The sequence below is a fragment of the Spinacia oleracea genome, chromosome 3 (genome assembly GCF_020520425.1).
Source record: "Spinacia oleracea cultivar Varoflay chromosome 3, BTI_SOV_V1, whole genome shotgun sequence".
Lineage (NCBI taxonomy): Eukaryota > Viridiplantae > Streptophyta > Magnoliopsida > Caryophyllales > Amaranthaceae > Spinacia > Spinacia oleracea.
Genome location: NC_079489.1, coordinates 43583230 through 43640002, shown reverse-complemented (window position 1 = coordinate 43640002; position 56773 = coordinate 43583230). Strand labels below are relative to the sequence as shown.

The 56773-nt window shown below is 37.7% G+C and overlaps 2 protein-coding genes across 2 annotated transcripts; both read right to left on the bottom strand.

Annotated features, from left to right (window-relative positions):
- Window positions 1–10128: 10128 nt before the first annotated feature.
- On the bottom strand, window positions 10129–10755 carry LOC130469659 (uncharacterized). Its single transcript, XM_056839069.1, has one exon. It carries the CDS (start codon window positions 10753–10755, stop codon window positions 10129–10131), a length of 627 nt encoding a protein of 208 aa, XP_056695047.1.
- Window positions 10756–13164: 2409 nt separating this feature from the next.
- Window positions 13165–30463, bottom strand: LOC110786718 (THO complex subunit 5A). The gene is made up of 8 exons (XM_021991291.2): window positions 30092–30463; window positions 26546–26836; window positions 19617–19953; window positions 18979–19316; window positions 18506–18762; window positions 17637–18222; window positions 17412–17546; window positions 13165–13670 (listed from the first exon to the last, which is right to left on the bottom strand). The coding sequence occupies exons 1-8, from the start codon at window positions 30362–30364 to the stop codon at window positions 13416–13418; spliced, it is 2472 nt and encodes an 823-aa protein (XP_021846983.2). The 5' UTR covers window positions 30365–30463; the 3' UTR covers window positions 13165–13415.
- Window positions 30464–56773: the final 26310 nt, after the last annotated feature.

Here is a 56773-nt window from a genome sequence, read left to right as displayed (position 1 = left end):
CGGGTTGAGTTTGGGTTCGGTCGGGTCGGTTTCAGGTCGGATCATGTCGGGTTTTTTCCTATCTAGGGTTCAGGTCGGGTTCGGGTCGGGTCACATTTCGGTCAGGTTTAATTTCGGGTTCGGATCTTATCGGGTCGGGTTTAAGTCGGTTTGTAGCAGGTAATTTCGGGTTCGGGTCTTATCGAGTCGGGTCTAATTCGGTTTGCAATACAATAATTTTCGGGTTCGGGTCTTGGTTTGGATCGGATAATAATCGGATCAGATAGAATTCAGGTCGGGTCAAACTCGGGTCTGATAATTAACTTATACATTTTAATTATTTTATATTGTAAAAAATATTGTTTAACTTATTTTAGAGTTAAATTTTATATAGACCAAATAATCGCGTGTTTTTGTCAAGTCAATACATATATAAAGTGAATATGGATTGCGAACCAATAACCGATTTGGTCATCTCAAAATGTGAAAGTGAAAAACATTTACTCCTGTAACTCGAATTTCATTTTTGGAATGAGGGGTAAGTGAGTGGGTCTCGAGCCAATGCAAGTCTCCTGTGTGATAGTGTAACCGTTTTTCTCGTTGTTGAGCACATTGACATAGGTCGTGCAGACAAAGAGAAAGACTGTCAGTTAAGATGTTAGATTCAATTCCTACCTTTCATCTCATCCAAATTGCAAAAAATAACTCGAAATTATTGTAAAAACAAAACTAGTTTTACTTTACTTTTGTTTATTTATATAAAAACGTTAATTTGTTAAACACGTTTTAATTTTTTTCGCATTTTTATTTTTCAGTATCTAGTAATAAATAATTAAAATAGATTTATCGTTGAATTTAATATTTGGTCGTGTCAATGACAAGTCGGGTTATCAACAGGTCGGGTAAAGCGGGTTATCATAGGTCGGGTAAATAGCAGGTTTCATCGAGTTACAATTGGTTTCGGGTTGTCATCGGGTCGGGTATCGAATCGGGTTCGGGTCATTGTTCGGTCGGGTCAGTTCGGTTATCGGTCATCTTCGGGTCGGGTATCGGGTTCGGGTGTTACAACATCGGGTTAAAATCGGTTATCGATTTTTTCGGGTCGGGTACAGGTCGGGTTTCGGGTTACCTGTTTTACCATAATTTTGGGTCATGGTCGGTCACGGGTTCGGTCGATTCAGGTCGGGTTTTCGGGTCGGGTCAGTTTTTGACAGCTCTAGGCTTTAGCCCGTACATTGCATGGGTTATATATTTTATTAAACTAGTTTGTGGCCCGGGCGTTGCTCCGGGTTTTACTTTTATTGGGATTTGCTTATTTTAAATATGTGCGTATATGATGCTATTATCTGATTTCCATGCAAGATCAGTGGCCGGTCAACAAACTTCCTTCCCATATCTGAAAATCAAAACAAAGTCGAGTTCTCTTCTTCATGATTAGTTGATTATTATACTCTTGTCAATGTTTCCCTCTTCCACACTCATAATTACACTCCATTACCCTAAGTTTTTTTTTATTTTTCAAGCTTAAGTTGAGAAGAGAAAATTGTACATTTATAAGTTAAGTAATTAATTCCCTTTTGTTTTTTTTTCCCTTTAATTCATTATTATTCATTTTAAAAATGTTGTATTTATTATTTAAATAGAAAAATATAACATCATTGTGGCTAGCTAAGATGGTAAGAATGGTAACTTTTAATTCAAGAGGTCTAGTATTCAATCCTTGCTACATGCTTTTTGGTTGTCAACTACATGTCATGATACTTAGTAGTGGTGATGTGGCGTAATAAGGAGGAATCTACGTGGCACATATACGTTCTTATAAACAGGGTGGAGATTCATCTGCCTCCATCCGTCAACTTTTCATCTATGATCCAACCCATCCGTCACTCCATTTACCCTCCATCCACATCCGACTCATCCATCAGCATCCACGGATGAATTGGGTTGGTCGGATGATTAACGACAGTAATTAAAAGTATCGTCAATTTTATTTATAATATCAATCAATATAAAGTAATATGTGTTAGTATAGTGGACAATGAATTATAATTTTGACATCTACATTATAAAATAACCGAAAACTAATAATAAAAAATTATTAGGTAATACATACATGATTCTATTAATAATTAAGTAATTGTAGTAAACAAAATTATTAATTTTAACGGATGGATGGATGGATCAAATGATGGATCGGGTGACGGGTTGGATGAAGCTCCACCCGAATCCGACCCGACCCATCACCCGATCCACGCGCCACCCGTTTAACATCAGTGTTTTATCGGGTTTCAACCATATATTCGGTTCAGGTTGTTCGAATATCCGTCGGACTTTGATGAAATTGTCACCCCTAATTTGAAGGTAGAAAAAATATAAAAAATATATGTTGAGTTAATATTGAATGTTAAAGGTGGTGAAGTGGAAGAGATTAATGTGTATATTGGACTATTGATAATTTATGTTGAATAAGGAAGATGAAGTGGAAGAGGAGTTAAAGTTGTAAAACATAGAAACAATAAATAAATAAATAAATAAAACTAATAATGAATTAATGAATGAAATGAGGGATGACACATGGCTTCCAATAATCTATGGTGACACATGGCTTCCAATAATTTATGGTTATCCTTTTTAAATACTAGGTATAGATTTACATAATTGTTTATGTTATATGAAGTATAAAAGTTAAAAAGGCAGTAAACTAATCAATTATTTTACTATTAATGAATTAGAACTTTAAGGGTAACGAGAACAATTAAAAAAAATACATAAAAGTAAGAAGATGACGTGTGGCAAGAAAATCATTGTGTTTTAAAATATTAGTGTAGATTAGTTTATTACCGGTACAACGTACAACTATAAATAAACTACTTTTTTATGCATAAGAGGGAGAACCCAAGAAGAAAAAGAAATGAACCTTAAGAACAAAAAAAAAAATTAAAAAAATAAAAACAAAAGAAAATCATAAATGAAAGCTACCCTCTACCGAAGATACAAAACTAAAATTAAGGGAAAATGAAAGATGGAAACGCCACGCCCTTGATGTCCTCATCTAACAATTTATTAAGAGCTAAAAGGATATCCTCAAAGATCACGCTCTCGTGAGGTTGAGCCACTCTATAGTTGGCAAGCTAGTCCGCAACGCGATTACGTTCTCGATAGACATGGATGACCTTAGCTTCCCAATCATCCTTATTAAGCATAGCACGATAACAATCGATGAGATGAGCATAGTCCCCTGAGCCTGCTGCCGATCATTTTAGAGGTTGGATACAAGCTAAGGTGTTCAGTTGGTACCAATATGTAAGTCGATCCTTGGCAGTTCAAGATATGGACCAGCGCCTTACATTCAGCCTTGTAGGCATTACAATGCCCAAAGTTCGCAACCAATACTTGTAACACCCCGACAACTCTCTCTTTTCTAAAATAACCTTTTAATATAAAACGTAGAGAATTATCAAGGCATTATCGCCCGTGCGAAAACGTAATGGCTTATTCAGAATTTTGCAGCGAAAAACATAAAACTAACTTTAGGTTTATAAATAATCAATTACAGAATTAATCCCAAAAACCAATCAACGAAAATAAGGAAATGTAAATAGTACGACAAGTTTAAAGTCCAATTTAACAAACCCAAGTCACTTAGCAAAACAAAATAAATATAAGCTCTCTAATCCCTATCCCAATGATGCATCATCTTCAAACCTGTAGATGGACAACACTTATTGATCCTTAGAGACTGCTCACCAAAATGGGTCATCACAGGATCAATAAGGCATAGCCATGATCAACACACACAAACAAAGCACGTAATCAGCAAAGCTGAGTACTACATACTAAAAAAAAAAAATCCTAACATGATTCCATTAAACGAACAACCATAACATGATACTAATAAACATAAGTAAGGATAACCAAAACATATTGACTTGAAGACTATATTTGACTGAACTAAACCTTTGTATCATTAACATTATTTTAATTGAAATAGTCAATGGACCGAGTTGCTACTAGAAGCCTTCACTAAGGAAGACGAGGTACGGGAGCGACTCCGTAACCCCAATGACCTGCGATATCGAGGAACTTTTGACTAAAATAGAACCGGTGATCAATCCGGCCCCAGAAAAAGCCATAGGCGACCTATGACCCCAACTCCTGATTGTCCGTCACTTCAGACGTGCACAGTCTAAAGCTATTGCTACTCAGTTTCACTTTACATGATTTACAGATTAATACTTTGTTATGACTCAACAATCACATAAGTCATACAATCAACAATTAATCACAACTGTTTTTATCTTGGAATTAAGTAAGTTATCACAAAGGTATAAATCAAGAACTCATTCCAATTAATTCAACCTTTCCTTTAACAATGATCAACCCCTCTATATGGGTATAAGGTTTCAACTTACTAAACAAGGTCCTCGGCCCTCATAAAGTAGTGAAAAGCTAAAAGGGAACAACGATCAATCGATCTAAACCAATATATAAAATAATCTAGTGTTCCCAACCAACATGTTGGCATCAATCATCCATACTAACATGTTATAATTCTCATAACGAAATATATGTTCAACATGTTCATCCAACAACATTAAACATGTAAATTTCAACATAATCAAGTTCATCGACAAATTCAACATGGTTTCAATAATAACACACATCTCCAAGCACACAGGTATGTACGTACCTTGTGTATACAAATTGATAGGCTACTATAACAATCTCAAGGGTCGCCTACAAAGAATCCTCCACCTAAAAACAACCAATATAGATTCATATCAACTCACACTGAATTTTCAGCAACATTAGGGTGCTTCAAACCCTTCCTAAACATAATTAGAACATTCCCCAATGACGACACTTAGCTACTAAACCTCCTAGCATAGTGATTACAAGATCACCAATTATCATAAACTTCAATAAAGCATCCCTTTTTAAAATTCCAGCAATATAAAATAGTTTAAAGCTTCACCAAACCATAATTAATATGCTTAAAATCATTAAAAAAAAAAACTTTAATAATTCATAAACATCATACTATGATTTTCTAACTATTAAAGCATTAAAATTCATTCTTTAAATAATTCAAATCCTCATTTAACAAAATTATATAATCTGAAAATTAATAAATCTATTATGTAGTACATATAATTTGAAATCTATAATTAAACCATAAAAACTATAAATTTACTTCAAGAAAACATAATTTAAATTGACAAAACATAATTAAAATCCTAACTTAACATGATTAATAAATCTGAAATAAACTAATTTATAATATCAACATATAATCTGAATTCTAAATACATCATCAAAACTAATAATTTAAATCATGAAAATTAACATTAATTTATTAAAAGATAAATAATAATTTAAATAAATTGAAGGGGGAGAAATAACCAAAAAAAAGAAGGAGGAGGTGCTGGCCGGCGTTAGTGCAGGCGCGGCAGCGAGTGGGCGGCGCGGCTGGTGGCGCGGCGGCTGGGCGCGCGACGCGGTGGTTGCTGGTTAGAGGGTAGGCAAAACGCAAGTAGCTAGTTAGGAGGAGAAACGAAATAAGAAATAAGAAAAACAAGGGGGAGATAATACCGACCAGAGTAGGAGCAGGGGAAGCAGCGCCGGTGCAGGCGGACGGCGCAGCGCGGTGGCGCACGGCAGTGCTGACGGTGGTGTTGGCTGCAAACGAGCAGCGAGTGAGGAGGAGCAAAGAAACCATAGGGAAAAGAAAATAAGGGGAAGATTAAACCGAAAGTGAAGGAAAGAAGGGAGGACGAAGAACGAAGAGAGGAGTTACCGACGGGAGGGACGACGAAGAAGAGGAGCACCGACGGTGGTGGAGGCTGGGCGGCAGCAGCAATGGCGGCAGTGAGGAGAGAAGGGTTTTGGGGTTTCTTGATTCTTCACGTGAAGTAGAAAGAGAGAAGGGGTTTGGTGTTTTTTTGTTTTACGTGAAGTACAATTATGGGGTTATGGGTTATTATGTAACACCCTAATAATTCCTTGCTTTTTATAAAATATTTTCCAACTTAAAACAAAGGAATTACCGCCACCGTGATAACGGCTAAGGCTATTTACCAGAATTACGCAGCGGAATTTAACTAACTTTCAAAATGGATTAAATAGTTAATGGTCATTAAAACAAACTGGAACCATCAAGGCCCAAACCAACATTAAATAGTTTTGTAAAATACATTAACTAAGTTTCTACCATAATAGCAATAGTAGTAGTCATGACTATAAATAGAGTTTATGAAATACAGAAGAAAATAACTCTCAACACGAATCCCATGATAACTTCTCCACGCTTACCAATCTTCCTGGTTTTATGGCTTGCATGTTGAATGTCCCTTGATTTATGGTGAAGTATGTTTGTTGGTTAACTGATCATGTTGGTTAGCTAATAATTGTTTCCTTGATAATTATGAGAGGGGTGAAAGCATATGGGGATGAGTTTGAGAATTAAAGAATAAAACATGATTTGGATCAACAAAGCATGATTTTGAATTGAAATGTGTGAAATAAATTGAATCGTTAAAGTCCCCTCTTAATGTTTTCTTCTGTTGAATGCTTGATGTTCCTGTGTGTCCCTTTAATATAATTGGCTTAGGGTTTGTATGAGGTATGTGATGAGTCTTTCAGTTTGTTGAGAAACTGTCCATGTTTCATAAACCACAATGCGCCATTAGCATCTAGCCGTAGGCTGTTTGAGGTTTTTGTGTGCTAATGGTTTGTGAACATGGTGTGCTTCAATGAAGCTTGTGGACATCTGAGACCAATATTAACATGATTCTTTTTGGATTTGCAATCTTTTTCCAGTTTAAATGTGTTAGGAGTCATTGTTATTCATTCCTTCACATATAAATTGGTATTAGATTGCTTAGGCAATTTAAGTCTTGTTTAATAGTACTCCCCTTAACTTGATTTTTTTTGTCTTTTCCGTCTTTGCCACTTTTAATGTGTTAGGAAACAATTAAATTGAATCCTTCACGTATAAACTGGCATTAGACCGGAGAGGCAATTCATGTCTTGTTTACTTAGTTGTTACTTGTCCCCTTAAGTTCCTTTGTTGTGTAAGATCGATGATGAGTCTTTTATATGCTGAGAAACAAGTCCAGTTAACTACACTCGCTCATGCTGCCATTAGTATCAGTGGTCGTGCTTCTCAGGCGCTAAGTGTTTGTAGTTTGGATTTGTTTCAATGATGCATGGGGACATTCTGAGATGAATATTGATGTTTTTCATGAATGACTTTTAGTCTTTAGGTGGTTCTTTGAAGGGGATTGAGTGATTGTTTACTATCCAATATGATAGTTAACAATTTCTCAATTCCTTTTGGAAGAACCACCAAACACTAAAACAACATGTATGAATGTGGTAGTGATACTCAATGATGTAATTGTTGATATTCTGAGATTTCTGTTTTAATAAAAGTCCTTTAACTCCTTCTGTCCAACGGAGTGATTGTCATTTCACATGGTCAATAGTGAATATCAATCATTCCGTTAGGCAAAAGGATGTTAAAGTTGTGAAAATATTGAAACAAAACAATCAGTGATGTAAATCAACAAATCTGAGATTGAAACCCTACATTACATTAACTAATCAACTAATGTTTGCTAATGTCCCATGTGTCAGTCCTATATGTCCCACCTTGTTCATGCGTTTCTGAATTTTGTTTTGTTTGATCTATGATAAGTCATCATTGGCTGAGACTCAAACCCATTTTTCCATTAATCATTTACTATGGTGTTAGTGATATTCAATGATGTAATTGTTGATAATCTGAGATTTTTGTTTCTAAAAATGTCCTTCGTATCCTTTTGCAAAAGGGAATAAAGGTCATTTCACATGAGACGAAGTGATCATGTATTCCCTTTTGTAAAAGGATGATGAGGTTGTGAAAAGTTTAGAAACAAATTGGTCAATGATGTAAATCAACTAAACTAAGATTGAAACCCTATATTCCAATTTTCATGCCTTTCCTTGTACATGCCTTGCCTTGTACATGCCTTGCTCATGAAGGAAATAATGCCCTTGGTCAAAGTATGCATTCAATGCTAAGTCTAATAAATGCGGTTCAGTATTAATTAATTATACAAGTTAATAATTCAGTGAGATCAAGTGAACTGTATGCCTAGCTAGAGGCCGCTTCAGTTCAAGTGGAATTAATAATATTAATCCACAGCTTACTCTTTGACTGAACCCGTAGGGTCACACAAATAGTACGTGAACGGATCAAGTATTTAATAATATCACTCTCCTTGTTAGTGATATTCAATGATGTAATTGTTGATAATCTGAGATTTTTGTTTCTAAAAATGTCCTTCGTCTCCTTTTGCCAAAGGGAATAAAGGTCATTTCACATGAGCCGAAGTGATCATGTATTCCCTTTGGTAAAAGGATGATGAGGTTGTGAAAAATTAAGAAACAAAATGGTCAATGATGTAAATCAACTAAACTGAGATTGAAACCCTATATTCCTATTTTCACTTGTTGATTATGTTGCCTTGCCTTGTTCATTGCTGCCTTGTTATGCCTTGCCTTGTTCTTGTTGCCTTGTTCATTGTTGCCTTGTTCTTGCATGTCCCCTTCATTGATGTCTTGTGCATGCCTTGCCATGTTCATGAATGTACCTTAGGTTCATTGCTACCTTGTTGATTGCTACCTTGTTTATGCCTTGCCTTGTTCATGCATGTCCCCTTGTTCATGCCTTGCCTTGTTCATTGCTGCCTTATAAAATAATTATGTTGTAATTAACTACCTTATAAAATAATTATATTGTAATTAACTACCTTATAAAATAATTATGTTGTAATTAACTACCTTGCCTTGTTCATTGTTGCCTTGTTGATTGTTGCCTTGTTCATGCCTTGCCTTGTTCATGCATGTCCCCTTGTTCATTGCTGCCTTGTTCTAGCCTTGCCTTGTTCATGCCTTGCCAATTTCATGCCTTGCCTTGTTCATGCATTGCCTTTTTCATGCCTTGCCTTGTTCATTGTTGCCTTGTTCATGCCTTGCCTTGTAAATGCCTTGCCTTGTTCATTGTTGCCTTGTTCATGCATTATCTTGTTCATCATTGCCCTTTGTTGGTTGTTGCCTTGTTGATTGCTGCCTTGTTCATGCCTTGCTTTGTTCCATGCCTTGCCTTGTTCATGTTCATTCTTGTTCATGCCTTGACTTGTTCCATGCCTTACTTGTTTATGGCTTACTTGCTCATGCCTTACTTGTTCATGCCTTTTCTTGCTCATGCTTTGACTTGTTCCATGCCTTACTTGATCCATGCCTCTTGTTCATGCCTTGCCTTGTTCCATGTCTTACATGTTCCATGCCTTACTTGTCCATGCCTTACTTGTTCCATGCCTTATTTGTTCCATGCCTTACTTGTTCATGCCTTACTTGTTCATGCCCTAATCGTTCATGCCTTGGTTGTTCATGCCTTTCTTGTTCTTGCCTTGCTTATTCATGCCTTGTTCATGCCTTCCTTATTCCTGCCTTACTTGTTCATGCCTTACTTGTTCATGCCTTACTTGTTCCTGCCTTACTTGTTCATGCGTTGCTTGTTCATGCGTTGCGTGTTCATGCCTTACTTGTTCATGCCTTGCCTTGTTCCCGCCTTGCCTTGTTCATGCTTTGCCTTGTTCCATGCCTTACTTGTTCCATGCCTTACTTGTTCATGCTTTCCATTGTTCCATGCCTTACTTGTTCCATGCCATACTTGTTCCATGCCTTACTTGTTCATGCCATACTTGTTCCATGCCTTACTTGTTCATGCTTTGCCTTGTTCCATGCCTTACTTGTTCATGCTTTGCCTTGTTCCATGCCTTACTTGTTCCATGCCTTAAAACATGAAAGTGCATGGTTGTGATAATGAATTATGAACACAAACTAAACTCTGATTAACAACATTAAACATTCATTCATTCATTCAATCTTCCAAAAGATATGTTGCTTTCAAAATGTTTTGCTTACATGTGATGCTTTCATTCAAGCTTACAAAAGTTACATGATCATGATACTTGTTACTTTCAAAACATGTCCCCAGAACACAAAAATAAATCTCCTTGTTTGCTCACTGCTTCACTTATTTTCTTTCCATTCTTCATAAAGTTGCATGCACTTATTCACTGCCCACCTTGGTGCCTTGACTTATTCTGGCAGATTGCCATCATCTTCTAAAATTTTCTTCTTGTTGTGTGGAAGTTGGTAGTCATTGTTGCCCTTGTGCTTTAGTATTTCATTCCCAACAAATTGCAGTGTCATCCACACATTAGAAAGAGTCTTTGGATGCAATTCATTAAATGAATCAGTCACTGCACCACTTAAATCTTCCACTGTTTTGGGCATCTTTTTGTGCATGAGTGATTGTATTGACCTGAAAAACCCCAAGTCCAAGATGTTGCAATCTGAACTATTTGCTGGTTGTTGTGTCAATATCAATGTAAATCCATCTTGCTTGTAGTGTTGCTGCCATTCTGAATCAGATTGTAAAATGTGTGCCTTTGCATTATCTTGAATGATGTAGATCACCTTTTCCCCCTCATGTGGTGGCCATTTCTCTTTAATCGTTGGGATTAAATAGTTGATTAGCATGGCCCTTGTTGCAATTTGATTAACTGACTTAATTGGTTTTGTCTCAATTGTCCCCTTCACTCTGTTTTTGGAAGTTCTCTTTGATGCTACTGCATCTGTGAATGGAAATATACCTAGCTTGCCATCAAACTCACACTGCCCATCTTGTCCCCACCTTGGTCTTGCTACTGCTGCTATGAACATGAATTTTGGTATTTTTTATCTTGACTTTGCCCTTCTGTGTGGAAATGGTTCATTGTTTGCAAGATAAACTCTTTGATTTTTCTGTGTTAGATAGAGCCATTTCTCATCTATGTGAATGAAATCATACATGATGTAATATGTGGATCATTTGGTATAGTGTAATCCATTATGAGTCTAAGTACCCACCTCATCCTTGCCATCTTGCATTCTTCTGAAATGCCTGAATGCAAGAGACTTGAGTGTGGTTTAATCTGTTTTCTTTTCACCATTCTTCATACTGTTGTTGCCCCCAAATTCAGCATCTTTGCAAGATCTCTAATGCTTGTTCTGTCCCCTATGCCTATTGATGCTATTGATTTATATGTCACTTGAATTCTTTTCCTACCACAGTTGTGATATTTTCTTTCATAAAGATATGAATCCATGGTTGTCTTCTGTCTCTTTGCTTTGTTCCATATCCCTCCAATTGTCTTCCTTGTGTAACCGTACTTTTTAACAGCCACCTCAATTGTCCCATAAATGAGTTTGTCTGACTCTCTAAGTTTTCTTCATAGCAGGAACAAGAAGATTTTCAGCCTCAATTCATTGTTAATTCTAGGAGTCCTAGGCTTATGATGAACCTTTTCACTATCTGTTTGATGTTGTGGAGATGGTGTGAAATCTTCGTGTGGTGGCATGTTCAAATCAAAAATAAATGGAACTGTCTGATATGATATACCTGATGTTTGAGTCTTCTGTTGTCCCACTTCAATTTCATGTGGTACTTCTTGTGGCACTTCATTAAGATCTGGCAGTGGTTGGTACTGCTCAAAATCCCCAAATTCATGAGCATTTAGTTCAACGCCAGCATGTTGTACCACAGCAGCAGCAGCAGGTTCATCATCCTCCGAGTCATATTCCGTATTTGTGTCGTCTCCCTCATCATCAGAAAAACCGAGGAAGTCATCCTCTTCTTGATCTGAAGCCATTAATATCCCCTGTTTTTTATTAACTCTAGTGAATTGAGGCTGTAAATCTTGTCTTAAAGTAGAGCAGAATTTTTTTTATTCTTGGCGTAAAGCATTTATGAGGGAAAAATGTGGGAAAGTGACCCTATTTGTAAAGGGTTTCAACTTCCCTTTTTAGGGAAAAAGTTTGAGGGAAAATTTGGAGGAAAATATTCCACCCCAAACTTTCTATTTTGGGAAAGTTCGGAGGGAATTCAGTTTTTTGGGAAAATTTCGTGTAAAAATGCAAAGTAAGTCCCCACTTGCATGTGCTTTGGTCCCCACTTGTACCAGATTTTCTGATTATGATTAAATAAATAAAATATCTACCTTTTCTCTTATTTCTTTACTATTTTATCTCTCTTATTCCAATCACTTCTCTTACGCCCAATCATTACACTTATACGCATTCAAACCAAGATTCCAGTTTTCTTTAAATCCACCCAAGATTCACAATGGGAAGAACTTAAAGGAACGGAAGGAGTATTAATTATTAATTACTAATTGTTTATTGCTTATCATTTATCATTTATTTCAGGAATATTATGTTAAGTGAAGTTCAGTTAAGTTAAGTTAAGTTCAGGAGCATTCAGTTCAGTTTAGTTCAATTCCGTTCAGTTCAGCTCTAAAGAACAGGGACTTACAGCTCAAGAAAAGTCCAAATTAGAAAAACTCATGCAACAAATAAAATCATGCATTAACCCCAATTATTATCTAATACTATTAGAGATCATTGGAAAAAAAAAAGGAGTGAAAAATAAACCTCACTCTGAGAGGATAATGGAAACCCTCAATTCAGACGAATCAGACACCAACAAAAATTTCAAGAGGAGAACAACAATGTCAACATCTTCTAATCATTGACTTTCAGAGGATTCGATCGATATTGTCACTCATACCCCTGCCTTCAGTACAATTTAAATCAAAAAAATAACCCAAATTTGAGACCAATTTCAAATAAATATTTTAAACACATGCATGTAAAAATCTGAAATAAATTAAGTACGAAATGCTGGTCTCCCTTTACTCAACTTACCGAAAACAATGAACATTAAACCAAAACAAGAATCCAAAATTCTAAATATGAAAGTATAAGCTTAATACATTACAGATTTAGAGTTCGTAAAAAGTACAATTACCTTTGTGAGTTTTTCCTTCGATTGATGATGGTTGGTTTTGTCGTTTTGATAAGAAAGTGAGGGAGAAAATGAGGATGTTTATGTGAGAGGTGCTCCTGGACTCCTGGTTCTAGACTCTGGAGTTTTCTATGCCCTGTCTAATAGGTTTATTTATGTGATATTGTATTTAATACAGGAGGGGCAAAAAATAGAATAAAAAATTACGCAAAAAAGAGGGGGCTCATTCGGCTTTTTTAAGCAGTAGAGATGCACAAAAACTAATTAAGAAGTTAAGCAATAGAAAATTACTATCAACAATCTCACGCGACTCGCATTTAAAAGAAAAATCCCCATGTAGGTTGTTGTCCGTAAGAACCTTGAACCTTATATGCCTAAATAATCGAGAGGAGGCAGAAAGTATCACATATCAAACATTGATAGGCTAATGAGGCTTATGAGATCAACGTACAATAATTAAACGCTATTACAATAACCAAAAACATCAGCATTGCTACTGAAATCTAGCCATTGGAAAAAACATAACGCCGTGTATCTATCAAAAAGGATAGCCTGGAGTTAATTCCATATCCTTCCAAGGTATCATGTTTCGACGATCCCTTCCCCTAAAAGATCTGGCCTTGAGACCACCGCTGACCGAGCCGATATCAGAATCTTTACACTTTCTCCCTTGTGAAGGTTGAGAAGCCTCATTTAAGTAGAGGTCGAAGATCATGGCAAGACAATGAACTTGATGTGATAAAATATTGTTTTCTTCATTAGGAGGTAACATCTTTAGTATGTGAACATTCACCTACAACAAGAAAATCAATCATTAATGACAATATCAAAAAGAAACCCATTCATGTGACCAAAAATATCAGCCTGAAATAGATGTTAATGCTCCTCAGGCAGCTCCTTTTAAGCCCTACAAGAAATTATTCAATTATCCAACAGTTAAGTTTGGGCAAGGTAGCATGACCGTTTATGCACAAAAGTCTAGTTCATATAAAAAATAAGCTAGAGTAATCATCAAACAGCAAAAGTGTAAGAGATGGGTCATTCATGTATCCTTTTTGAACAAAATCCTTTTCCGTAGGTAGGAAACCAATTCACAACCAAAGAATAACTGTTATCAGCAAGTCAAGTAGAAACTTAAAGTACCTTTCCATGTCCATTGGCGTGTTTAGGCAAGTTTCACGTTCTTTATACTCCAGCAAGTTTTTTTGGGGGGGTTTTCTCAAGGGCAATAGAAAGCACTTCTAATCCATCGAGGACCATTTATTAGCCACTGAGGGGCAAGGCTGATGACTGGATATTGCAGAAAGACGCTTCATCCTTTTGACACAAACTTGTTCTTTAAGGTATAAAATCAAGAATTTCTATATTACAATTAAGCTAAGGTATCAAATTTCAAGGTTTGTAGAATAACCCCAAATGACAGTGATTTCTCGGCTCCTAGAGGCTCAACAGACTTTTCTAACACTGTAACGCCTGTTGTGGCCGTTAAAACAACATAAAGCCCTTCAATTCTCCTCCGTCCCAAATTAATCTTCACACTTATCATTACACAGTTTAGAAGATAAGTTGTTTGGTTATTAAATATTAATTTATTGGAAAAGTAGATTTGAAATGAGATAGTGTGGTATTATTTTATTGAAAAATAGATGTGATAGAATATACGGGAGTATTTTATTTTAATTGAAAGTGAGAGTGTGTCGGCTTGGGTCCTTAATTTTTGGTAGTGGAAAGAGATGTATTAAAATAATTATGGGATCTTTTCTAAAATAGAAGTGTCAAAATTAATTTGGAATACATGAAAATGGAAAGCGTAAAAACTAGTCGGGGACGAAAGGAGATTTTTTCCTTTTTTTTAATTTTTTAATTTTTTTGAAGGTCAAGATTCTTTTTTTTTTCCATGAGAAAAGAAAAACTAGGCTAACTCCTAATATAAGATTAACCTAACTCATCTATTTTGGATGATTAACACAAAGTCGATATCGAAAGCTTCGAAACAACAGGTGACCGACAAACACGAGTGACCTCTATTAGCACAGAAGTCCACACCCTTATTCATCTCTCAAAAACAGGAACGCTGTAGATCCACTTCTACATCTGAATTGAGATTTCAAACCACTGCTTTTGCTTTTCAAAGGTCTACTTAACAAAGGGGAAGAAACGATAAGCTCTTGGTGCGACTTGGCAATTGGCATAGCCACTTCTTCGAAAATCTATAACGATTGAAGGCGAAAGCCTATAGATGGTTGATGATGTGACAAGGCTTTCACAGGCGATAGTTTTTATGTACATTCTCATCCCTTAGAAAGAGCAGCTTAAAAAACGGAACACCCAATTCTGGTAGCTAGATCGGCCAGGTGCCACTCTCTTCCTTCGTGATTTTGTGCCGTATTGAACAAACAAAACAAAAGAGGGCCTTTCGACCGAAGGACTTGTAACAGCATAACTAACATTCCAAGATCTGACTCGCTGCCCGAAAAGATTCTTGAAAAAGAAAGCAAGCAACCGACCACACAAGTACGGTAGCTAGACCGGCTAAGTGCCACTCCTTTTCTGAATAATTCTAACTTCATCGTGATTTCTTGTCGTGGTGAACAAACAAAACAAAAGAGAGCCATTTCAGCGGAAGGAGGACTTGTAACGGCATACTAACATTCCAAGATCCGATTCAGTTCCTGAAAATATTCTCGAAAAAGAAGGAACTTGCCTTCCGAGCAAGAAACTGCGTAACCTTACTAGTCCTAAATTCCCACTACCAATGAGAAACATTGAAGATCAATCCACTACCACACTTTGGGTATAACATTTTCAAATAAGTTATGAAAGGGGAGGCTAATCAACTACGCAAATATCGATCAAACTTGAAGAGATTTTAGTATATAAGCAATATCGTAGGCATTAGCTAGCTTCCCGCAAGTTTCCTAAGGTGACAGTAGTTGAGTTCTTAGAAAAAAAAAGGTGAGTACCAATTCCAATTCCAATTCCAATCCTTAAACTCAATCATTTCCTTTGAAAATTAATCTTTAGAATTCCATTGCTCAAAAAATTTCACCCAACACACTTTCCATCCACCCTGTTTGCCAGAGTAGGAGAAATGGTCTGCTTTCCCGTTTTGTTTGATTTACTGTTATAATGACAATTAATCAAAAAATTAGCCTCTTTGCACCGTGCTCACGGCAGCCTACTTGGAGCCGTCTCAAATTTAGCAACGGTAACATTGCATACTTACATAACTGATAGAATATCTGTTTTATCAAATTTCTATTCTATTTTGGAACTAGGACCCAGATGAAATGTTAATTTCAGTACGTTTTATGAATAACTAGATGAGTTTGTGGGACAACGCCCCATTTGCTACCACCTTTTCTCTATCAACCTCAATGTAACAAGAGCATCCTCTTAAAATTAGATAAACTTTATATTTCTAAATAGTAAAGCATCTCTAATTATTAAGCGAGAAATAAGGGATGTTATTATTAATATGTGAGAGTGAAAGGGTATTAAAGAGAAAATAATTGATGCCCATTTGTTGTTTGTAGCATTATATAAATGCATAGGTTGTTATTCATTTTCGAGTAGTCACATTCAAATATATTTAGAAGTTTATAGAATTAAGTGCATATATTTCCCTTCTATTTTATTGTGTATTATTGTGAGTCGCTATATTCAGAAAGGATTCTTAAGACAAGGTAATGCAAGGTCCAGCTTGTAGAATTTCATATATGCCTAAAATTGTGAAATTAAGAGAACTTATTTCAAGCAAAGGATTTCGTACCTATGCGTTCAAGTTTAGAAAATTCAAGTTGAGCTAAATTCACTTTGAATCAGAAAAAACAGTTTAAAATACTCCCTGTAGCCAAATAAAGTTTTCATATCCCTTGGGCACAAGTATTTAGGAGATAAGTTAGTGCGGTTTTGTATAAATATTAAAACTAAAGTTAAATTAAAGGTGAAAAATGGGTATATAGTATAATGGTTCATGTTAGCCGACGGTTCCTTATGATGGTTCATGTTAGCCGACCCAGATCATTTTGGTACTACGGCTTGGTTGTTGTTGTTATTGTAGTATAATGGTTGGTTTTTATTACATATTGAGAGAAAGTGAAGTGGAAACTTTATTTTGGGACAAACATTTTAAGAGAATGGAACTTTTATTGGGGACGGAGGGAGTAGCGCAAATCAATTTAAAACTGCATGTTTGGCAATTTAAATCAATTTCAATCTAATTTTGATCATAAAATTAGCTATAAGAAATTGGTGCAATTTGTAATTTAGTATTCAGATGAGAGAACTGCTTGTCCTAGTTGTTTTTTTCTCTTTTTTCCCTACTTTTAATATGATTTTCTATCCAAATAAGAAATAGTCGGTTTTGAACAGCAAAAGTTAATAATCGAATGTGACAAAATAAGAGTGAATCATCAGAAATCAGTTTTGATTAGCACATATTCTTAAGCAAGAAGTTTTAAACAGCAAAAATCAGATTGGTAAAACTCAGTTAAAGAGAACAATGCCTTAGAAAGTAAATTTTACTGCCTACCTCAGCTTCCATGGCTCGAAGTTCATTGTACCACACAGAGTGGTCAATGGGTGAACTATTTCCACCAGAATATTGTGAGAGTAAACTCAATTTGAAAAGAGGAGGCCTGAGAGGATACTCCTTGCTTATCCTAATCTGTCATCATAGACAATTAGTCAGCAAAATGAGCCAAAAAAAAACATAAGAGAAAACACGAACATCACAAGTTCTGAATATTTTCACTACCTTGACTTCAAGATCAACGTTCCCCTCTCCCGCATCTCTTTTCCGGGTTAAAACAAGATTAAACTCTTTAATTCCGTAATCCACCCAAGAATTCCCCTCGTCAACAGCACATTCAATTTCCTTGTCATTGTTGGTGGTGTCATCTACTTCACTTTCACTATCCATCATAAGGTCTGTGTCCTCCTCATATCGCCCAAAACTCTGGTTTCTGGCAGTTTTGACTGGAACTGCAATACTTTTTGAGATTAGTGCCATCCGTTTAGAATGTTTAACACCTGATCCTTGATTTAGATAAGCACTAGATTTCTCATCAGTCACAACTGTGGCTGGAGTCAAAGATGGAAGCTCCCCATCTTCCGTCATAATCCCCTCTTCCTTAGAGGAACTAGCTCTTCCAGCCATGTTAGCATCAAAAGCATCATGGTCTTGTTCCACATCAACTCTGGATAGAGAACCATCCTGGTTAAGAGAGGATCCTACATGTGACCATCTATGCAGAAAACACAGGTGTTCATGTGCGGCCCATGGAACACTTTGACAGATCAGAGTGGGCCATTTAAGGGCTGTAAGTGAATCAAGCTGTTCCCTGTAATCCAAAGATAACACTCAACAAAACAGACTCGACATAGACAAACACAACAACAGATAGCCTAGATTATTATTCAATCCCAGCTAACAAGTAAAACAGAATGAAGATGTACTTGATTGTGTATGCATCAATACATAAAAAATGTTAGCAGCTATAACTAAGCCAAAAAAGATGGGTTTTATATCCAAAATCAGCTACATTCTGGTTTTCATATGCAAACCCGCTGTCTTATATTCTATCTTATCACTTCAAAACCCAAACAAATAGAGCAGTGACTCACGAAAGTGCAAGCTGAGCCTTCGTCCTTAACCTGACTCTTTGCACCACCGTCTGCACTCGGTTTTGATGCCGATACAGTGAAAGTCCTGAGACAACAGCATCCTTACCAGTTTCAAACTTGCCAGCTTCATTACTAGTGGATGAGGGGGACACCTCTGGCAAAAAGTCGATTCCTGCCAAATGCTGGGCCCATTTATATGGACGCATAGTTCGTCTTTCATCAAATTCTGCTCCATCATCCAAGAGGAGCTTAGCCGACTACACCAATAACACATCAAAATATAAGTAAATTGCAGCATTTTAGAAGAAAAAAATCAATCAGAATTGAATTACTTGATTCTCCTTATGCCACAATCAATAACTAACCCTCATTCCCCAATCACATTGAAGTACACAACACAGTGACACAATTTCTTAGGGCCGTACCATACCGATCATCAAGCAGTTAACACGGAATAAGCAAAATGTTCATACCTGCTGAGGCAGTTCAAGGCCCTTATCATCAGGGAATAAATTGCACAGAATGTTATTTTCAGACCCTTGATCAGACCCCTCAACACCCACACAAACAACATTCAGCTTAAACAGATATTCAAACTTCAAAGTAACAAGTCTGGCAGACTTTGGTTCGCAAACTTCATTGTCGTACACATGGAGAATGATTCTTAGAGGATGAGCTTGATATATCCCAGCTGTGTCAACATTTTCCTTGCTAGCCACTTTTTTGGGCCGTTTTCTCCTCCTTTGTCCATCATCTTCCTCATCCACTACATCATCATCTATCCGTGAACTCTCCTGCATGGATGATGTGCCTGCATGGATGAAGTTTATCAGGTCATTCACTCAATCATCTGATGAAAATTGCTATACCAACAGATTCTAGACTAAATTTAAAATCATCAGACATTGAACTTATAACTTGTCTTACTTTTACTATAGAAACATGTTCTAAGGAAGATAGCTTATGACATGTTGCCACTACTGCTTGTACATTGTCTATTTTTTTACTTGACTTTGTAGCAACAAGATTAATACATCAAGATATACACTACAAAGAATAAACAACACAAAATGATCATCCGTTTTAAAAATTGAAGGACGAGTACAGATACCAGTGTCTTTATATGTTTGCCGCCGGACAAAGACCTGAGCATCTTTCAAGCTTCCAGTTATTTCCAAGTCAATATTTTCCCCAAAAGCTTCTTTTTGGGCCATGAACTGAGAGTAAATAATATACAATGGCGGAGGCAGCAACTCCGCCGCATGCAGCTGTTTTTGTTTCTTTGTATGTAAAAGTCCCAGTTGGTTTTGTGCAGGTAATGACGCTTTCTTTAAAGCCTTCAGATGTGAGGGGAGACTTGACAAAAATTTCTTTCTGTTGGCAATGGTCTCCAAAAGACTTTTCTTCTTCTGGTCCAGCTTCTCGCGAAACTTGCAAAGCTCTTTTCTCTGTTGAAAGACAAGTCAGCAGATCTCCCGATGCATCACGCTTAGTACATAATATTAAAGTCAAAGTGAAAACTACTTCTGCTAACTTTATTCCGCGAAGATATATTAGTGTGTATAAAAAATTAAAGAATTAAAAAAATTTAGACAAGCTATCATTTAACAAATAAAACCAAACAGCTTGCCAGCCCCTTGTATCACTAAGGCCTGTTCTCTTCACCTTATTCTTATTGCTTATTAGATCAGATCAGAAAATCAGACCAGACCAAACCAGAAAAGGCAAAAAGTACTCACAAAAAACATTCAAACAACACCAGACCAAAAACTAGAAGATAACAAGGCCTAAGTAATCCCCTGAAAAAACAGCAACAATCATCGGGGGGAGGGAGGGGTGAGGGTAAGTAATATAAAGATACTCTCCATGTCCCTCAAAAGTTTTCACACTTTCCTTTCTGGCACAAGTCCCAAAATAAACTTCCCACTTTTCTTGTTGTCTCTCTATAAATATTCTCCTACCTACTTTTCTCCCTACCCACTTCCTTTTGCATCTCTCTCCACACACTTTATCTAACATCTTTCTCTATCCCGTTTCTCTTACTCTTTATGTTTCTCCAACCACATCTAAGTTATTTATTCACATTTTCCTTAGTGGTGCAAGTCCCAAAATAAACCCAACACTTTGACACACTATTTTCTCCCTCTGTCCATACACTTTCTCTTACTTTTTATATACCTACCTACTTTCTCTAACATCTCTCTTTATCCCCTTTTTTTTATCTTTCTCTAACCGTCTACAAATTTTTACCCACACCTTTACGGCAAAGGTCCCGTGGTAAACTTCTCAGTTTTTCGTACTTTTCTCTCTCTATCTATATACACCTTTTTCTTATTGTTCTCTCTCTATCAGTTTTTCTGCCCATCCGAATTTTATATTCACACTTTCGTTTATAGCGCACTTAGTTTTAAAAAGCGTGCCTAGGCTCAAGGCGCAAGTCTTGGCGCCTCAGGCACCCTCCAAAAGGCGCGCGCCTTTGCGCCTTTTACCCAGGCTCAAGGGGCAGCACCTTGCGCCTTTTACCCAGGCTCAAGGTGCAGCACCTTTCGCGCCTTGTGGTATAAGGCTCTAGTTGTTGATAAGTAATATATTTTTTTGAAAAAAGGCCAAACCGCGTGACTTTAATGGCTCCTTAACAGTTAGAATTTACTATATTGAAAAGAGGAGAGAGAAAACCCTAAATTTTTCCATTTTTTCTTTGTCCCTTTCAGCGACAGGTCATACAAACTTTTGTTTTTCCCATTTTAATGTAAGATGTGCACAGTTCTTTTGATGATCTAAATGAATAGCTAGTAACTAAAATGTTAGCCTTCCTTAGTCCCTCTGTTGTCTGGTTTTTTTCCTCAAAAAGGCTTTTGGTATTACTGTAATTACTATTTTACCCCTTTGTGCAACAAATACTACTATTTTGATTATTATTTTCAGAAAATAAATACCACCAAAAAATATAAAAAAAATGTGCGCCTTGCATACGAAAAGCGCGCGCCTTCGCCTTGCGCGTAGGCTCCAGGGACTTTTGCGCCTTATAAAAATAAGATAGCGCAAGCCCTAAATAAACTTCACAATTCTTACTTTTTCCTTCTATACACTTTCTCATACTTTTTTCACTCTACCCACTTTCTGTTACATCTCCCTTGTCTCTTTCTAGTCTCTACCACATTCGAATTTTCTTATTCACATAAATCACATTAAACAACTATTAATAGTTCCATACCAAACAGAGGTGTAAAGATCGACCCATGGAGGGATAACAAAAAATGTCACAACCTCAACGTATCACATAAAAAAAAAAATTATAAAAGTAAAAAGATCAAGAAAAGTTAAGTTGCACGCATAGTCTAATACTAGCCTCCAGCTATAAAATAACCTTCAAAAATCAATTAAAAGAATTGTTAGTAATAAAATTTGAACAATAAGCACGCATACTCCTAAAATCCCACTAGTTTGTTTTGCATTCCCAGTGGACCACTAGACTCCCTTCCAAAAAATTTCAACAGAAAAAGGTTGAACCCAACTTAATATTTATCTCAAACAAAGTTACAGATATGTGCCAAAGAAAGAGAATCCAGTGACAAAAAGGCAATGATGATTAAGACAATCACAGGGTTATTTTCATATTTCAAGTCAAAATGTACTCTTCTAACTAGTGAGGCTCACCAGTCACCCCTTCTAACAAGATTTTGTCAGGTTGAAAATAGCTAGCAAGCTAGGAACTTGGGTCCTTTCACTAAGAAAATTTCACAATGGCAATGTTGTAAGAATGGAAGCAGCTAAGTAGAAACTTTAGTTCTTTTCCAAAAAAAAATCATGGACTACTTAGCCCTAGTGGCTTTATGAAAGTTCATAGCTTACTAGAAGAAAATCATGACAAGAACGTATGATATATCAGATATTTGAAGATGGTAGCTAGGACAAGAAGATGCAGATTCTCAAAAATAATTTGGAAAAACAGATGTAAACGAGGAAAATTTATATCAAGTAAATTATAGATGATTGTAATATTGATGCTGTTGAATCATCAAAATGGTGTTTACAATCCCGGGCCTTTGAGTAACTACACGCTAAGCAAAGTATGATAAACTCTCAGAAATATCTGCTTAACTTCTCTCTTCAATCTCCTCTATATCGAAGTTCTGCTTGCTTTTTCCTTCTCTCTTCCAAAACAAATTCTCTAACTATTCCCCCAGGTACCTAAAAATGAAATTCCCCAAAGTACCTAGTAAGTAAAAGTGAAATTATAGATGACTGTAATATCGATGATATTGAATCATCAAAATGGTGTTTACAATCTCAGGCCTTGGAGTGGCTGGACACTCCCAACTACAAGCTACGCAAAGTATAATGAACTCTCACAATTTTCTGCCCAACTTCTCTCTCTGCAATCTTCTCTATATAGAAATTCTGCTTGCTTTTTCCTTCTCTCTTCAATAATAACTTCTCTACTTATTCACAAGCTACACATAACAAAAATAGATGCCATTCCCAAAATACCCCTTCCTCCAGGTCGTGTATTACAGTAAGTTGTCAATGATAGTTGATGTAGCTGGAAAATTGTGGGCCACGACGATGTGTGATGTTTCATGGTATGCTTGTGGTGAATAGTTGAAGCTGTTGTGCGCTACTAGCCTACCACAATTTTATACTAATGAACACTGCTATAGCATCAGGTGGAATAAAATAACAGCTAAGTAGATATCCCTTCCAGGATTACTTTTCTCTCGACAAATGAGGTAATATCTCGTGTAATCAGGCACATCAGTGAATGACACTGGTGGCTTGACAAGAACAGATGAACGAACACTGAGGCAACCACCACTGTCCATCAGTTGAACATCCTTATTACAATTGAGAGAGGACATCAACCCAATTCAGCCTCAACTATTCATTAAGCCTAGGACAATAGCTTCATAAAGTCTAGGTGAGGAGGGTCACTCCCGAACGAGACTCTGTATCCACAAATTGATAGGTCCCAACAATAGCAACCACGGCATATATGGCCTCCTCAGGCAATAGAGAACCTAAAAGGCATGTCAAGCCAATTTTTAGCTAACCTCAGCAACTCCGACCAAAAGAATTGAACGTCAGTAAATATGTAATCTTCTTTATTGCAAAACCCTTATTATGTATCCATCCTCTCTTTTCCTCGTGAAAAAGAAAACTATTAACAGAAACATAAAATAAAAAAGCAAGGCAAGCTTTCCTCAAAGAATAAAAACTACTTAAAAATTCACTCAGTTCCTTGAATGTCCAGAATCGAGTAATTCCTAATTTGTACAAGCCCCAGCCGCTTTCACCCACAGGGATTATTAAATGTTACACTACTCAACAACAGACTACAGTGACAAGCTGATACCTGCATAGACACTTTAAGTGTGTTTCCAGCTACACACCACAAAAAATTGCCATCAAGAAAATGCCACAACAGCTTTTACCCTGTAGCCTCTCCAAACCCCATAAGTAGTGTCTACTAGAAACACAAGACAGAAAAAGGGAGAACCCAGGAATCCTGATGCACAAAACAACTTCCAATGAAGAATAATAACATGTTTGCAGGATTTTTGTATAAATCGTGCCCAATGCTAGTTTCCAGACAAAACCACTCACCCTAAGCAGAACCTTAACTTTCCAAGTGAAAAACTGGAAAATGAGTGTATCGCACGTTCACACTGGCAAAGATAGACAATGCATGAAGGATATGCGTTAAAGGTTCCCTATTAAATCACCCACCCATAGCCTCAAATCTTGCACCTCATATAATAAAATAAAAAAGGCGAAAATAAAATTTAGACGAAAGTTCATCTTTCACCCATTGGGATTTAGGTAGACCTCCATAATGATGATCTCAGGCATTGCCAACATGGAAAGTGGAAACAGGAGCATTACGAAGTGTGCAAAAGCAACAAAAAATCACTGAGGTCAAAAAAAGCTGCTCTCCTGTCTACATAAAGAACACAAAGGATACCTAGATTATGAACTTTCATTGAGAAGCATGCCTCACCGACACAGCACATTGAGAATTAATCCACCCATTTTAACATTAAACTACATTTGCTCTTGATGACAGAATACAAAGGGATTAAAATACAAGAGGAAAATGCCACAATTATTATCCCAGCAAAGCCATGGGGTTAAATCTCCAATATGGTCGTGGTTATGGTCGCACCGCTAACAAGGCCAATGCATATGGTTTGCGTCTGTTGTGGCCTAAGAACTCAGTCACGATAAGCTCAATAACATTGCAATTGTGATGCGGCCAAGTTTAAAACCATGAGCCAAACTGCATTCTTAGTCAACAACAATCTATGAAATCCGAAACATCCTTCCACTTCTCGTGAATTACACCATTTCCACTTCACATTATGGTGTTTTTTCATTTCCACCAACTCAAAACCACACCAGAAAAACAGCTCTATTTTCTACACTATTTGCTGCAGCCACTGTCTAAACAGAGAAAGATAGCAAACTACAATTTCACAAAGCGAAAAGTACACCTTCCATCCATCCAGTCTCATTTAATTTTGCAATTACAAGCTCCCAAAAAACCTGTGAAGAGATTGCCTCAACGAGACACCCCAATCAAATTGGGGACCTAACTCTGAACTTGACAGCCTACTAATGCAACAAATTCTGCTAATAAATATTTATACCTTGTACTACCTGAAATTGTTTTTCCTTCAGTATCTTGAAGTAATAATATTAACACAATCAGATATCCTTCACTTAAGATTTAAGAAATCACAAGAATTGAAGATTCCTGAATCTTCATCTACCACACAAACAATTGAAGTTAAACTCCTCATTTCCTGCCCAAGAAACACCACAAAGAACTGATGGCCCAGCAAAATTTACAAGGGTTACATACATGGTTGTTAAACTCCCGATTCGGATCTTACGATTCTACGACTCTACGATCCCAAAACACGCCACCGATCCGGATCTTAGATAGGATCTTAATGTGTGTAGGATCTTACGATCCTACCTCAATAAAAAATTTAAGTGGTAGGATCTTAACACGATCCCACGATCCAACGATCCGATCCTACGATTCGATCTAGCATAAAATAATTTAGGATAGTAAATCATTTTTTTATTACCAAATAGTTCATAATCACATATTATTAGAATTATCATACTTTTCTAGAAATAAATTAGTTATAAAAAAATAAGTATCATTTTTACTAAAAGGTAAGGAAATTCATATAATTTTATCAATTATGATTTGAAGTTGATCATAACTAAAATCCTAATTTAAACAAACTTGCACACCTCTTATTAATTGCACTTGAATCTACGCAAGTATTAATCTTATGTGAGCAAAAAAATGATCTTTAAGTATTAAGATTACTTGAATACATGATTTTACATTGCATTTTAATAATATACATATTATTTTTACTATTTAGTAGGATCTTACGATCCTACGATCCGACTCTACCGATCCGATCCTACCCCCTTTCATCGATCCAAGGTGGGATCCCGATCCTGACAACCTTGGTTACATAGATGACCAATTGTCAAGAAAAAACATGAGGATGGAAAAACCCTAAACTAGAGCGGCCTACTTGTTCATACTCCATTCACTTGTAGGCTTTTACTCAAAAACAGTATCATGACACCTTGAGAAGATGGTCAACAAGGAAGGTAATTAGCATCTACTTAGAAGACGGGTGAGCTGGTGAAGGCAGTCAACAAGGAAGGTAACTAGAAGACGGGAGAACTGGTAAACTTTGGAAAAGGAACAAATACAGATAATTGGTTATAGAAATAGATGACAGTCTTGATACTTGGAGTCGGCGATCAACACCTTAGACAATTAGTATCCAATGAACCAACCCATAGCAAGATGACCAATGAATGTATGATGAGGTCAAAAATTAACGACAAAAATTGCACGAAAAGGAACAAAATCTGTCAATATCAATAACAAGTCTGCAAAAGATACTTTCTTGAACACATGATTAATAGATCAGAAGATAAATAAATGACTACCACACTATGCACACAACTTTGTGATAGCATAGAGACAAAAATTAGGATTACCTGGAAAAGCTCATAATTAAGCCTCTTCAACATCACATTGTGAGCAGTTTCATTTGATATGGCAATTCCTTTAAACTCTTCAGGAGCTTGACTGAAAAACTCAGCCTCGGTAACAAGTTGAATGTCAGGATATTTGGATTTGAAGTCTTTGCATGCCTTTATAGCTTTCAGGTAGTGGCTCTTCTCATACATCAAATTATGAAGCTGCAAACTCGTTGAGTCCACAGGTGCTTTTACACGTTCAGTCTCAGCTTTCACACGATCTTCTTCAATCAAGATATTACGGTTCGCCTACATCAACATCATCTTTCATGAATTCATGACACCTTACAAAGGGTTAATTACTACCAGATTATAGTTCTTATCCCTTGAACAAATTAAAGACTTAAAACCACAGCTACAGATTAACAAGACTATGCCCAAGTGACATGAGGGCAGTTTTCTCTATATAGGCACACAGCCATGACATCAGTTTGGAAGTTGAAAAAGTGATATGGGAAGTCCTGGATAAAAGGAAAGCAGCATAATAAAACAATAATACTGTTACAATATGCCTTGAATGGGTCAAGCCCCTTACAGCAACGACTCAGCACGGGGATCTGTTATTGTACACTAGGTTATCTGTTTTGGGCCTATTTTCTGGGCTTTTCCACAACTATCTAGAGAGTACTATATAAATTTTCTGGGTCATAAACCTAGTTGTATTCTGTATTCTGTACTCCTCAAGATCAACAAAACTTTCCTCTCCCCTGCCTGTGGACATAGCTAACATTTTGTTAGTGAACCACGTTAAATCTTTGTGTTCTTTATTTACGTTATTTATAATCTTTCTTGTTTCCGTTATAACAAACTCCACTATAGGTAGTACTATTTGATGATACCAAATTTCCATATTTCTAATATACTAGACCTACATTGTTCAAGACTAAAAGATATGAAAATTTAGGCGCAACAAAATTTACAGCAATGTGGGCAAGTCAATGACGGAAAGTTGGGTCAATTGCCATTATCCGATCAAAAGACCTAGTCAACAAAAAAAAGTTATTTAAGGTCCCAAATTGCCACTTTCCTTATATAAGTTCCTTTCCCACAAAGTCTACGTTATAAAAGGTCATTTCTAATAAGAAGTCCTTGAAAAAATTGCCGCCGATGGATAACAGGATTAAAAAAAAAAAAAAAAAAAACTATTGCTAAACCAAGAAAGAAATTTAGCGGGATAGCTTTACCCATCGTGTGATATGCTAAAACTCCATTATGTCTTCTTAGATAACTTGGATCTAACTAAAAGCTACTAGACCTACTAGAGTGTTGTTCGGCTGCCCTTTTTTAATGGAAAGATAGAATATCATGGGAATTTGCATGCAGGGTAGTTGTTTGGTTGACCATTAAAGGAGAAATGGGGGAAGTTCAATTACTTAGGAATTTCTAATTCCCAAAAATCAAGGGAAAGCCTTAGGTCACTTAAAATTCTCTTGTTTTACATTGGGTGTATTTACCTTTAAAATCCCTTCTTAAAGTAGCATTTACATGAAGACAATTAAAATTCATGGGAAGTATATAAATTGAACCAAACCCAACAAAGGAAATTATTTCAAGGGAAGTGCAAATTCCTTAGTGTCAACCAAACAACTTTAGCACAATTCCAAGGAATTCAATGAGGGAAATTACATTTCATGAAATACAACTTTCCATGGGAACTTAATTCCCGTGTAAACCAAACAAGTAAGTCAACTAAGTCAAGAATGACTTGACATTACCTTAAAGAGTATTTTAACCGCATTGCATACTCTGTTAGAACTTGAGGGTCATTGGGTTAAACGAATCAAGAAAGAAAGTCTAATAAGTATTAGTTATTGGTTGGAGTAGAGAACTAAATCTAATTATTCTTAATTCGAATAATTTATGCATATACAGAAAAGGACACAGCCCCCCTCCTCAGCCACAACAAATTCGTTTCTCCCCAGTCCCCGCAACTTCGTCTCTAACCACCACCAGCTCCCTCCGCGGAGTCTACCTCCACCCCCTTTCCATCACGCTTCGCCCTTAACCACCTTCCACAGTACCACCAAGGCACCAACACAGAAATTCCACTCTTTCTCCCGCTTGCAATCCTCGAGATACAAGTGGTTGCTATAGTAGATTCGGCCAACGGATCAGTAAAAGCCTTGAAGAACTTCTGGTGGGTTGCAAGGGGGTAAAGAGGGCCGGGTAGTCGTCAAAAGGTGGTGGCCTGCTAGGGGAGGAGGTGACGTGGTTGCCTGGATGCCGGTGGTCGAATGATGGTTTTTGAAGAACATGGTTTGTACAATCAACTTTGACTGCCAGAAATGGATATGCAGTTGAAAGTGAGAATATCTAAATTTTAAACTGGTCTACCTGTTTGGTGGTAATGGAATTTAACTTCCTGTAATTCATTTCGCAACAGTTTTCAAAGCTGCTCTCTTATTTCGGACCTACATTTCAGTAAAGCCCCTTGATGTCAAACTTCAATGATTGCATCACCAATCCCATGTTATTATGCATACCGAATCAATCACCAAAAGCACCTCTGAAAATACTCTCAAACACAGGATAATATTTCTACAAATCAACTCTCATAGTCTCATCATTTGTTGAATGCCTCTAAAAAGACGCCTACCATGTTACCCCTAGCTTTACCTCAACGGTGACAAAGAGACCATTTCAAATAGACAAGCGGAAAATTGCACGCTTGAGAGACAAATGAGCCTTAGGCAGAAACAAAGCAAGCTACTTAATTGGATCAAATCTTACTCAAACAGCAGTGCAAAACACATACTCACCACCTATACCGTCACTCGAGCTCAATACAAAGGGTAATTCCAAATCAATAACAGTTATTGATGAATAGTACAAATTACATGGCATAATCGTAAAATAAATAGATTTTCAAGATATATATTTAACTTCAATATTTATTCATTTATGCTCACATTTTATTCAATTAACTTCAAATTTATATTCAGTTATCCTCAAATTTTATTCATTTAATTCACGTTTTTTGCTTTTAAGTTTTCCTACCGATTTAGTTACGAAAATGTCAGGTTAGTTATTGATATATACTTTTCCCAATACAAAATGTTAGGCGGTAGAATTAGTAGATACTCCGTACAATTCAGGACAGCCTTTGAGTGAGTTAGGCGGTAGAATTAGTAGATACTCCGTACAAGGCTATAGTGTACAAGATTCACCATTAATTTGTTTACACATCATCAAACCCACTAAAAAATGAGAATGAAAGACAATAAATATGTCATTTCAACCAATAGAAAAACATGGTGTACAAGATGTACACTAGGGGTACATGTAGTAGGATCCTAACAAATCATCTCCCTGCTTCATGTTTCGGAATTACATACTCACATCATCGCTGATAACTAACATAACAACAATTGCACCAGACTAAACAATAGAACCCTAGAATTCGAATTTCTAAACATTCACAATCCAAGCAACTAAATAAAATTCCACCATGAAAATTTACTGGAACGGTTACGAACCCTAGAAGTGAGAGAATTAGAGATAAACCTGGCGAAGTGAGACGAAGTGGAGGAACATCTGAGTAACAAGCTCGCGAAGCTCAGGTTTTGCTTTGTCGTCCTTTTTGAGAGAAAGCATCTTCGCAACTATCTCTTCCACAGAAATCTTGCTCTCTTTCAGCATATCATACGGAGATTTCTCTACCTTTTCTGCGGTTTTAGAAAGAACAATAATGTCTTCCGACGTCGCCGATGTCGCTGTCGCTGTCGCTGCCGCTGCCGCTGCCGCTGCCGCCGCCGCATCTTCCATCTTAACATCCATGGCTGCTACACCAGAACTTGTCAGTTCAAGGAAGTTTGACACCAATTCCTCAAATTGTTGATTTTCCGTTTGTGCAAAAAAAAATCCGAGTTAGGGCTCCGTTCTTTTTTACATAATTTTAGTTCCGTTCCTTTCAGTTCAATTCAGTTCGTGCAATCAATTTTTTTTTTTTTTTTTTTTTGGACGGGGAAGAACAATATCATTGATAATAAGTCATAAGACATTTAAAATGATAAAATAGATTTGCATACCACACATTCAAAGAAAATATATAACTATTATAATCAAAACAATTACTAGTATGCATCCTAAAGCACATCTCGTACTCCATCGCTTCTAACTTGACGCGAGCCGTGATTTTCGATTATTTCACATTTTTCCAAGTAGAGCCTTTCGCAATCTGCGCATTGGCAGGTCTCTTTGTATGTCTTGTCCGGAAAGAGGAGGACTCAATGATTATTCGTTCGCCGGAACCAGAAGTAAAAATTTTGGTAGCAGAAGTATTTACAGGCTCTCTAGGAAAATATGTTGGTCTAGCAGAAACAATTAGAGGGTTTCAATTGATCCTTTCCGTAGAATTAGACAGTCTTCCTGAACAAGCTTTTTATTTGGTAGGTAACATCGACGAAGCTACCGCGAAAGCTATGAACTTAGAAATGGAGAGCAAATTAAAGAAATGACCTTAAATCTTTGTGTACTGACTCCGAATCGAAGTATTTGGAATTCAGAAGTAAAAGAAATCCGAATTGTTCTGGTCGACGATAAATATTACTTACATGGGGTGTACGATAAATATTGCACACCGAAGTTAAAGTTAACTTAAGATGCTTAAAAGTTACCCGTATATATGTAAAAGTTATCTATTTTTTAGTGATAAAATTTTTCAATTTAATAAAAAAATATTTCTTCAAAACTACTAATAATGTATAACATTAATCATTTAACCCTTTAAAATATTTATCTATCAACTTTTTTTAATAATTTAAAAGTTAAAGAAAACTGGGTAAAAGTTAGAGAAAACTGGGTAAAAGTTATGTTGGGGTAAAATAAATTTATTATACACCTTGAGCATGCAAAACCTTTTGGAGTTCAGTTCAGTCCGTTCAATTCAACTCATTTCAGTTCAGTTTAACTCGATTCAGTTCGTTCAATTCAACTCATTTTAGTTCCGTTTAACTCAATTCAGTTCAGCTCCATTCAGCTCGGTTCGGTTTAGTTCAGCTCCATTCATTTCAGTTCAAAAGAACGACATTGTGTTCAATTTCGTCTTTAATAATCGTATTTTATTATTTTGTTTATTATTGTAATGCTTAATATTACTATTAATTATATTGTAATGTTCTTATTTTTTATTATATTTTTTTGGGGTAAATAGAGAATTTTATTGCCAAAATGTAGAGATTACAAGCAGTACCAACCAAAGAACCAACAAAAACTACAACTGCAATTAAGGCAGCACAACCTGCAAATCAAACAAAAAAAAAACACAACAACAACTGTAGCAGATCAAAACCAGCGCAGAAGTAGAAGCTGCGTAGAAGCACCCAACCTACACATAGTAGAGCAACATCAACAGCCTAAAAAGAATCAGCAGTTGCACCCAATGTAACACCCTAATAATTCCTTGCTTTTGTAAAACCATTTTCCGACTTAAAATAAAGGAATTACTAAAGTATTACCGCCACCGTGATAACGATTAAGGCTAGTACCAGAATTACGCAGCGGAATTTAATGTCAACTAACTTTTCAAAACATAATTAATAAATATCGAGACCTCCTACAAATTGGAACCATGACGGCCCAAAACCAAAGTATAAAAAGTTCAACGAATTCAAACATAATTAAAGTATTAAGTAAAATAGTTCAAATTACGAAAGCATGCAACTCTCCCGATCATCCCAAGCCACATGATTTCGATCTACCAACCTGCTATATTATTCTACTCTCCATCAATGCAAGTGCAAATGATAGATCATCATAGGGTCATTAAGGCAAGGGCCATGACCAAAAACACAAAGCACGTAGTCAGCAAAAGCTGAGTACTTACAAGAATAGGGTAAAACAAAACTAAAACATACATCACTCACTAAATGCTAATCAACATGCATAAGCCATTTAATAATTAACAAACAAATCATGAATACAAGACTCGACGCTTGACTCGACTCTTGACTCCCAATTTAATTAGAATAAGCTTCAAACGGGCCAAAGAAATATTCCATAGAGGAAAAGGTGATGGGAGCCAACCATACACCAAGTAATAAATAATAAAATCGGGCCATACCGAGTGTCGGGCCATACCGACGGAATTCCTGCGCATAATATAAATGAAACAACGTCTTGTATCATTAGTAGGAGATCAAGCTTTCCGGCAAGTCTCCCCCCATTGTTCATACTCAAGGTATATACGTTCCAAGAGTTTTGAAGCTTGTTCTGGTTGCACTTTACGTTTATTAATATTTTATTAAAGGCGAACTCAAGACTCAACAACATACACACATACAATTAATAAACAACAACCAAAACAATCTTATTTTAATGCTTTAGGACTTGTGATCAACCAAGCAAGACACTTGTGAAATTATTACCATGTTCCTCCTCACAAAAGTGAGATTCCACATCATGCCCATTAACATGAGGGTTGTGCCCTTGCACGACAAATCCTAATTCATTTCATATAATATTCCCAACTGAACCCTACATGTGCGGTGGCTTACGTGAGCTAACCCTTCACATGTGGTAAAATAAATAGTACAACGAGGTACGAATAATTGGCTCAAAGTATGCTAGATATCCCGTACAATAGCATAATAATAAATAATCCATCCCTTGCATATGAAACAAACCATACATGTATAAATATTGAACAACATGATTGACAATGAAATCCATACTCATAATAATCTCAACATGCTTGTTCAACAACTAATCCAATACATCCAACATCATAATTCACATGATCGTTCACCAAAATAAACATGAATCCACATAATATAATTCACATCAATACAATCATGCAATTCTCTTGACAAATGGTGTGGTCTCCCTTGACTTGTACGTACCTTGAATACCTAAGCGTAGGGGCCACTTTGCAATACGAGCACTCACTTAGAAATCACCTCCTATCACCAAAATAATGAAACTTAAATTATTTCCATGTTCATTAAATTTCCAGCAACTTTATAAAATCTTAAACCTTATTTAAACTTTAGAATTCAATCGTTCTTCAATAAAATAATCGTCTCAATTTGCAAAACCAATCCCTAGTATGAAAACATACTTTTGCCGCCCTTAAAATCAATAAAAATCAACACTTTAAGCCTTTATATAAATCTGAAAATATAATTGATTATCATAATTAAAATCATCACATAATTATGCTAATCAATTGACTCATTAGGTCTAGGTCAAAACCCTAACTTGAAAATCCCAATAAAACCAATTTAACATCATAAAAATCAATTCTTTATTAAATAAACGAATCTGAAAATTCATGCTTTAATAATTAAAACAAGCCTAATGAATCACAACACATCAATCCTCAAAGCACGGTGTTCATAACCGATTCCCAGCATTTTAATCATTCAAAACAATAATAATATTATAATTTAAAATACGGAATTTAAATAGAATAGGTAAGGAAGAAGAGAATTATACCAATCCGGCCTATAGCACGGAACAACCACGAATTAATTGTGATTGGACGAAAAAGATTGAACAATGAACAAAACAACACACACACACACGCGCGTGCGCGGCAGAGGAACGAAGCACGGCACAACAGCGCTGGCGCTGGGCGCTATGCGCGAGGAAGGGGCGAGAGAGGGAGCAGGGGCGCGCGTGCTGGTGCGCGAGGGTGAGCGCAAGGCAGAGCGACGAGAGGGGAAGTGTGGGCGTGCGACTGGCAGCACCACACATGCAACAACAACGACGCAGCAAGAGGGGAAGGCACACGAGTGTGCGGGACGACGGGCGAGGCACACGGGCACGAGTACGCGAGTGCTGTGCGGGTCGTGCTGGTGAGCCGGACAAAGAGAGGAGAGGGAGAGGAGTGTGAGGCAAGAAAGCAAAAGAGGGTTTATGACAAAATAGGGGGATCATTTAATGAGGGGAGTCCTTTTTTATAGGCTCCCTATTTCTAATGGGCTAGGCTTAGGAAAATAGAATTGGGCTTAGGGAATTAAATGATTGGGCTAGCTTAGGACTTGAATTAAATTCTTTTGATTGGGCTCGTTTAGTAAAATGAATTTGACTTTTCATTTAAAACCCAAACTTTTGAAATTACTTGCAACCCATTAAATTTCCCGACTCGAAAATTAAATTCGTTTCGTAATTAATTAAAATAATAAATGTTCTAATTAATTAAAATACATTTAAATAATATTTAAATGCGAAATAAATTCCAAAAATCGTAAAATGCTTTATAAATATAATAAAATATATTTATAAATATTATAAAATTACGAGGTATTACACCCACTTGTACCTAGCAGAACCAAAGAAGCAGAAGATGTATAAAAGACCAACCTGCACACACCAGAAACACAACCAACAGCAAGCCAACAAGCCCTCCAAAACAAAACAAAACAAACATCACACCACAGTAGTAGCCTGCATACACAGATGAAGGAAATATGTCCTTCACCCAAGGTGCATTAAGTCTAATCAAGGTTCAGATTAATTGCGAACAATTAATTCAGTAAGATCAAGTGATCGGAACAGCAAGCTGGAGCAATGCTTCCGATCAGTGAGTTCTAATCTATATTAGGCTCACAACTTACTCTTGACTGAACCTATAAGGTCACACCAATGACATGTAACAGATCACCGGATTAAATGAATCGGAAATTCATTTAATAGATTTTCGGGAATTAGTTCGGAAAAACATATTATACGATACGACCTTGCATCGTAATCGTATATCGTATCGCGAATATTCGTAAGCTGGGCAAAACTAATAATCGTATCGTACGACGGTGATTCGTCGTGTACGATACGATAAATATTAGTCGTAAAGCGTTCATCGCGAATACGAGCCGCAATGGTGCTGTCGGCCCGTCGAGCCAAGCGCGCATGCGCGCAAGGCCCAACGAGCCAGCGAGCTCGCAATGCAGCAAGCAAGCCAGCCCACGTGGCCACGGCAGCGCGCACAAGCACAACAACACAACATCGAGCAAGCAAAGGCCCACGGCCCATCGCTGCTCGGTTGCGTTGTGGGCTTCGTGTTAGGTTATGACAAATATAAAACATATATTTCATGCGGAAAAACCATAAAGCCAGGAATCCAAATAATTTCCACATAGTCAATTAGCATAATTTAGAATATATACATGTGACGCGTGCCTTCCCTAGCTGCTCCCGAACCGAACAAGAACAAGTTTAGGACTCCAAGTGTAGTTCCTCCGTAGATAGTCCACAGCGCGTTCACATCCGCCTTAGATTCAATTAACTAGAATTTAACCTAAGGTGTTATGTTATTCGTACTTAATTATTTGGCAAATTATTAAGCTTAGTTTTTAACTTAAAACTATATGAATACTTTAAATTGATGCATATAAATTGTGATTTCCATCACCTATTTATAGCGTAGGATTATCGGAACTAGAAACCTACTAGGATTCATTTTATCTAATTCAATTAGAATTAGACTTAAATTAAATATATTGATTTTAGTGTTTAGCTTAACAACCAACTCTAGTAGTTTTAGGAAAATAATCTAATCGGACAAATCCTAAACGCCTAAGGATTCGAAACACGCACGAACACAACGACACGCACGAACAGCCCACGAGGAGCTGCTGTGCGCGCGCGGAGCTCGGCCCAACAAGCAGCCACGCGACCCATTGCAAGGGCTGCTGCTGCTGGCCTTGCCTTGCTCGCTAGGCCTGGCCTTGCTTCGTGCTCGGCTGGCCCTGCTTGCTTGGCGGGCTGCTGCTGCTCGCTTGCTGCGCTTGCGCGGGCTTCGCTAGGCGCGGGCCTAGCTTCGTGCTGGGCCTTGCGTCTAGCAAGCTCGTCCGATGTTTATTTCGTACGTCGCGCTTCCGATTAATTTCCGATTCCGGAATTCATTTCCGATTCGAAAAATATTTAATATTTCCGATTCCGGAATTAATTTCCGTTTCGAACAAATATTTAATATTTCCGATTCCGATAATATTTCCGATTCCGGCAATATTTCCGTTTCCGACAATATTTCTGATTCCGGCAATATTTCCATTTCCAATAATATTTTCCGATACGTACCATGTTTCCGTTTCCGGCAACATCTACGACTTGGATAATATTTATATTTCCGATACGATCCATATTTCCGTTTTCGGCAATATCATCGTTTCCAGAGTATTCATAATTTGCCTTTTGACGATTTCAGCTCCCACGGGGACCGAGATCCGCCGATTTCGAATATCCATAAATGGAATATTTAATTCACTTAAATACTTGATCCGTTCACGTACTATTTGTGTGACCCTACGGGTTAAGTCAAGAGTAAGCTGTGGATTAATATTATTAATTCCACTTGAACTGAAGCGACCTCTAGCTAGGCATATAGTTCACTTGATCTTACTGAATTATTAACTTGCATAATTAATTATTACTGAACCGCATTTATTAGACTTAATATTGAATGCATACTTGGACCAAGGGCATTATTTCCTTCAGTCTCCCACTTGTCCTTAGGGACAAGTGTGCATTGCCGAATTCCTTTGTCGCTAGCTTGATGCTTGCTCATGAACATAAGGTAAGAGTTGTCATCCTTATTATGTCCAGAGGTATTTCTCGGTTTCAGAGTTCAACTGATCAAATAAGCAGATAATCATAGCCTATGATTGTTAGGTTATGATACATATGACAATTCATAAATCATGCGGAAAAACCATTTAGCCAGGAATACATATTATTTACACATAATCATATAGCATAGTTTAGATGCATACTCTTTGTTGCGTGCCTTCCCTAGCTGCGCCCGAACCGAACAAGAACAAGTCTTTAGGACTCCAAGTGTCGTCCCTCCGTAGATAGTTCACAGCACGTCCGGATCCGCCTTAAGATTGACCAACTAGAATCGCCCTTAAGGTACTAATAATTTTCGGCACTTTTAGGCAAGATATGTGACTGAATTTTTCTCTCAAAAACTCACTTTGAATACTTGAAAACTCGTTATAAATTGTGAACCCAGGCCACATATTTATAGGGGTATGGAAAGAGAATTGGAATCCTACTAGGATACGAATTAATTAAATTAGAATCCTAGTGAAACTCTTATTTAATTAATTTATCTTTTAGGATTAGGAATTTAATCATTAAACGAATCCTGTACGTTTTAGGTTTCGTATGTGAACACAAACACACACGCACGCACAACAGCCCACGAGGGGCGCCATGCGCGCGCGCGCACAGCCCGAGCAATGCAGCCCACGACTGCCGCAGCCTTGGGCGCGCGCTGGGCCTGCCTTGCGGTGGGCCTGGCGCAGCCTTGGGTGGCGTGTTGTGGCGCGCGTTTCCCTTGCTGGACGTGGGCCTGGGTTCGTGCTGGGCCTTCGTCTATCAAGCTCGTCCGATGCTAATTCGTACGACGCGCTTCCGATTAATTTTCCGATTCCGGAATTCATTTCCGATACGAACAATATTTAACATTTCCGATTCCGGAATTAATTTCCATTTCGAAAAAATATTTAATATTTCCGTTTCCGGAATTATTTTCCGATTCCGATAATATTTCCGATTCAGACAATATTTCCGTTTCCGGCAATATTTCCGATTCCGACAATATTTCTATTTCCGATAATATTTCCCGATACGTACCATGTTTCCGTTTCCGGCAACATCTACGACTTGGATAATATTTATATTTCCGACACGATCCATATTTCCGTTTCCGGCAATATCATCGTTTCCGGAGTATTCATTTCTTGCCTGTGACGATCTCAGCTCCCACTGAAACCAAGATCCGTCGATTCCGAATATCCATAGTTGGAGTATTTAATGCCATTAAATACTTGATCCGTTTAAGTACTATTTGTGTGACCCTACGGGTTCAGTCAAGAGTAAGCTGTGGATTAATATCATTAATTCCACTTGAACTGAAGCGGCCTCTAGCTAGGCATTCAGCTCACTTGATCTCACTGAATTATTAACTTGTTAATTAATACTGAACCGCATTTATTAGACTTAACATTGAATGCATACTTGGACCAAGGGCATTATTTCCTTCAGTCTCCCACTTGTCCTTAGGGACAAGTGTGCATTTCCTAATTCCTTTGTCGCTCGATGCTTGCTCTTGAACATAAGGTAAGAGTTGTCATCCTTATTATGTCCAGAGGTGTTTCTCGGTTTCAGAGTTCAACTGATCAAATAAACAAATAATCATAGCCTATGATTCATCCGAGCACGGCCATGCATTTCACAGTTTCTAGCTCTCCGAGTGGCCTTGTACAACTTTTAAGCATCTCATCCCGATTTATGGGAGGACAATCCCAATCTTGCGATCTTGAGATTAGACTTCGTTTGATAGGTGATTACCTGAGCGTTGCCTTTATAGCCTCCTTTTACGGTGCGACGGTTGGTCAACGTCAAAGTAACCAGTTCTCAAACAAGTAATCTCAAATCACTCAGGTATTGAGGATTTAGTGTCTAATAAATGAAATTTACTTATGACAGATTTTCATCTCTTACAGTAAAGTTTCATAGGTCTTGTCCGATACTAGTCTTCCCAAAGTAAGTATCTATGCAAATGATTATGACATTGCCATGTCCACATAGTTCAAGAAACAGAACTACTAGTCATCTTGCATTCTAGTCGTCTAACGTTTTCTATGCGTCCAATTTTATAGAAAACTCCGACTAGGGACCATTTTCAACCTTTGACATTCAAGTTCACTTGATAGACATTTCTTAGTCACAGGACTGGTCCTGACAGTCTATCTTGAATATATCGTCAAATTGAAGGGACTCATCATTTAATAAACCACAAATTAAATGGAAAAATGAATTCTCTTCATTTATTGTGAATGATTAACCAATAATGTTTTACAAAGATTTAAACTCTAAAACTTTAAAACATTAAACAGAGACATCAAAGCCATTCTCCAATATGCTTGATTCCCATAGCTGCAGTGTGGGAGTTGTGCTTCGCCTGCGGCAGAGGTTTAGTCAATGGATCTGATATGTTGTCATCAGTTCCAATTTTGCTTATCTCGACTTCTTTTCTTTCAACGAACTCTCGTAGAAGGTGAAATCTACGAAGTACATGCTTGACTCTCTGGTGGTGTCTAGGCTCCTTTGCCTGTGCAATAGCTCCGTTATTATCACAATACAGGGCTATTGGTCCTTTAATGGAGGGGACTACACCAAGTTCACCTATGAACTTCCTCAGCCATATAGCTTCCTTTGCTGCTTCATGTGCAGCAATGTACTCCGCTTCAGTTGTAGAATCCGCAATGGTGCTTTGCTTAGCACTTTTCCAGCTTACTGCTCCTCCGTTGAGGCAGAAGACAAACCCAGACTGTGATCTGAAATCATCTTTGTCGGTTTGGAAACTTGCGTCCGTATAGCCTTTAACAATTAATTCATCATCTCCACCATAGACCAGGAAGTCATCTTTGTGCCTTTTCAGGTACTTCAGAATATTCTTGGCAGCAGTCCAATGTGCCTCTCCTGGGTCTGACTGGTATCTGCTCGTAGCACTGAGTGCGTACGCAACATCCGGGCGTGTACATATCATAGCATACATTATTGAACCAATCAATGATGCATATGGAATCCCATTCATTCGTCTACGCTCATCAAGTGTTTTTGGGCACTGATTCTTGCTTAGAGTCATTCCATGAGACATGGGTAGGTAGCCTCGCTTGGAGTCCGCCATCTTGAACCTATCAAGCACCTTATTGATATAAGTGCTTTGACTAAGTCCAATCATCCTTTTAGATCTATCTCTGTAAATCTTGATGCCCAATATGTACTGTGCTTCTCCTAGATCTTTCATCGAAAAACATTTCTCAAGCCAAATCTTGACAGAGTTCAACATAGGAATGTCATTTCCGATAAGTAATATGTCGTCGACATATAATACTAGGAAAGCAATTTTGCTCCCACTGACCTTCTTGTATACACAAGATTCGTCTGCGTTCTTGATGAAACCAAAGTCACTGACTGCTTCATCAAAACGTATATTCCAGCTCCTGGATGCCTGCTTCAATCCGTAGATTGACTTCTTTAGCTTGCATACCTTTTTAGCATTCTTTGGATCCTCAAAACCTTCAGGCTGTGTCATAAACACAGTTTCTGTTAAAACGCCGTTTAAGAAAGCAGTTTTGACATCCATCTGCCATATTTCATAATCGTAATATGCAGCGATTGCTAACATTATCCGAATAGACTTTAGCATTGTAACTGGTGAAAAGGTTTCATCGTAATCCACACCGTGGACTTGCCTGTAACCTTTTGCAACCAATCTAGCTTTGAAAACTTCAAGTTTCCCATCCTTGTCCTTTTTCAGTTTGAAAACCCATTTGCTTCCAATGGCTTGGTAGCCATCTGGCAAATCGACCAAATCCCATACTTGGTTTTCAGACATGGAGTCTAATTCAGATTGCATGGCTTCTTGCCATTGCTTGGAGCCAGGGCTCGTCATAGCTTGTTTGTAAGTCGCAGGTTCATCACTTTCAAGTAATAGAACGTCATAGCTCTCGTTCGTCAAAATACCTAAGTACCTTTCCGGTTGAGATCTATATCTTTGCGATCTACTCGGGGTAACATTTCTAGTTTGACCATGATTCTCACCAGATTCTTCTAAAGATCTCTGAGTTTCATCCTGAATGTCATCTTGAGCATTCTCTAGAGTTTGTTGTTCGACTCGAATTTCTTCGAGGTCTACTTTTCTCCCACTTGTCATTTTGGAAATGTGATCTTTCTCCAAAAAGACACCATCTCGAGCAACAAACACTTTGTTCTCAGATGTATTGTAGAAGTAATACCCCTTTGTTTCCTTTGGATAGCCCACAAGGATACATTTGTCAGATTTTGGATGAAGTTTGTCTGAAATTAATCGTTTGACGTATACTTCACATCCCCAAATCTTAAGAAAAGACACATTTGGAGGCTTTCCAAACCATAATTCGTATGGAGTCTTTTCGACAGCTTTAGACGGAGCTCTTTTTATAGTGAGTGCAGCTGTATTTAGTGCATGTCCCCAAAATTCTAATGGAAGTTTGGCCTGACCCATCATTGACCTGACCATGTCTAGCAAGGTTCTGTTCCTCCGTTCCGACACACCGTTCCATTGTGGTGTTCCTGGAGGAGTCAATTCTGATAGAATTCCACATTCTTTCAGATGGTCATCAAATTCATAGCTCAGATATTCACCGCCTCTATCAGACCGCAGTGCCTTAATCTTCTTTCCTAATTGATTCTCTACTTCACTCTGAAATTCCTTGAATTTGTCAAAGGATTCAGACTTATGCTTCATTAGGTAGACATAACCATATCTACTGAAGTCATCAGTGAAAGTGATAAAGTAGCTGAAACCACCTCTAGCATTTGTACTCATTGGTCCACATACATCTGTATGGATTAAACCCAATAGTTCATTTGCTCTTTCTCCAACTTTAGAGAAAGGTTGCTTTGTCATTTTTCCAAGTAAACATGATTCGCATTTACCATAATCCTCTAAGTCAAATGGTTCTAGAATTCCTTCCTTTTGAAGTCTTTCTAAGCGTTTCAAGTTTATATGGCCTAATCGACAATGCCACAGATAGGTGAGATCTGAATCATTCTTTTTGGCCTTTTTGGTATTTATGTTATATACTTGTTTGTCGTGATCTAATAAATAAAGTCCATTGACTAATCTAGCAGATCCATAAAACATCTCTTTAAAATAAAACGAACAACTATTGTCTTTTATTAAAAAGGAAAATCCCTTAGCATCTAAGCAAGAAACTGAAATGATGTTTTTAGTAAGACTTGGAACACGGAAACATTCTTCCAGTTCTAAAACTAGCCCGGAGGGCAACGACAAATAGTAAGTTCCTACAGCTAATGCAGCAATCCGTGCTCCATTTCCCACTCGTAGGTCGACTTCACCCTTGCTTAACTTTCTACTTCTTCTTAGTCCCTGTGGATTGGAACATAAGTGTGAGCCACAACCTGTATCTAATACCCAAGAAGTTGAATTAGCAAGTATACAGTCTATAACGAAAATATCTGAAGATGGAACGAATGTTCCGTTCTTCTGATCTTCCTTTAGCTTTGGACATTCTCTTTTGTAATGGCCTATTCCATCACAATAAAGACAGCTTGATGTGGACTTGTCCTGCTTTGATTTAGCATTGCCCTTGGACTTTCCACCTTTCTTGAACGGTCTCCTTCTAGCCTTGAGTAAATCTTTGGCTTCACAGTCCAGTATTATTTCAGCCTTTCTGACAAGGTGAACAAATTCTGCAACTGTTTCTTCTCTTGGTTCACTTAGGTATAGTTGCTTGAAGCGACCAAACCCACTGTGTAGTGAATTGAGCAAGATAGAGACTTCCATCCTTTCGCTTATTGGTGTTCCTAGTAGACTTAGGCGATCAAAGTATGAACGCATAAGATACACATGGAACCTCAGTGGGACGCCTACCCTCTGTTTAGTGCGAAGGAGCTGAACATGTGTTTCTTGGACCTCCATCCTATAACACCTGTTGGGAGAACTAACCTTTAGACCAGACATTGATTCAATCAACTCATGGACGTTCAGGTCCCTATCCTCCGTGCTTCCACGACAGATATCCCTCAGATTCTTGATGAGTGTAAAAGGTTCATAGGCTACAAACCTTCTAGCCCAATCATCAGGGATATTGTTCAGCATGAGACTCATAACCTTTTTGAGATCCGCATCCCAGGCGTAAAATCTCTCAGGGGTCATGTCTCTGGCATAGTAGCTTGGCATGGGATGTGACAGTACATACTCAAGTCCATTGAGTTTGACTATTTCAACTAGCTTAGCTTCCCATTCAAGAAAATTTGCTAGGTTCAGCTTGACCATAAGCTCAGAACCTATGATGATGTTTTGATTGTTGTTTGCCATATTTAAAACTACAATTGAAAAGAATAAACAAATAAATAACCATTCACAGTTTCTCTTAATAAACTTAAATTCTAGCATACATGCATAATTCAATGTTTATTAAGCATTTTATTCAAGTTATGTGTTCCGGCAGGTGTGAATAAAATGATTCCAAGATCCTAAAATCATTGAAGAACTAAGCACAGTTTGTCGACTTAATCCTAAAACATCTTAGGTAAGCAAAAGCCTTTTGCTAATAGTCTAGAAACTATTCTTGGTTGATAGGTACGTCTAAGAACTTATTAGGTAAACCTATCGATTTTGCCACGACATAAAAGGACTCCTTACTTATATCGTTGAGTTTCACCAAAACTAACATGTACTCACAAATATTTGTGTACCTTGCCCCTTTAGGACCAATAAGTAACACCTCGCTGAGCAAAACCTATTACTAGATTGATGTAAAGGATATCCAAGCAAGTGTATATTTTGGCATGGCACCTTTTAACTCAATTTTTAAGTTTGGAACTTAAGGCTCTTACTATGTCGGTTAGATTTTAAGTGAACTAAAATCCTTAATCATGCAACATAATCAAGCTTTTGATCTCATGCATTTTAAGACATATTTAAAAGCAATAAATAACTTAAAACATGCATAAGATAAATGTGATCTAGTATGGACCGACTTCATCTTGAAGCTTTAACTTCAAAGTTCGTCTTGAAAATCTCCGTGGGAGGCACCATTTTCTTCAAATAGGATAAGCTATAATTAAAACTAATTACAACTATTTGATGGTACGCAGACCATATTTGAATTGAAAAACAACTTTGGTACTTTAGACCAATTACATTCAAATTAATGGTACGCAGACCATATTTTCTATCCTATTTGGGCCATACTAGTCACTTCATAACCTGTAAAACAGTACATATACAATATATACCATTCACCCATTCATTATCATGAATGGCCCACTTAGCTGGTTAGTAAAACACATTATGCATCACGTAAACATTTGCAGCAATTAATCAAGGGCACCAATAATCTACCAATTATTCAGTCCTTATTAATTCTAATCAAGTTGTTTTAACCTTAAGGATTTGTAGACCTAATCAAGAGTTTATGACTAAAAGGGCTCCCACTTAAACCAATAAATTCATATGCTTTACTAATTTTAAACATAAAAATGTATTTCTAGTCTAACCGGAAACATACAAATTTAATTAAAATTTAAAGCTCATATAAATTTAAAATTGAATCCAAAAAGTTTAATTTAATTTCAGTCGTATTTAAATTAATTCATGATTTTAATTTTAGTAAAATAATTAGAATAAATAAAATTTATTATAATTACAATATTCAAAATTAAAATCCAAGAAAATAATTTAAATTATTAATTTTAAAATTAATTAAAATTACGTAAACTGAAAATTTCAAATTAAAATTTCAAAACGATCTAATCGCAACGCAAACACCTCACGCATCACACGCCCATGGGCCACACGCACACAGCCATCGCTGGCCATGTGCGCGCAGCCCATGCGCTGCGTCGCATAGCTGCTGCTTCTACCCTTCGCAAGCCATCGCGCGAGCTGGTGCTCGCTGCGCGCGCGCCAGCGCTCGATGCACGCGAGCATGTGCTCGCTGCGCGCGCTCGCTAGCGCTCGCTGCACGCGGGCCAGCGCTCGCTTCGTGCACTCGCCAGCGCATGCTGTGCGCGCTCGCTAGCGCTCGCTTGGTGCGAGCCAGCGCTCGCTGCGCGCGGCATCGACGCTGGGCGCAGCACTCGTGGCACGCGAGCTAGCGCTCGCTGTGCGCGAGGCTGCGCGCGCTTGCGCGAGGCAGTGCGCGTTGTGGCGAAGCTCGCTTGCTGCCCACACGCGACTGCCGTGCCTTGCCTTCGCCCATGCCCATTCGTCCATTCCTCGTAGCCCACGACACAAGGCAGGGCTGCTGCCTTGTGCTCGTGCACCATGCCCTTGCTCATTGCATTCGTGCCGCATGGGCGACGAGCTCCCTTGCTCGTCGTCACATGCCCGCACTATACAACACCCTTTAAGGGTAACACGTAGCGTCCATTGCTTTGTGTGTGCAAGTTATATGAACGAATCGCATAAAATTTAAAAAATTTATATTTAAAATTAATGACAAATTAATAAATAATATTAATTTCATAAATTTAGGGCGAAAAAAAATCGAAAATTTATTATTCAATTGATTTCCGATTAACATGGATTCAAGTCTAGGTCATAAAAATTTAAAATTTATCATAAATTTACAATTTTTATGGTGGTTTTTAATCATAGGTATCTAATTAAATTATAATTAATTATGAAAATCAAATTAATTCTAAATTATTCTAATTTTCAACAAATTAATCATAATTACAAATTAGATTGCATAATTAACAAGGCTAGGCATTCAAACTTGTTAAACATATACAGTAGGTCAATCAAAAATTCAAGATTTATCAACAAGAACCGCAAATATTTAATTTAACATCTTAAATTTACGAAATTTTGCAATCGAAAAACTAAAACCTTCGAAAAGTCATAGTTAGGCTTCGAATTTGAAAATTCTGGGTTCGGCTTCAAAATTTTAGAATGCCTTTTACATGCGGAATTGACACAAAAATCACTCGATTTGGATGAGTAACGAAGAAACTGCCGAAAAACTGCGTACGTATAATTAAATAAACGCAATTTGCAATTAATTAACAATTACGAAAATTAATCACCCCTTTTAATTCTTGCAAATTTGTAATATTTAACCATGTTCATGCAATTTAGATTATGAAAATAATAAGAGGCTCGTGATACCACTGTTAGGTTATGATACATATGACAATTCATAAATCATGCGGAAAAACCATTTAGCCAGGAATACATATTATTTACACATAATCATATAGCATAGTTTAGATGCATACTCTTTGTTGCGTGCCTTCCCTAGCTGCGCCCGAACCGAACAAGAACAAGTCTTTAGGACTCCAAGTGTCGTCCCTCCGTAGATAGTCCACAGCACGTCCGGATCCGCCTTAAGATTGACCAACTAGAATCGCCCTTAAGGTACTAATAATTTTCGGCACTTTTAGGCAAGATATGTGACTGAATTTTTCTCTCAAAAACTCACTTTGAATACTTGAAAACTCGTTATAAATTGTGAACCCAGGCCACATATTTATAGGGGTATGGAAAGAGAATTGGAATCCTACTAGGATACGAATTAATTAAATTAGAATCCTAGTGAAACTCTTATTTAATTAATTTATCTTTTAGGATTAGGAATTTAATCATTAAACGAATCCTGTACGTTTTAGGTTTCGTATGTGAACACATACACACACGCACGCACAGCAGCCCACGAGGGGCGCCATGCGCGCGCGCGCACAGCCCGAGCAATGCAGCCCACGACTGCCGCAGCCTTGGGCGCGCGCTAGGCCTGCCTTGCGGTGGGCCTGGCGCAGCCTTGGGCTGGCGTGTTGTGGCGCGCGTTTCCCTTGCTGGACGTGGGCCTGGCTTCGTGCTGGGCCTTCGTCTAGCAAGCTCGTCCGATGCTAATTCGTACGACGCGCTTCCGATTAATTTTCCGATTCCGGAATTCATTTCCGATACGAACAATATTTAACATTTCCGATTCCGGAATTAATTTCCGTTTCGAACAAATATTTAATATTTCCGTTTCCGGAATTATTTTCCGATTCCGATAATATTTCCGATTCAGACAATATTTCCGTTTCCGGCAATATTTCCGATTCCGGCAATATTTCTATTTCCGATAATATTTCCCGATACGTACCATGTTTCCGTTTCCGGCAACATCTACGACTTGGATAATATTTATATTTCCGACACGATCCATATTTCCGTTTCCGGCAATATCTTCGTTTCCGGAGTATTCATTTCTTGCCTGTGACGATCTCAGCTCCCACTGAAACCAAGATCCGTCGATTCCGAATATCCATAGTTGGAGTATTTAATGCCATTAAATACTTGATCCGTTTACGTACTATTTGTGTGACCCTACGGGTTCAGTCAAGAGTAAGCTGTGGATTAATATCATTAATTCCACTTGAACTGAAGCGGCATCTAGCTAGGCATTCAGCTCACTTGATCTCACTGAATTATTAACTTGTTAATTAATACTGAACCGCATTTATTAGACTTAACATTGAATGCATACTTGGACCAAGGGCATTATTTCCTTCAATGATTCATCTAACACGGCCATGCATTTTACAGTTTTGTTATTCCAGTAGGAACACGCACAAGAGGGGGGGGGGGTGAATTGTAATTAGAACTTTGATAAAGTTTCTTGCGGAACTTAAGAAACAATCAAGAAACTGAGAATAGAGAAGACAATAACAACAATTGTGAAAACTTCTTGATACTAATCAAGAAGAGAATTCTTTTATTATGGTAATGCCTCGATTACAATAATCTCTCCAACACAAGTTCCTCTCAAACTCGTGTTCCTCACAGTAATCTACTTCGATTACAACTCCTTAACTTCTCTCTCTCAGACTTAAACTCTAAGTCTAAACAGGATAACTCTATCCTTACTAATACAAAATATAATTCGTGTTTGGATAACTCTAGATATTAATAATGCTTTTGTGAGGATATAAGAAACTTAGGAACTTTGAATTAACTAGGACACAAACTGTTTTAGAAAATCTTAGACAAAACGTTTTTAGGAAAGCAAAAACTCTCAGAATGTTTGTGTACTTTAAACCAAAAACGATTTCCCTTTTATAGTGTTTATCCTTAGGGTTAGTTCCCTTCAAAACCTCAACTGCTAACTGCCAGCACTTTGGTCTCCACGTCCCTTGACTTGAGGAACAAGGGGAAGACCACTTCCCACGTTCAGCCATGAAGCAGTTGGAGATTTGACTCAATCAAACCCTAAAACATTTCTTTAAAACAGATTTTATTTATCTACAAAAACTTAGGAGTATTTTTAGGAAAATAAGTTTTGTTTAAATAAAATAAAACGTAAATCTATTTTATATTAAATATGCAAAACTTGTTTTTATTTATGAAATGTTTTCCATAAAAATCGCTTCCAATAAAATAAATGGCCTAATTAAATCATAAGTTCCTTGAGTACTCTATATACCATTAGCATAATTAATATTTACATAAAATTCTAAGTACAGTGGACTACCTAGACTTCATGTCTTCCCTTTGTCTGGAACTTGCAACTCAGAAGCTTCAGACGTTCCAGCCAAGGAACATTGATGAGTTCCTCTCTAGCTAACACAGGAACTCTTGGCTATGAGTCTGTAATAGTTCTTGTGGATATTCGGAACTCTTGATATGTAACTGTGTTGCTCCTCTTGTGACTTCAAACTGGAACAGATACAACTTCCATCTCTGAAACTCCATTGACTGTTCCAAGTGTACCTCAGGAACTTCACCAGTTTATTCAAGTTCCTATCCTAATAGAAACTTGGGCATATGCCTGTTCAAAGTCATTTAGCAACCATAATCAGGAAGTTTGCAATATGTGTGTGTCATCAACCAAAACATAGGAACAACAATATTCCCCCTTTTTGGTGATGACAACACTTGCAAACTTTTTACAAAGAGAGTAAGTACAAACAAACAAGAACTTATACAGACTATTGTGAAACAGAACATAAAAATTGAAAAACAGAAGAGAAAGATTAGAGAGAAGAAAGAGGAGCACCCTTGGCTTACAGAGAGATTCAGAGAGATTGATTCAGGAACTGGATTGAGTGTGCCTTGGAAGTTTGCACCCATGACTTCCCCCTGTTGACATCAACAAAAAGCATAGCACGAAATATAGCCATTCCAAACACAGTGCCCCACGATCAACGTTTGGCAAGTTAAGCTAGCCTCAAAGTATTAAACTAACTCATACAATAAATTGAAAGCAAGCAGTAATGATCAAGACTAGAAAGCATAGATATGTGTAACCAAGCAAGTCAAAATAAGATGGAACAAATACCCAAGTTTAAAAATTATACAAACCGAAAGCAAAAAAAAATTGTTCCATGGCAAAAGATAAAAGAAACATGGGATAGGGTGATTTAGGCTTGGGATGGGGAACCAGAACCAGCAGTTTCTTCTATCACAGTCTCCTCAAAAGATTCCAGATTGTTGATCTTGGTGAGGATTGTGGCACGAGTTGCATTGGCTTGTTCTGAGTAGTGGTGAAGATCGTTTTGGAGAGTCTTGACACTTGTAACCAATGCACCTATGTGGGCCTGCATTGAGCTAATCCTGTGATCTGTTCCCTCCTGTAGTTCCACCAGACGAGCAACTGTTGCCTTTAGCTCCAATATCTGATCATCCTTTGTGTTCCAGGCACCCCCATGATCTTGAACATGTTCCTGTTCAGATGGAACACAACGAGCTTTGGGCTTTTTGGAGGATCTGGGCGTCCTTTTTCTTGGCCTAACAGTTTCAGGCAGTTCCTCTTGATTCAGGGGAACAGCATCCTCCTCTATGGGCATCTCCTTGACATCTCCTTCCTCATTTATTTCCATGAAGACAGGCCCTCTTTTCTTGTTCTCCTTCATTGCTACCCTCATGCTCTTTCTTTTTCCTACACTCTTCCTGTTCCCTCGAGGTAAAGGGACCTCTATTTGTTCGAGTTCCTCCTCCTCCTCCACTTCTTCTTTAACTGCAATTCCTTCCTGATCTTCCTCATCTTGTTTCTCTTCCTTTCCAGCCCTAATGACTTTACCCTGAACCACTTTAAGATTTAACAGATGGAGCATTTCAAGTTGAAGGATTTGGGTGGATTTTAAGGGAATCACAAAGTATGGGCTAAGGTCAACTGAGAAGCTTTTGAAGATTTCTGTGAGAAGGGAGGAGTATGGAATTTTGAATTTGGGGATACAGGTGGATAAGTGTTTGATCATGATTGCAGGAAAGTTTATGGGAATTTTCCTTTCTAGACAATACATGAGACATGCATCAAACAGACTTGCTATGTTCCTTTTCTGAGTTCGAGGAACTACACCTCTCCACACAATATTAAACAGTAATTTTTGAAGAGGTGAAAAGCAGTTGTGTGAGGTGGAGGTGGATACTTTAGAATCTCCTCCAATGGAACCAACTATATCTTTCTCATCTACATTATCTATGGTCACTGTGATTTGACCTTTGAGCCACATATCAAAACCCCTATTGGGTGTACCAAACAGCTGTTCCAGATAAGAGGCATCAAATTCGATGCGAGTTCCATTCACTTTACTTGAGCATACATTATCAACACATGCAAAGTTCTTGCAAAATTCTTTCATAGCTTCAGGAATTAAGGGGGATTTGGCATAGGTACTCAACAGACTTACCCACTTTTGTTGTTCAAGGATTTCCATCAACTCTTTAAATTTCGTGGCTTCACACCATGTTGAGTTGATTGCGAACCCCTCGACCAGATTGTTTTCCTTTGCAGTGAGTTTCTTGGACCCTTTTACTTCCCCCTGAGTTTGAGCAATCTCCTCTGTTTCCTCGATGTTTTCACCAGAAGTTTCCACTCGTCGTTTTTTGGATTTTCTTGTGGAGGATCTAGGGTTTGAGATTGGGGATTTCATTTCGATGTCAGTGTTGGTTTGTTCCCCCTGAGTGATTGCGAGCATTGGATTGTGGGATCGAAGAGGAATTGGCGATTGAATGGGTGAGGTATCCATGGGAACAGGTGATGAAGGGTTTCTCTTTCGTTTGAGGGATGTGAGATCAGTGTTGTTGCTTGTGAGAACCATGGTTGAGGTTTTTTATTTTATAGGTGGAAGGAGAGGTGATGTCAGTGGAGAAGGCGTGTGAGAGAGAGAAAGGGGGTTGCATGGATTGATTGTGGAAAGTGAAGAGTTTCTCCTATTTATTGCCAATGGAACCGTTCCAAACATTCTTTGAATATGGGTATTCGGTTTTTAATTAAAAAAAAATAGATAAAAATAAAAGGGAAATAAAAAATTGTGTTTGACTTTGACTTGCTTAATTTCGTATCTCTGACTTAACTAGTTTGAAAGGAACTGCTTACCTTGCTCATTTGAAGTGTGAGTGAATTTGCCACGATGGTAAGCTTCAACTATGTTTGCACACAAGATTTTGTGTTTGTAATAGTCTATATGTACCATGATTTCTGCTTTTGCCTTAGAGGAACTCCAATTTGGCAATTACCTTAGCTTGATCATTCCGAGTTCCATTCTCATTTTCTCATGTTTCTCTCTGTTCAAAGGCTTAGTTAAAATATCAGCAATTTGGTGATCAGTTTGGCAAAAGTCTAATTTGATCAAACCTTTCTCAACATTATCTTTAAGGAAATGGTGTCTGATGTGGATGTGTTTGACTCGGGAATGATGAACCGGATCTTTTGAAATACAAATAGCACTAGTGTTATCACAATAGATAGGAACACAATCATAGATAATACCAAAATCTCTTAACTGTTGTTTTATCCATAGAATTTGTGAGCAACAAGCTGCAGCAGCTACATACTCAGCTTCAGCTGTGGATAGAGCAACAGTATTCTGTTTCTTGGAACCCCAAGAAACCATGCATGGACCTAGGAACTGTACCATACCTGATGTGCTTTTTCTATTCACTAAGTCACCTGCATAATCAGCATCTGCATATCCTCTTAGCTCGAAGGATCCACTTCTTGGATAGTAAAGGCATAGGTCATCAGTTCCTTTGAGATATCTTAGTATTCTTTTCACTGCAGTTAGATGGGACTCCTTTGGATTTGATTGAAATCTTGCACATAGTCCTACACTAAAAGAAATGTCAGGTCTACTGGCTGTTAAATATAATAGAGATCCAATCATACCTCTGTATTTTGTTTGATTCACACTTTTCCCATTTGGATCAGTGTCTAATCTGGTAGCAGTTCCCATGGGAGTGTGATTTACTTTGGCTGACTCTAGCTCATATTTCTTTAGGAGTTCCTTCACATACTTTTGTTGGTGTATCATGATTCCCTCCTCGGTTTGCTTGATTTGTAAACCAAGGAAGAAGTTGAGTTCCCCCATCATACTCATTTCAAATTCACTGCTCATCAAGCTTGCAAAATCCTTGCACAAATTTTCATTAGTTGCTCCAAATAATATATCATCAACATAAATTTGAACTACTAACAAGTCAGTTCCTCTAGATTTTAAGAATAAGGTTTTGTCTATTCTACCTCTTTTAAAATCATTTTGAAGGAGGAACTTTGATAATCTCTCGTACCAAGATCTAGGGGCTTGTTTTAGTCCATAGAGAGCCTTATCTAATTTGTAAATGTGATTTGGAAATTCGGGATTTTCAAATCCAGGGGGCTGTTCCACATACACATCTTCCTCTAAGAAACCGTTTAAGAAAGCACATTTAACATCCATTTGATAAAGTTTAAAACCCATGAAAGCAGCAAAAGCAATTAAGATTCTAATGGCTTCTAATCTAGCAACAGGTGCAAATGTTTCTTCAAAGTCAATGCCTTCCTGTTGATTATAACCTTTAACCACTAACCTTGCTTTGTTCCTTATGATTGTTGCATGTTCATCTTTCTTGTTCCGGAACACCCATTTTAGCCCTATCACCTTCTGGTGCTTTGGTTTGGGTTCCAAGTGCCATACCTTGTTTCTTTTGAATTCATTTAATTCTTCTTGCATGGCAATGATCCAGTCAGCATCTTCCAGAGCCTCAGTGTGATTTCTTGGCTCAAATATGGAGAGGAACGCGTGGAATGCGCAAAAGTTCCTTAGTTGTGACCTTGTCTGAGTTCCTTTTCTGATGTCACTCACAATGAGTTCCATTGGGTGGGACTTTAGATGCTTCCAAGGTTTAGGTTGAAATTGAGCTACTGGTGTTGTGGTATTTTCGTCAGTTCCTTCTATGACCTGAGTTCCCTGTTGGGGTTCCTCTGGTGTTGTTTCTGGATCTTCTTGGTTTTCTGCTTGTTCCTCTAGTATGGGAACTTCTTGATTTTGTTGAGCAGTTCCTCTTGCTGTGTGTTTGCTTATTTGGAACTCCTCATCATTTTCTGCAGCACGAGATAAACCAATCTCGAAAAATTCTTGTTCCTGTACTATGTCAGTTTTGTTAGATTCATCAAATATTATATGTACACTTTCCTCAACACACATAGATCTTTTGTTATAAACTCTATAAGCCTTGCTATTTAAGGCATATCCTAGGAACACTGCCTCGTCGCTTCTTTCATCAAACTTCCCCAAGTTCCTTTTTCCATTGTTGTGGACAAAACATTTGCTCCCAAAGGCTCTAAAGTAAGAGATGTTGGGTTTTATACCTTTTAGTAGCTCATAGGGGGTTTTGTTTAGGATTGCTCGAATCATAACTCTATTTATAATGTAACAAGCAGTATTGACTGCTTCAGCCCAGAAGTTCCTAGGCAAGGAACTGGCTATTAGCATGGTTCTTGCCATGTCCTCTAGGGTTCTATTTTTCCTCTCAACAACTCCATTTTGTTGTGGAGTTCTGGGAGCTGAGAAATTGTGGTCCATACCTTGTTCCTTGCAGTATTCATCGAATTTGTAGTTTTCAAATTCTGTTCCATGATCTGATCTTATATGGATCAGTTGATGACCTGTGGTTTTCTGGATTTTCTTTGAAAATGTAACAAACTCATCAAACGTTTCATCCTTGCTTGTTAGAAATATGACCCAAGTAAAGCGAGAGTAATCATCAACAATAACTAATACATATTTTTTCCCACTTCTGCTTTGAATTCTCATTGGTCCACATAAGTCCATATGGATGAGTTCCAATGGTTTTGTGGTGCTTACCAATTTCTTAGATTTAAAGGAACTTCGGACATGCTTGCCTTTTGCACATGCATCACACACTTTATCAGTTAGGAACTTGATTGAGGGGAGTCCTCGAACCAGTTCCTTTGATCTTAGTTTGTCAAGCAACGAGAAACTAGCATGTCCAAACCTCCTGTGCCATAGTAGGGAATTTTCTTCAAGGGCACTGAGGCAGGTTAGATTGTTCCTGGGAACTGTATTGAGATCCACAGAATATGTGTTCCCTTTACGAGTTCCTTCCAAAATAACCTTCCCAGTGTTATTGTTTATAATTTGACAGTTTTCAGAAGTAAAACTTACAGAGTTTCCTTTGTCACAGAATTGAGAGATGCTTAGTAGACTGTGCATCAAACCCTCGACTAAAAATACATTTTCAATGGCGTAGGAACTTGACCTTCCAACTTTTCCAATTCCAATAATTTCTCCTTTCATGTTGTCTCCAAAGGTCACAGTTCCTCCATTGTAGGCTTCTAGTGAGAGGAATTTAGATTTGTCTCCTGTCATGTGTTTGGAACACCCGCTGTCGAGATACCACGAGCTGTTCCCCTTCACTAGAATCTGTAAAGAGATCAAAGGTTAGTTACAGGAACTCGGGTTTCCTCGAGTTCCTTTTCAACTATAACTTCAGACTTCTTAACCCATTTTTGTTTTACATAATTTATGTTTCTTTGATCCTGTTCCTTCATCTTGGAACACTCAGTACTTATGTGACTTCCACTTCCACATGAGAAGCAGACTTTTACACTAGGAAGATCCACATACTTCTTCTTATGACTATTTTTATGGTTAAAGCCCAATCCTTCTGTTCTCTTAGATTGAGCATTCTCAATCCATTTGGGAGGAACTTTAGGTGGTTGTCTCTGTGCCCTGGCCATGGATAGTTCCCTTTCCAGTTTCTCTTTTTGTTCCTTTGTGGTGATCAGATCTTTGTTTAAATTTTCTAAGTCGATGTTAAAAATTCCCATGTTGATTTCCAAGGATTTTGTAGGATCTAAACTTAAATTAAACATCTTATATTGACTGAGTTGAACTTGTAGAAGGATGTTTTCATTTCTAATTTTTTCGAATGACTCATTAATAGAGGTATTTCTATCTAGTAATTCAAAGAACCTGCCTTGGACATCAGATCTAATATTGTTCAGATAATTTATGTGGTCTTTACTGAGTTCCAAGGCTCTATCACTTTGTGCTTTTAATATACTTAGCTTTTTGTAATCATCTAGAGTTTCTAGCAACAGTTCAATTAGTTTTGACTTTGAGAGACACTGAAGAGTGGAGGAACTTACTTCTTCTGATGGAACTTGGTCAGTTCCTTCTGTTCTAGCCATAAGGCAGAGATTTGCAGTTTCTTCATTTGGTTGTTCCTCATCGTCTTCTGAGTCTGTTGCTTCGCCCCATGCAGCTATCATGGCCTTTTTGAAGTTTGGTCTGTTGAAGGTAGACTTGTTAAAGCGATCTTTGACCTGTTCCTTCCCTTTTCCTCTGGTCTTGTCGTTCTCCCACAGAGGGCATTCACGAATTTGGTGATCAGTTTCTCCACATTTGAAGCAACCTTGCTCAGTTTTGGAACTAGTGATTTTCTTGGCAAAGTTCCTTCCTTTCTGGTTTCCTGGTTTGAAGTTCCTATAGAGCTTTCTCATTCTTCTGACCAGCATGGCAGCCTCTTCTTCATCTGGTTCAGATTCATCGAGTTCCTCAGCCTTTAGAGCAAGTCCTCGATTTCTTGAGCTCTCGGGAACAGCAGCTCCAAGATGCAGTTCGTGTGTCATCAAGGAACCAGCAAGTTGTTCAATGTTGAACTTGGTGAAGTCCTTGGTCTCAAACAGTGCAGTGACCTTTGTTCTCCAGCGATCATCTTGTGGCATGCTTCTTAGTATTTTTCTTACCTGTTCATCTGTGGGAATGATTCTACCAAGAGAAACTAATTCATTGGTTATGTTAGTAAATCTAGTGAACATTTCTTGAATAGTTTCTTTTGGAAGCATCTCAAATCTTTCATATTTAGACATCAAAAGGTCAATTTTGGAACGCTTAACTTCATTAGTTCCTTCGTGGGTTACTTGAAGTAGTTCCCAAATCTGTTTTGCGTTCTTGCACCCCATGACTCTGTTGTGTTCATGAGGTCCAAGCCCGCAATGCAAGATTTTGACAGCCATGGCATTCATCTCATATTTATCAAAGTCTTCTTTAGAAAATTCAGACATTGGTTTAGGAACTACCTCGTTTTCAGCATTGGTCTTTGTTACCTCGAAGTCTCCAACTTCAATTACACGCCAAACTTGGTAATTTTCAGCTTTGATGAATATCTCCATTCTATTCTTCCAGTATGAGTAGAACTTGCCATTGAACATAGGTGGCCTTTGTGTCGAGTAACCTTCTTCCAGTTTCTCTTGTGAGTTCATACTTTCAGGAACTTGACTCAAACAGGGTTTCCTGTGTTTTGGTGAGTACTGGCTCTGATACCAACTGTTATTCCAGTAGGAACACGCACAAGAGGGGGGGGGGTGAATTGTAATTAGAACTTTGATAAAGTTTCTTGCGGAACTTAAGAAACAATCAAGAAACTGAGAATAGAGAAGACAATAACAA

Excerpts from the sequence above, each read along its gene's own strand:
- LOC130469659 (XM_056839069.1), bottom strand. The coding sequence starts at position 10,755 with ATGTTCATAGCAGCAGTAGCAAGACCAAGGTGGGGACAAGATGGGCAG.
- LOC110786718 (XM_021991291.2), bottom strand. The coding sequence starts at position 30,364 with ATGGATGTTAAGATGGAAGATGCGGCGGCGGCAGCGGCAGCGGCAGCG. Across the intron at positions 26,837-30,091 it reads ACTTCGTCTCACTTCGCCAG|GCGAACCGTAATATCTTGAT; the intron begins GTTTATCTCTAA and ends ATGTTGATGTAG. Across the intron at positions 18,763-18,978 it reads GCCTTGAACTGCCTCAGCAG|TCGGCTAAGCTCCTCTTGGA; the intron begins GTATGAACATTT and ends TTATTGGTGTAG.